We start from the raw sequence: 72,089 nt of genomic DNA, 5'->3' as shown, positions 1-72,089 counted from the left end.
CAAACTCCTTTTTACCATCATGATGCATTTCATCAATGTACCTTCTTGGAAGTTCATGAAAATCGTTCATCCATTCTTTATACACTGGAGTATCAATAAAGCTTGCAATATTTTGCTTACTCTCTAATACAGAATTTTCTAAAATTTCATCAAATGAAAAATTTTGTTCTTTGTTAGGGTTATGTTCAGCAATTGTTGAGGTGTGTAAAAACGATGTATCTTTAGATGCGGCTTGATGAAAATCCCCATCTTTGTTTTGTTCAATTTTTGATCTTATTGGTGAGAGTGTCTCATTTTCACCTTTGAGGAGATGAATACGCTTTTTGATTTTATCTACTTTTAAAGAAATTCTCTTAGGTGTAGTTGGAGATAGGTGTAGTTGAGTTAATAATTTCTTTTTAGGAGTACTCGAAACAGTAGGATTAGTTGTAAACTCATTAGACTGTTTTGGTTCTAATTTATCTGCAATGTTTTTTAAATGACTTGTAATTGGTAAAAAAGAGTTTTCATGATTTTCTTGGCTTTCTTTAAGCAACTGTAATTTTTGTTGAAGAATTTTTCGTTTTTCGATGAGTTTTTTTGTGAGTTCTAAACTATTCTCTAAATCCATAATATACACGAGTATAGAAACCTATAGTAAGCACAAAGGTTCTTTAAAGACTAAGTTAATCACTCGTTTTCATACACATATATTCGTTTCTTATTTGTCTTTCTTCTTGTTTTAACGGTTCTATAAAAGAATCTAATTTTAGTCTATACCGTCCAGCATTTACATCACTATCTTTGTCTATCGTCAAAAAACCATGCTTTTCTTTCCAACAAAGAGAACACATTTCTTTGAATTGTTTAAAGTCAATATCACTGTTTACATTGTCATTATAGATATGACGTAAATTTAAGTTATCCTGCTCAAATATAATTAATAAATTTGCATTATCTCGAATTAAATGTTTTGGAATTCTCGTGTACGTTTGACACAAATAAAAACAATCCACTTGTTTATGGCGCCCCATACTAAAATATTCTCTAATAATATTTTGTTTATCACAAGCTACATCATCAAAAACAAAAATTGAATTTGATTTTGCTTGATGCGGTGGCGGTATATTATCGTTTACATCTTTAAATGAGAAAAAATTCATTCCTTTAATGGATTTTAATAACTTTTCTAAACGACAGTATTTTGGTTGAAACAATGATTTTGAAAAAACATAAACGTTTTCAAATTTTAACCCATTTGGATGCTCAATTAAACTTATCATAACATTGGTTTTCCCACAATTAGAAGGTCCGACTATAAGACATCTTATTGTAGAAGGTAACAATTCACCATGTTTTTTATATCTATTTTCCAGATTATCATCATGGTTGATGACTGGTAATCTAACTTGTTGCTTAACCACATTCATATTCGTTGTTACTTATCGTCAAGCTGTTATTAAACTGAATACCAATATTCATATCAGTAGTAAACGATCAGGAGTCAAACGGTGTGCATGTGATGCTTCAAAAGGTATAAAATGCTATCAGACCGGTCACAAAAAAACAGTTTAAGAAGAACCTCTGAAAAGGTGTATTACGGTGGAGGGCTTGTAAATTCAGCGATTAACAAATTACCCTTTGAATTACACATTCCCGGCTATCAATTTTGCGGTCCTGGAACCAAACTAGCTAAACGTTTAGCCAGAGGAGACAAGGGTATTAACAAATTAGATGAAGCTTGTAAATCTCATGACATAGCATACAATAATCACAAAGATTTAGAAGAGCGACACAAAGCTGATAAAATTCTTTACGAACAAGCTGTCGATAGATTTCGTTCAACAGACGCTAATTTTGGAGAGAAAGCTGCCGCTGCTGGTGTTGCAACGGTGATGAAAGCAAAAACCAAACTTGGTATGGGTTGCAATTTAAAATTAAAGAAACCAAAACGAAAATCTCAAAGAAGAAAACATAAAAGAAAAAATGGAAAAGCTTTGAATTTTAAGGACTTAGTAAATCATGCAAAACAAATTTTAAAAAATAAAAATTATAAAAACACTACAACTGCACTTAAAAGTGCGATTGCTGAAGTCAAAAAAATTAAGGGAACGAAGAAAATAAAACCAGACAGAATTATTCCAGTTCCAAAAACTGGTGGATTTTTACCATTGTTACCAATTTTCGCCGCTTTAGGAGCATTGGGATCACTAGGCGGAGGTGCCGCTGCAATAGCAAAAACTGTGAATTCTGCAAATGCTGCCAAAGAGCAGTTAAAAGAGAATCAACGTCATAATCAAGCAATGGAAGCTATTGCGGTGGGAAAATCTGGCAAAGGATTATATTTAAAACCATACAAATCAGGTTTTGGTTTTTTTTTAAAACCTGCAATAAACAAAAAAGGTTTCCGTTAAAACTACCTAAACGAGCACTTACAAATGTAGATTTGATTAAATATGTAAAACTTTTAAAAATTCCACATTTTCGAGGAATATTTATGAGAAACTCATTACCTACCAAAACCGTAAATGTCAAAGAATGTGGAATAATTAACTTAGATGATTGTAATGGTCCTGGAACACATTGGACAGCATATAAAAAAAATTGCAATAAAATTATTTACTTTGATAGTTATGGAAATCTGCAACCTCCAAAAGAATTGATTAATTATTTGCAAAGTGCGGGCTCTTGTAGCATAACATATAATCATAAAAATTTTCAAAATTATAATACATATAACTGTGGTCATTTGTGCTTAAAATTTCTATATAACTACACACCAATTTAATGTTTAATTAGTAGTGACTCGGTTGTAACCAGAATAACTTTAATATGTCATTTACTGTAACATTAAGTGGAAGAAATTCCATACTTAATAGCAAATTTTATCCTCCATTATGTTTGGAAAACAATAATTTTGTGATGGGTTTAACAAATCTTCAGACCTATAATTCATTTCCAAATATTGATAAAACTAATAACAAATTTTACTTTAAATTGGAAAATAAACAACTATGTTGTATAAGCTTAGATGAGGGTTCTTATGAAATTGATGATATTAGTTCATGTTTAGACAAGAAACTAACTGATTATGTAACAAAGTTTTATGGCACTTCGATCAACCCTAAAAAGAAGCGGAAATTATTACCAAAAGTATTAATTAAAGGAAATAATAACACGTTAAAAACTGAAATAAAGTGTACGTTTGATATTGATTTCACCCATAAAGATTGTATTGCAACTCTTTTGGGTTTTAAACCACAAGAGCTAAAGAAAAATATTAATCATTTTTCTGAATTTCCTGCAAAAATTCTCAAGTTGAACGCTCTATGTGTAGAGTGTAACGTTGTATCAAATTCTTTCAGAAACGGAAAAGAAGTGCACATAATTCACGAATTTTTTCCAAATGTTCCACCTGGCTATCGAATCGTGGAAATTCCTAGAAATGTTATTTATTTACCAATCAACACGCAGCAAATTGATGAAATAGTACTTAAAATAACAGATCAAGATGGTAATTTAGTTAATTTCAGAGAAGAAGTCATAACAGTAAGACTACATTTGAAAAAAGTGTAAGAAAATGGGTTTATTGTTTAACACAACATCTAAACAGGAATTTTCTTTGAAACCTAAACTACCTCAATATATAAATAAGTCAAGGAAAACATTATTCAGTACTAATCTGATGTGCAACGGATTAACATCCAGAAACAAAAAATTTTTAGAGTCGTTAGGCTTGACCGTAAAGACTTCAAATCAAAAATGAATTACGAAAACCTAAATGTTAACGATAAAGCTGTATTTGATTCAGCAATAACTTACGCCGAAAGACGTACACATAAACCTTACACTAATGATTCATTTGGAAATAATGATACAATCAGGATTCCTATAGAACAGCAGAATTTGTACACGCTACCATCTCATAGTTCATTGTATATAGAAGGAAAAGTGGAAGTGTTTAAAGAAAATAATGAACCTGTTTCACCTTTAGATGTAAAATTCGCAAATAATGGTGTTCTATTATTGTTTGATGAAATACGTTATGAAATTTGTGGACAACCTGTAGATCGAATTAGAAATCCTGGATTGACAACAATCTTGAAAGGTTATCCAACATACAATACAAATCAAAGTGATGCTCTTCAAAATGCAGGCTGGTTTCCAAAAGGAAATTCAACAACAATTAATCAAACGACAGGAGATTTTAATGTGGTGATTCCTTTACGTTTCATTTTCGGATTCTGTGAAGATTTTAATAAAATTTTAATTAATATGCGTCAAGAACTGATTCTTATTCGAGGAAACACCGACATAAATGCATTAATTTTCAGTGACAATAAAAATTCAGCTAGAGTTAAAATATTTAAAATTTCTTGGGCTGTGCCACATATATCGGTATCTGACTCAACAAAGCTTATGTTAATTAATATTGTCAACAATGATAGAGAATTGGATATTCCATTTCGTAGTAGAGAAATTCATGAGTTTCCTTTGCTTCCGCAAACAAGAAGTCATACATGGACCTTACAAACCAGCGTTGAAAGAGCACAGTATATATTTTTTGGACTTCAAATAGACAGGAAAAATCATAAAACTAGAGACTATAGCCAATTTGATCATTGTAATTTAAGTAATATTAAAGTGTATCTTAATGATGATATGTATCCATATGATAATTTAAATCTAAATTTTAAAACAAATCAGTATGCTCTTTTGTATGAAATGTTTATAAATTTTCAGAGATCCTTTTTTAGAAAAGAGGCTGAACCATTATTCAGTCCTGAAGAATTTAAAACAATTGCACCTATAACCGTTCTAGATTGTTCTAAACAAAACGAAATCTTGAGAAAAAGTCCTGTATTGATCAGATTGGAATTTGAAACAGCTGTTAACGTTCCGGACAAAACCAGTGCATATTGTCTCATTTTATATGATAGAGTTGTAAAATATTTACCATTAAGGAATATTGTAAAAATAGTATAAGTATATATACAATATATTATTTGATGTATGTGGGTAATAAAATAAATGCATTTTTTAAAAATTGTTTATTTATTTATTCATTACATATTAAGTTAAGTAATGACAAAGTTTCTTTATAATCCGCCAATTCAGTAGATGGCCAAGGAGCAGAATCCGGTCCTGAAGTCCATCCCAATCTCGTTCCTGGCTCCCTTTCCGCTTTTAATATATTTTCCTGCAGCCAGCTGAATATTCTGCTGAACGGAGCTGTAGATCTGTTAAGACTATATGGAATTTTGTTTATTGCTAATGCCGAAATAAAACATTTTAAAGGTTCGGCGTAAGCCTTAGATGCTACGTAAGATATAAAGTTTGTAACACAAGTTTCCAAATTTTTATAATTTTTTGCAATATTTTTAACAGGGTAACTGTTATTGGTAACACCTTGTAAATCAAAATCTGATAACAAACACAAAACAAAAGATTTATAAAACATACTGTTAAGTAACTTGTTGGATGTTAATAAAGTGCTAAGAAGTTCAAAATTTAAATACTGATAATTATGTTTATTACATAATTGTAAAATCGAATTAATATAATTATCAAATTTTAACTTTTTCTCTAAAACTAAACAAACATCTGTAAGATCGGTATTGTTATACATATAATAAAAAATACAATCTTCTATTATAAAATCTTCTTTTTCCATCAAATGGTGAAACAGTTTCTTACTTGGTAAATAACTCGAGCTATTTCCTGATTGGTTCATGATGGAGAAATATTTCTTGAGATAGAATAACTCAGTATTTTGCACATTTTTACAGATTTCAAGTTCCATCTCATTAATCATGTTAACTTCCATGATTTTTATCAGAATTATGTAGACAATTAAAAAGCTTGTTCTTAGAGCACACTGTTACTCACTGATGTGATACATGTACCCCCAAGGTTTTGTATCTGTATGTGGAAAATTGAGCATGCGCTTATCATCGTGAGGACTTAGAACAACTTTGGTTTGTTCTGTCGAAAAAACCGTATGATTTTTAGATCTGATAAGTCTCTGAACTGTTTTGAAAATTTTCTCATCAAACAAACATTGTTTATAATCATCTAACGTAATAGACTTAATAGACGATTTTTTTGCTCCTTTTGATTTTTTTTCAAAATTTATTTTATCTTTCCGATCAACAGTATAAGCATACATTTTTGATCGTAGTCCAACAAATTCCAACATAATTTTGCCGTTGTTTTCATCTTTCATTAAGCCTGGAACTTTTTTATTTTTTAATTCTATATTATAAATATTGTTTGGTTCATAATCGGAGGTGTCAAATTTATGAAGATCAGTTTTTATATACTGATAAATATCATCAACTTGAATTTGATAAATTAAACTGTCTGTATCGGTGTAAAGTAATTTAGCTCTTTTATCAAAACGATTCAAAATGTAGCCATAATGAAAATCATAAAGAAATGTTTTGGATATATCTAAAATGCTAAAACCAATATATATAGGTTTATTTAAAAATACTTCTAATTTATTCATTTCTACAACAACCAAATTATCATCAAAACAAACTGAACTGTGAAAATTTGGTTTAGAGATATAAAATCGAGCACCAAATCGACCATCCCATTTAGTAAGTAAATAGATATCTTTATGTTTGCGAACGTTTTCCATACATTTGCCATAAATGGCATTAATCATTAACTTATAAAAATCTTTTTCAAAATCATTTTTTGACTGTTGTCTCAATTTAGTGTTCAAGTCAATATATTCTTTCAACCAAGGAGATTGATAAAATTTTAAAACTCTATGAACCTTTTCTACAGTCAATCCATATTTTATGTACAATTTCAAGTTGTGATAGTGTACAACATAGTTGCGTTTTGGATATAATGTTAGCAACAGTTTGGGTAGTTTGCTCTTTGATATTGGAGGAATCATATGTTCTGGAGCCAGAGGCAAGTCACTATGAAGTTCATGCAAATTTAAGGGATAATTGATATCACATTCAATTATGTATCCAATGTGAGAATTTTTGGGAGTGTTAAGTATTTCATTGAGATCAATGTTTTCTAGAAATTCGAAATTTCCATAGGGCAAATATTCTGACATCGCTGCTCCATAGAGATTATTAACATCAAAATACATTAGAAAACTGGAATCCTTATATTGATCATAGTGACTAGCCATATATTTATTGTTGGCTTGAGCGTATCGATTTGAACATTGCGAAACACCACCTCGAATTCCTTTTTCTATAAATAGGATTTTGTCAATATCTGTCAAAAGCTCTAATTGAATTTTCGTTGTTTTAAGCATCGCATCAAAAGTTAGACCAGGTGCAGTGTAATAATGTAAAGGATCTAGTTGATAAGTTATCATGCAGGTTTTTCGAAAAGCTTCAAATATGTCAGCTAATAGTAAAACATCTGTTTTTAAATACAAATCAGAATATTCTCCAAGCGAATTAATTTTAAAACGTTTCCAGACGTTAATGGCATGTTGATAGTTTTTATCTGAAACATCTTCGTCATTGAGATAACTGAAGAAATCAGTTTTTGTGGGAAGATTTTTTTCATCAAGTTTTTCCCAAGAATCAATGTAATCGTAAGGAAAGATACCCTTTTTTGTTAACATTTCAAATTCTTGGAAATCATTACAATGCGCTTTAGTAATGTATTTCTGATCATTTTGTAAATTATTTGCCAACGTCTCCAAACTAGACGGCATAAAGCGAAAAGAATCAATAAATCTCAGGCGAATTGAGGTGTTGGAAACATACTTTGTAAACGCTATGTATTTTTCTTTATTAATCGGTAAAAGTTGTATGTGACCATCAATGGATGTGGATAATTCTTTTATAATAAAATGAGCATCATAACCACTCAAATTATGAAAAACAATGGGAATAATGTGGGAATCCTTATAATTTAGATTGCAATTTTGATGAGCAGCCCCGCGAATTGCTCCAGTTTTGTGATCATGGTCAATTACTTTGATTTGTTCATTAATAAATGATTGATTACAGATGTGACATTTGCCTGCATTTAAAATTTTTTGTCTTTCTTGTTTATTTAATTTTTGCATAGGCAATACAAATCTGAAGATATTGTCACAAAATTTTGCAATAGAGTCCAGCTCTTTTATAAACCATGAAATGCAATCTTTACCACGATATAATCGAAATTTTGAAAGGTTTTCATCATATGAACATTTCAAATAATACGCGACACTAAAAGCAGTATGCTTTTGATAAGCATGAGAATTGGAATGTTGATTGTTATCATTGCATTTCTCTAAAATGCTCTCCAAATCTGCATATATAGCGAAAGCTACTTTTTCTTGAAATTTATGGTTTTTAAAAAACAAGAATTTATCATCTTCTGTTGGTAATTTAATGGAACAAGTATTTACGTTTTCACAATAGTTTCTATGTTTTTCCAAAAGATCTTGTTGCGAAAACGCGTTCAAACATCTTTCGCATATATACGTCTTGTGATTGTGTGCTGATAATTGCTTTGATATCAATGCAGATAAATTTTTTATCCAAACAAAGTGATGTAAAAGCTGATTGTTTTTAAATTGCTTTGTATTAGTTTGCAATGGTACCATTAAGAGATTAATTACTTTCCTTGAATTTTGCAAATTTGTACTTAATGCACACGGAAAGATTTTTTTATTTTCAATACAGTAGAGATTTATGGCTAAATTGTTCATAACTTCAATTTTTTTTATATCTTTAAATGTAATTGGAAATTCTATGTTTTCATAAGATAAAACATCTTTGAAATGCGGGTACGATGAAATTCTTTCAGGGTGATTATTTGTTGGATATAAAGCCGAAACAATTGCCCAAAGTATGCAATTTGAGTCAGAATTTTGAACATTGATGACTGCTCGTTTGTTTTGAATAAAATTTGGCATTTTAACAAAAGTGGAATAACCAAATTTGATGGGATCATATTGGTTAATATTAACTTTTAAACCTAATATTTCCAATAATGCCCATCCGGAATCTTTTTCAGCAAATTCTTCAAGTTTATTTATAATTTTGTTAACAACATTTGTTTGATACCATTTTTTTAAATTAGTTGATTTGTCAATTAATTCGTTTTTTGTTGGAAACGATTTCATATCAATGTCATCATTTTGCGGCTTAATAAAATTCGCTGAAAATATGACATTTACTTTTAAAAGATGTTTTGTTAATTCTTTTTTAACTCTTCTAGAGAAACATTTAAAACACTTATTTAAAAAAATTAAAGCATCTTTACATCCATGATTTGATATAAACCCTGTCTGAATTCTGCTGTTAAAAGATGAATCAACATCTTCCCATGAAATAGCACAATCTTTTATATTAGATGGCGTTGGTAAACCTTTTCCACGTTTAACATTAAACTGCTTTTTCATGTGTTTCAATTTAAAACGATAACATTTGAGATGAGCTAAACTTGCTTCTAAAGAACTTGGTTGTTCTAATGGATTGTTTTGAAAGATTTTGTTTAAGATTGCTTTTTTAACTATTCTGATTGTGGTGTTAATATGAGTTATCATACGTTGAGTCTCATCCACATTGTTAACTTTACTAATGTACTGTCGTATAAGTCGTAATGATCGCTTGCACAGAGAAGTCACAGTTTCCATGTTTTTAGATGTTTTTATAGCACCATACATTCACATACAAGCACAAAAACACAGTTTTGTCAAAGCAAAATTCTTGCATCTATAAGTACTAGAGAAATCAACAAGTTTCAACTTGTAAACCAAGGACACTAGCAATTTGAGACATGTCAGTTGTTGATTGTCAGCAAATTGTTCATATTTCAAATAGTGCTGAATTCGAAATTTTTAATTGCGCTTGCGTATGAATGAAAGAATATTTATATAAATCTACAAAATGTAGTCTTAAAATCAGATTGTTTGTAATTTATAACTTCATCTTTTAAAAGAAAATGTCTGCAATGATTAAAGAATTAAACGATAATTTGAGAGTTGACGAATTTGTAAGTTTGCGCTCACTGCAACTACATAAACCATATAAAGTGTTGAATTTTAGTTTTGCTGATACGTGCTATGGCGAAAAGGTGTGTGTAAAGTGTCCTGGCTTCAAAACGATTCTTCCTCATCGTTTTACAAATAGATTGAAGAAAAACAACAATTTTGCAACTTTAAACAAAGAAATTAAACTTGGAAAAGAAATATTTTTGATCAGCAGAGGAACGGTGTATTTATCCACGGACATTGAATTTGTAGAAAAAGACAATTATGCCCAAATTCCTAAACAAGAAGTTTTATGACCATAAGAAGACGCTTGCTATAAAAAGTTATCAGATAAAAATTGAACGACATATTCAATCTTTGATTCATTTAAAACAACAAATTGAATTGTTTCAACTACAAAGAAAAATGTATCGATTACAATTAATTGAAAATGTTATTTCAAAATACTAAAATAAAATATGGTATATATCAATCAAAATTTTTTCTGTTATCCTTGTTTTATTTTATGATGGTTTTAATATGTAAAAATTTGAAAAGAAGACACAACTGGAAGAATAAAAATAAATTTGGAACAATAAAAATCAAATGAATTTCAATCTTACAAAATTGAATAGAATAAGTTTAATTAAATGAAATATTCAACGCAGTAAATAGTAGATTTTTTTGTTTATATATAATTTATTAGCTTTAATGAATAACTGGAATGTAAATAAATTACCAACCAATATTAGTACAAACATGTTGGTTAAATTTGTGGTCTAGTCTATTCAAATGTTTTTAATAAAAAAATAAAATAAAACAATAAAACATATTATAATTATTTATTAGAGTAGCTTATAATTGTTTCGAAATATGGTTGATCACGTCTTTACATGTATCAATTTGATTATTTAGGTTTATTGCCTCGTTTGTCAGTTTTCTTCTTTTTTCTTGTATAACGAGAAGAAACTTATCTTCTTTTTTCTTCAGTTCCTGGAGGGCCCTCTCTATACCCTCCAGATGGTAAAGGTGCTTTTGCTTCTCTGCTATCAAACGTTTGCGACAACCTCGCAGGGTGGATGTTGTAGAGTTTTCTTCTTCTTCATCTTCCGTGAAGTCCTGTGATGAACAAGGTGACTCCTCGTTCAACACTTGTTCTTCCAGCAAACGTAAATTTTTTCCCCTGGATGGCGTTGGTTTTGGCGATTTTTTCGAATTTAATTTCCTCATCGGAGGTGGCACTGAGGGTACTTGTCCCGCCGTCTTTAAAAAACTATCCAGAGACTCACAACCCTGAAAATTGAACGAAAAGAATTAAAAATTTTAAATAACCGAAAGTAAGATTGTTAGAGAATTATTTATAATACTCACAGAGAGCAATTCTCCATCTTCTACCTGGAGAACTTCTAAATTCACTCCACCTGCTTCCTGAAAGCCAAATAAATCATGTTATTTGTAATGTACTAAAAATTGTAAAATTGATTTACCTGCAGCAAAACATTTTGCAGGACTTTTATTGTTTGTTTTTCTTCTTCTTCTTCTTCGGCGCTACTTTTGACCGAAATCTAAAAAAATAGTATTTAAAATAAAATTTATATACAGATAGAATAAATGAAAATATATATTAATAATTTTACTTACAGCAGGCGATTTTTTGAGGCTAAGATTGAATTTCTTTGCGGGAGTCTTCATCTTGTCAACTTTGTCAACTGAATGATTTGCAATACAGAAAAGTTCATTTTTATAATAAAGAAAATTGTTGATTCTGCAAAAGTGCCCCACTATAGATACGTATGCAGGAGGTGGAAAGTTCATTGATCATTCGGAAAAATTTGCTGAGCTTGCACATTTTGAAGGACAAGTCAATGCTCGAGAGAATTAGACATATATCAGCTTATTACATCAATCTTAAAGAGAGGTCATTGTCGCAGGAACTTGGCAATGCATTTTGTAAGTGCAAGCTTGCATTTTTCATGACCGGGGTCATTGAAACAAGAAGCGTGCATAGGTTTGGGACATACATCTCCAATAAGACATTCAAAAGTCTAAGTTCGAGCTGGTGTGGGAAAGCTGTAACCAATGAAACGCAATGTCACAATAGCAACATCAGCAACGGTAAGTGTACTAAGTAGGGATTGGTTGAAAAATAGTGTGTGGAGATAAACAAGGCGTAAAACGTATTTTGTCAAGTAGGCGGTGATAAATGACTTTAATATAAATCAAATTGTAACACTTTAGAGCAACAGAAATCAAGAAATCTTGAAGCAACATGAGCGACGGTAAGACATTGTTCTTCTGTTTTTAATTATATACAATAATTTTTTTCAGAATTAGTGCAATGCCCGTTCGTTAAAGACCATTGGGTCAAGCCAACGAAAATGGCGATCCACAAGTTCAAGTGCAGTCGCCGATTCCAACCTGGACTAACTGCATGGGCGCAACCACCCACATCAGCATCTTACCAACCCCAGCAGAATTCTGCAAGCAGTGGGGAAGTAGGAACATCAGCAGCAGCAGCAGCAGCAGCAGCAGCAGCAACACCTTTAAATAATATTAAAAAAGAAGAATTGTGGGATGATGATGATGATGCTAATGATTATCTGGGATATCGGCCAGTGTTAAACAGGGACATTATAAGAGAGGTCCCACCTTGTCTATCAAGGAGGGAGCGAAAAGAATTCCGCAGACAGGAGAGGTTGCGGATGAGTGCATATTCGTGATATCCCGTAAGTAAAGACTTTTAGAGTAAAACAAAAAATATTAATTTTAATGCACTTACAGGGATGATCGAAAAATGGTGCAGTCACACCCCTCCCCCCGGATTACTATATAATTTAACTTTGTAGCAAACACAATAAAAATTATTGAATATATATTTAGTTTTTTTTAAATAGGGGTAGTTTTTCGAGATAAAGCAAATCTTTGAAAATTTACGTAAAAAAAAATACTTTTTTTACATTTAAACAGGGGTAGTAGAAAAAAATTATCTAAAAAAATTTTTTTTTTTTTTTTTTTTAAGTTTTCAAAATTTTCTGAATTTTTGGGACTGGATAAAGAAAAGAGTTTTGAGTACAATACAGTATAAATATATATAAAATATGTATCCAAAAAAAAAAAAAAAAAAAAAAAGAGTGTCAGGTTTGGAATCTGAACAAACCGACTAGCGCATTTTATTAATGACTGACAACGATGAATTCTGTCAGTTTTTGGTCGGGCGGAAATGGACTTTACCCCACAAAAATGTTAATCTTAAACGCATTATTTTCTATGTGATTGTATGGGCGCTATATTGAGAAAGATTTTCTCTTTATTTTGATCGTTTTCAATCACACAAAATCGCAACCCTTATGTGTACTAATTGCATTTTTTGACAAACCAGTTACAAAAAAAAACTTCTGACATTACGGCGTTTTTTAGAATCGTTCACTAATCGTTCACACAAAATTTCAGATTTCTACCTTTAACAATAATTTAGGGGTAGTTTTTTTAAAATTGTCATGCTGCATATCAAATAACGCAGAATTAAATGTGCATTAAGAAAATATATAACATGTCATAGTTTTTTCAATTCGTTTGGATTTTATTCAAGATTTAACAAAATTTTGTTCGATTTTTGGGGTGGTCGAATAAAATCAAAATTTTCTTTCAACATTTCGATGGTACTTTTCAAGGCGCATCTTTTTTGTCATAGATTCAAATTGTGTCAGAAGTATCGTTTCCGAGATATTGCTCTTCAAACTTCAAAAATTCCAAACTTTATTTAGCTGTAACTTGACACGATATGACTAAAACCCAATTCTTTTTCTATAAATCAATTGTACTTTACAAAACGCTAATTTTTTATTAGTAGCGCAAATCTCGTCAGACTCTTCGTTTTCGAGTTATGAACAAACAGTAAATAACACATTTCATCCTGTAACTTGATACATTACAAATCAAACGTCAGTTACTTTCTATGAATCGATAGTATTTTTTAATGTGCATCTTTTTTGTTATATGTACTAATGGACCCAGAATAACCGTTTCGAAGATATTTGCAATGAAACTTCAAGCTTTCATAAAATTGGATAAATGTAATTTGAAACGATAAGTATCAAATAACATTGTACTGAAAGTTGATAAAATAAAAAATAAAATGAGATTCAACTGCAATGAGTCATCGGCGTAAAACCAATGCCGGTTTCACTCCACAAGGTCGTGGAGTGAAACCGGCACTACCTTACTACTGTAAAAAGTGATGATTTTGTATATTTCGTGCTCTTCTTTGCGAATTCAAGCCAGAAAACAACGAAAATCGGCAAGAAATCGTCGTTTTGCATCGAAATATGCGGTTTTCTTTAAGAATTTTGATGATTTCGTGCAGAATTCTGCTGTTTTCTTGCAATTCAGCCGTTGAATCTTGGTAAAAAGTGATGATTTTGTAGATTTCGTGCTCTTCTTTGCGAATTCAAGCCAGAAAACAACGAAAATCGGCGAGAAATCGTCGTTTTGCATCGAAATATGCGGTTTTCTCTAAGAATTTTGACGATTTCGTGCAGAATTCTGCTGTTTACTTGCAATTCAGCCGTTGAATCTTGGTAAAAAGTCATGATTTTGTAGATTTCGTGCTCTTCTTTGCGAATTCAAGATAGAAAACAACGAAAATCAGCGAGAAATCGTCGTTTTGCATCGAAATATGCGGTTTTCTCTAAGAATTTTGATGATTTCGTGCAGAATTCTGCTGGTTTCTTGCAATTCAGCCGTTGAATCTTGGTAAAAAGTCATGATTTTGTAGATTTCGTGCTCTTCTTTGCGAATTCAAGCCAGGAAACAACGAAAATCGGCGAGGAATCGTCGTTTTGCATCGAAATATGCGGTTTTCTGTAAGAATTTTGATGATTTCGTGCAGAATTCTGCTGTTTTCTTGCAATTCAGCTGTTGAATCTTGGTAGAAAGTCATGATTTTGTAGATTTCGTGCTCTTCTTTGCGAATTCAAGCCAGAAAACAACGAAAATCGGCGAGAAATCGTCGTTATGCATCGAAATATGCGGTTTTCTGTAAGAATTTTGATGATTTCGTGCAGAATTCTGCTGTTTTCTTGCAATTCAGCCGTTGAATCTTGGTAAAAAGTCATGATTTTGTAGATTTCGTGCTCTTCTTTGCGAATTTAAGACAGAAAATAACGAAAATCAGCGAGAAATCATTGTTTTGCATCGAAATATGCGGTTTTCTCTAAGAATTTTGATGATTTCGTGCAGAATTCTGCTGTTTTCTTGCAATTCAGCAGTTGAATCTTGGTAAAAAGTCATGATTTTGTAGATTTCGTGCTCTTCTTTGCAAATTCATGCCAGAAAACAACGAAAATCGCCGAGAAATCGTCGTTTTGCATCGAAATATGCGGTTTTCTGTAAGAATTTTGATGATTTCGTGCAGAATTCTGCTGTTTTCTTGCAATTCAGCCGTTGAATCTTGGTAAAAAGTCATGATTTTGTATATTTCGTGCTCTTCTTTGCGAATTCAAGCCAGAAAACAACGAAAATCGGAGAGAAATCGTCGATTTGCATCGAAAAATGCGGTTTTCTGTAAGAATTTTGATGATTTCGTGCAGAATTCTGCGGTTTTCCTGCAATTCAGCCGTTGAATCTTGGTAAAAAGTCATGATTTTGTAGATTTCGTGCTCTTCTTTGCGAATTCAAGCCAGAAAACAACGAAAATCGGCGAGAAATCGTCGTTTTGCATCGAAATATGCGGTTTTCTGTAAGAATTTTGATGATTTCGTGCAGAATTCTGCTGTTTTCTTGCAATTCAGCCGTTGAATCTTGGTAAAAAGTCATGATTTTGTAGATTTCGTGCTCTTCTTTGCGAATTCAAGCCAGAAAGCAACGAAAATCGGCGAGAAATAATCGTTTTGCATCGAAATATGCGGTTTTCTGTAAGAATTTTGATGATTTCGTGCAAAATTCTGCTGTTTTCTTGCAATTCAGCCGTTGACTCTTGGAAAAAAGTCATGATTTTGTAGATTTCGTGCTCTTCTTTGCGAATTCAAGCCAGAAAACCACGAAAATCGGCGAGAAATCGTCGTTTTGCATCGAAATATGCGGTTTTCTCTAAGAATTTTGATGATTTCGTGCAGAATTCTGCTGTTTTCTTGCAATTCAGCCGTTGAATCTTGGTAAAAAGTGATGATTTTGTAGATTTCGTGCTCTTCTTTGCGAATTCAAGCCAGAAAACAACGAAAATCGGCGAGAAATCGTCGTTTTGCATCGATATATGCGGTTTTCTCTAAGAATTTTGACGATTTCGTGCAGAATTCTGCTGTTTTCTTGCAATTCAGCCGTTGAATCTTGGTAAAAAGTCATGATTTTGTAGATTTCGTGCTCTTCTTTGCGAATTCAAGATAGAAAACAACGAAAATCGGCGAGAAATCGTTGTTTTGCATCGAAATATGCAGTTTTCTCTAAGAATTTTGATGAGAATTTTGACGATTTCGTGCAGAATTCTGCTGTTTACTTGCAATTCAGCCGTTGAATCTTGGTGAAAAGTCATAATTTTGTAGATTTCGTGCTCTTCTTTGCGAATTCAAGATAGAAAACAACGAAAATCAGCGAGAAATCGTCGTTTTGCATCGAAATATGCGGTTTTCTCTAAGAATTTTGATGATTTCGTGCAGAATTCTGCTGTTTTCTTGCAATTCAGCCGTTGAATCTTGGTAAAAAGTCATGATTTTGTAGATTTCGTGCTCTTCTTTGCAAATTCATGCCAGAAAACAACGAAAATCGGCGAGAAATCGTCGTTTTGCATCTAAATATGCGGTTTTCTGTAAGAATTTTGATGATTTCGTGCAGAATTCTGCTGTTTTCTTGCAATTCAGCCGTAGAATCTTGGTAAAAAGTGATGATTTTGTACATTTCGTGCTCTTCTTTGCGAATTCAAGCCAGAAAACAACGAAAATCGGCGAGAAATCGTTGTTTTGCATCGAAATATGCGGTTTTCTGTAAGAATTTTGATGATTTCGTGCAGAATTCTGCTGTTTTCTTGCAATTCAGCCGTTGAATCTTGGTAAAAAGTCATGATTTTGTAGATTTCGTGCTCTTCTTTGCGAATTCAAGCCAGAAAACAACGAAAATCGGTGAGAAATCGTCGATTTGCATCGAAAAATGCGGTTTTCTGTAAGAATTTTGATGATTTCGTGCAGAATTCTGCTGTTTTCTTGCAATTCAGCCGTAGAATCTTGGTAAAAAGTGATGATTTTGTAGATTTCGTGCTCTTCTTAGCGAATTCAAGGCAGAAAACAACGACAATCGGCGAGAAATCGTCGTTTTGCATCGAAATATGAGGTTTTCTGTAAGAATTTTGATGATTTCGTGCAGAATTCTGCTGTTTTCTTGCAATTCAGCCGTTGAATCTTGGTAAAAAGTCATGATTTTGTAGAATTCGTGCTCTTCTTTGCGAATTCAAGCCAGAAAACAACGAAAATCGGCGAGAAATCGTCGTTTTGCATCGAAATATGCGGTTTTCTCTAAGAATTTTGATGATTTCGTGCAGAATTCTGCTGTTTTCTTGCAATTCAGCCGTTGAATCTTGGTAAAAAGTGATGATTTTGTAGATTTCGTGCTCTTCTTTGCGAATTCAAGCCAGAAAACAACGAAAATCGGCAAGAAATCGTCGTTTTGCATCGAAATATGCGGTTTTCTCTAAGAATTTTGATGATTTCGTGCAGAATTCTGCTGTTTTCTTGCAATTCAGCCGTTGAATCTTGGTAAAAAGTGATGATTTTGTAGATTTCGTGCTCTTCTGTGCGAATTCAAGCCAGAAAACAACGAAAATCGGCGAGAAATCGTCGTTTTGCATCGAAATATGCGGTTTTCTCTAAGAATTTTGACGATTTCGTGCAGAATTCTGCTGTTTACTTGCAATTCAGCCGTTGAATCTTGGTAAAAAGTCATGATATTGTAGATTTCGTGCTCTTCTTTGCGAATTCAAGATAGAAAACAACGAAAATCAGCGAGAAATCGTCGTTTTGCATCGAAATATGCGGTTTTCTCTAAGAATTTTGATGATTTCGTGCAGAATTCTGCTGTTTTCTTGCAATTCAGCCGTTGAATCTTGGTAAAAAGTCATGATTTTGTAGATTTCGTGCTCTTCTTTGCAAATTCATGCCAGAAAACAACGAAAATCGGCGAGAAATCGTCGTTTTGCATCGAAATATGCGGTTTTCTGTAAGAATTTTGATGATTTCGTGCAGAATTCTGCTGTTTTCTTGCAATTCAGCCGTTGAATCTTGGTAAAAAGTCATGATTTTGTAGATTTCGTGCTCTTCTTTGCGAATTCAAGCGAGAAAACAACGAAAATCGGCGAGAAATCGTCGTTTTGCATCGAAATATGCGATTTTCTGTAAGAATTTTGATGATTTCGTGCAGAATTCTGCTGTTTTCTTGCAATTCAGCCGTTGAATCTAGGTAAAAAGTCATGATTTTATAGATTTCGTGCTCTTCTTGGCGAATTCAAGATAGAAAACAACGAAAATCGGCGAGAAATCGTTGTTTTGCATCGAAATATGCAGTTTTCTCTAAGAATTTTGATGATTTCGGGCAGAATTCTGCTGTTTTCTTGCAATTCAGGAGTTGAATCTTGGTAAAAAGTCATGATTTTGTAGATTTCGTGCTCTTCTTTGCGAATTCAAGCCAGAAAACAACGAAAATCGGCGAGAAATCGTCGTTTTGCATCGAAATATGCGATTTTCTGTAAGAATTTTGATGATTTCGTGCAGAATTCTGCTGTTTTCTTGCAATTCAGCCGTTGAATCTAGGTAAAAAGTCATGATTTTATAGATTTCGTGCTCTTCTTGGCGAATTCAAGATAGAAAACAACGAAAATCGGCGAGAAATCGTTGTTTTGCATCGAAATATGCGGTTTTCTGTAAGAATTTTGATGATTTCGTGCAGAATTCTGCTGTTTTTTTGCAATTCAGCCGTTGAATCTAGGTAAAAAGTCATGATTTTGTAGATTTCGTGCTCTTCTTGGCGAATTCAAGATAGAAAACAACGAAAATCGGCGAGAAATCGTTGTTTTGCATCGAAATATGCAGTTTTCTCTAAGAATTTTGATGATTTCGGGCAGAATTCTGCTGTTTTCTTGCAATTCAGCCGTTGAATCTTGGTAAAAAGTCATGATTTTGTAGATCTCGTGCTCTTCTTTGCGAATTCAAGCCAGAAAACAACGAAAATCGGCGAGAAATCGTCGTTTTGCATCGAAATATGCGGTTTTCTGTAAGAATATTGATGATTTCGTGCAGAATTCTGCTGTTTTCTTGCAATTCAGCCGTAGAATCTTGTTAAAAAGTGATGATTTTGTAGATTTCGTGCTCTTCTTTGCGAATTCAAGCCAGAAAACAACGAAAATCGGTGAGAAATCGTCGATTTGCATCGAAAAATGCGGTTTTCTGTAAGAATTTTGATGATTTCGTGCAGAATTCTGCGGTTTTCTTGCAATTCAGCCGTTGAATCTTAGTAAAAAGTCATGATTTTGTAGATTTCGTGCTCTTCTTTGCGAAATCAAGCGAGAAAACAACGAAAATCGGCGAGAAATCGTCGTTTTGCATCGAAATATGCGATTTTCTGTAAGAATTTTGATGATTTCGTGCAGAATTCTGCTGTTTTCTTGCAATTCAGCCGTTGAATCTAGGTAAAAAGTCATGATTTTATAGATTTCGTGCTCTTCTTGGCGAATTCAAGATAGAAAACAACGAAAATCGGCGAGAAATCGTTGTTTTGCATCGAAATATGCAGTTTTCTCTAAGAATTTTGATGATTTCGGGCAGAATTCTGCTGTTTTCTTGCAATTCAGGAGTTGAATCTTGGTAAAAAGTCATGATTTTGTAGATTTCGTGCTCTTCTTTGCGAATTCAAGCCAGAAAACAACGAAAATCGGCGAGAAATCGTCGTTTTGCATCGAAATATGCGATTTTCTGTAAGAATTTTGATGATTTCGTGCAGAATTCTGCTGTTTTCTTGCAATTCAGCCGTTGAATCTAGGTAAAAAGTCATGATTTTATAGATTTCGTGCTCTTCTTGGCGAATTCAAGATAGAAAACAACGAAAATCGGCGAGAAATCGTTGTTTTGCATCGAAATATGCGGTTTTCTGTAAGAATTTTGATGATTTCGTGCAGAATTCTGCTGTTTTTTTGCAATTCAGCCGTTGAATCTAGGTAAAAAGTCATGATTTTGTAGATTTCGTGCTCTTCTTGGCGAATTCAAGATAGAAAACAACGAAAATCGGCGAGAAATCGTTGTTTTGCATCGAAATATGCAGTTTTCTCTAAGAATTTTGATGATTTCGGGCAGAATTCTGCTGTTTTCTTGCAATTCAGCCGTTGAATCTTGGTAAAAAGTCATGATTTTGTAGATCTCGTGCTCTTCTTTGCGAATTCAAGCCAGAAAACAACGAAAATCGGCGAGAAATCGTCGTTTTGCATCGAAATATGCGGTTTTCTGTAAGAATATTGATGATTTCGTGCAGAATTCTGCTGTTTTCTTGCAATTCAGCCGTAGAATCTTGTTAAAAAGTGATGATTTTGTAGATTTCGTGCTCTTCTTTGCGAATTCAAGCCAGAAAACAACGAAAATCGGTGAGAAATCGTCGATTTGCATCGAAAAATGCGGTTTTCTGTAAGAATTTTGATGATTTCGTGCAGAATTCTGCGGTTTTCTTGCAATTCAGCCGTTGAATCTTAGTAAAAAGTCATGATTTTGTAGATTTCGTGCTCTTCTTTGCGAAATCAAGCCAGAAAACAACGAAAATCGGCGAGAAATCGTCGTTTTGCATCGAAATATACGGTTTTCTGTAAGAATTTTGATGATTTTGTGCAGAATTCTGCTGTTTTCTTGCAATTCAGCCGTTGAATCTTGGTAAAAAGTCATAATTTTGTAGATTTCGTGCTCTTCTTTGCGAATTCAAGCCAGAAAACAACGAAAATCAGTGAGAAATCGTCGATTTGCATCGAAAAAGGCGGTTTTCTGTAAGAATTTTGATGATTTCGTGCAGAATTCTGCGGTTTTCTTGCAATTCAGCCGTTGAATCTTAGTAAAAAGTCATGATTTTGTAGATTTCGTGCTCTTCTTTGCGAATTCAAGCCAGAAAACAACGAAAATCGGCGAGATATCGTCGTTTTGCATCGAAATATGCGGTTTTCTGTAAGAATTTTGATGATTTCGTGCAGAATTCTGCTGTTTTCTTGCAATTCAGCCGTTGAATCTTGGTAAAAAGTCATGATTTTGTAGATTTCGTGCTCTTCTTTGCGAATTCAAGCCAGAAAACAACGAAAATCGGTGAGAAATCGTCGATTTGCATCGAAAAATGCGGTTTTCTGTAAGAATTTTGATGATTTCGAGCAGAATTCTGCGGTTTTCTTGCAATTCAGCCGTTGAATCTTAGTAAAAAGTCATGATTTTGTAGATTTCGTGCTCTTCTTTGCAAATTCAAGCCAGAAAACAACGAAAATCGGCGAGAAATCGTCGTTTTGCATCGAAATATGCGGTTTTCTGTAAGAATTTTGATGATTTCGTTCAGAATTCTGCTGTTTTCTTGCAATTCAGCCGTAGAATCTTGGTAAAAAGTGATGATTTTGTAGATTTCGTGCTCTTCTTTGCAAATTCATGCCAGAAAACAACGAGAATCGGCAAGAAATCGTCGTTTTGCATCGAAATATGCGGTTTTCTCTAAGAATTTTGATGATTTCGTGCAGAATTCTGCTGTTTTCTTGCAATTCAGCCGTTGAATCTTGGTAAAAAGTCATGATTTTGTAGATTTCGTGCTCTTCTTTGCAAATTCATGCCAGAAAACAACGAAAATCGGCGAGAAATCGTCGTTTTGCATCGAAATATGCGGTTTTCTGTAAGAATTTTGATGATTTCGTGCAGAATTCTGCTGTTTTCTTGCAATTCAGCCGTTGAATCTTGGTAAAATGTCATGATTTTGTAGATTTCGTGCTCTTCTTTGCAAATTCAAGCGAGAAAACAACGAAAATCGGCGAGAAATCGTCGTTTTGCATCGAAATATGCGGTTTTCTGTAAGAATTTTGATGATTTCGTGCAGAATTCTGCTGTTTTCTTGCAATTCAGCCGTTGAATCTAGGTAAATAGTCATGATTTTATAGATTTCGTGCTCTTCTTGGCGAATTCAAGATAGAAAACAACGAAAATCGGCGAGAAATCGTTGTTTTGCATCGAAATGTGCGGTTTTCTGTAAGAATTTTGATGATTTCGTGCAGAATTCTGCTGTTTTCTTGCAATTCAGCCGTTGAATCTAGGTAAAAAGTCATGATTTTGTAGATTTCGTGCTCTTCTTGGCGAATTCAAGATAGAAAACAACGAAAATCGGCGAGAAATCGTTGTTTTGCATCGAAATATGCAGTTTTCTCTAAGAATTTTGATGATTTCGGGCAGAATTCTGCTGTTTTCTTGCAATTCAGCCGTTGAATCTTGGTAAAAAGTCATGATTTTGTAGATTTCGTGCTCTTCTTTGTGAATTCAAGCCAGAAAACAACGAAAATCGGCGAGAAATCGTCGTTTTGCATCGAAATATGCGGTTTTCTGTAAGAATATTGATAATTTCGTGCAGAATTCTGCTGTTTTCTTGCAATTCAGCCGTAGAATCTTGTTAAAAAGTGATGATTTTGTAGATTTCGTGCTCTTCTTTGCGAATTCAAGCCAGAAAACAACGAAAATCGGCGAGAAATCGTCGTTTTGCATCGAAATATGCGGTTTTCTCTAAGAATTTTGATGATTTCGTGCAGAATTCTGCTGTTTTCTTGCAATTCAGCCGTTGAATCTTGGTAAAAAGTGATGATTTTGTAGATTTCCTGCTCTTCTTTGCGAATTCAAGCCAGAAAACAACGAAAATCGGCGAGAAATCGTCGTTTTGCATCGAAATATGCGGTTTTCTCTAAGAATTTTGACGATTTCGTGCAGAATTCTGCTGTTTACTTGCAATTCAGCCGTTGAATCTTGGTAAAAAGTCATGATTTTGTAGATTTCGTGCTCTTCTTTGCAAATTCAAGATAGAAAACAACGAAAATCAGCGAGAAATCGTCGTTTTGCATCAAAATATGCGGTTTTCTCTAAGAATTTTGATGATTTCGTGCAGAATTCTGCTGTTTTCTTGCAATTCAGCAGTTGAATCTTGGTAAAAAGTCATGATTTTGTATATTTCGTGCTCTTCTTTGCAAATTCATGCCAGAAAACAACGAAAATCGCCGAGAAATCGTCGTTTTGCATCGAAATATGCGGTTTTCTGTAAGAATTTTGATGATTTCGTGCAGAATTCTGCTGTTTTCTTGCAATTCAGCCGTTGAATCTTGGTAAAAAGTCATGATTTTGTAGATTTTGTGCTCTTCTTGGCGAATTCAAGATAGAAAACAACGAAAATCGGCGAGAAATCGTCGTTTTGCATCGAAATATGCGATTTTCTGTAAGAATTTTGATGATTTCGTGCAGAATTCTGCTGTTGTTTTGCAATTCAGCCGTTGAATCTAGGTAAAAAGTCATGATTTTATAGATTTCGTGCTCTTCTTGGCGAATTCAAGATAGAAAACAACGAAAATCGGCGAGAAATCGTTGTTTTGCATCGAAATATGCGGTTTTCTGTTAGAATTTTGATGATTTCGTGCAGAATTCTGCCGTTTTCTTGCAACTCAGCCGTTGAATCTAGGTAAAAAGTCATAATTTTGAGGTTTTCGTGCTCTTCTTGGCGAATTCAAGATAGAAAACAACGAAAATCGGCGAGAAATCGTTGTTTTGCATCGAAATATGCAGTTTTCTCTAAGAATTTTGATGATTTCGTGCAGAATTCTGCTGTTTTCTTGCAATTCAGCCGTTGAATCTTGGTAAAAAGTCATGATTTTGTAGATTTCGTGCTCTTCTTTGCGAATTCAAGCCAGAAAACAACGAAAATCGGCGAGAAATCGTCGTTTTGCATCGAAATATGCGGTTTTCTGTAAGAATTTTGATGATTTCGTGCAGAATTCTGCTGTTTTCTTGCAATTCAGCCGTAGAATCTTGGTAAAAAGTGATGATTTTGTAGATTTCGTGCTCTTCTTTGCGAATTCAAGCCAGAAAACAACGAAAATCGGCGAGAAATCGTTGTTTTGCATCGAAATATGCGGTTTTCTGTAAGAATTTTGATGATTTCGTGCAGAATTCTGCTGTTATCTTGCAATTCAGCCGTTGAATCTTGGTAAAAAGTCATGATTCAACGGCTGAATTGCAAGAAAACAGCAGAATTCTGCACAAAATCATCAAAATTCTTACAGAAAACCGTATATTTCGATGCAAAACGACGATTTCTCGCCGATTTTCGTTGTTTTCTGGCTTGAATTCGCAAAGAAGAGCACGAAATCTACAAAATCATGACTTTTTACCAAGATTCAACCGCTGAATTGCAAGAAAACAGCAGAATTCTGCACGAAATCATCAAAATTCTTACAGAAAACCGCATATTTCGATGCAAAACAACGATTTCTCGCCGATTTTCGTTGTTTTCTGGCTTGAATTCGCAAAGAAGAGCACGAAATCTACAAAATCATCACTTTTTACCAAGATTCAACCGCTGAATTGCAAGAAAACAGCAGAATTCTGCACGAAATCATCAAAATTCTTACAGAAAACCGCATATTTCGATGCAAAACAACGATTTCTCGCCGATTTTCGTTGTTTTCTGGCTTGAATTCGCAAAGAAGAGCACGAAATCTACAAAATCATCACTTTTTACCAAGATTCTACGGCTGAATTGCAAGAAAACCGCAGAATTCTGCACAAAATCATCAAAATTCTTACAGAAAACCGCATATTTCGATGCAAAACAACGATTTCTCGCCGATTTTCGTTGTTTTCTGGCTTGAATTCGCAAAGAAGAGCACGAAATCTACAAAATCATGACTTTTTACCAAGATTCAACGGCTGAATTGCAAGAAAACAGCAGAATTCTGCACGAAATCATCAAAATTCTTACAGAAAACCGCATATTTCGATGCAAAACGACGATTTCTCGCCGATTTTCGTTGTTTTCTGGCTTGAATTCGCAAAGAAGAGTACGAAATCTACAAAATCATGACTTTTTACCAAGATTCAACCGCTGAATTGCAAGAAAACAGCAGAATTCTGCACGAAATCATCAAAAGTCTTACAGAAAACCGCATATTTCGATGCAAAACAACGATTTCTCGCCGATTTTCGTTGTTTTCTGGCTTGAATTCGCAAAGAAGAGCACGAAATCTACAAAATCATCACTTTTTAACAAGATTCTACGGCTGAATTGCAAGAAAACAGCAGAATTCTGCACGAAATCATCAATATTCTTACAGAAAACCGCATATTTCGATGCAAAACGACGATTTCTCGCCGATTTTCGTTGTTTTCTGGCTTGAATTCGCAAAGAAGAGCACGAAATCTACAAAATCATGACTTTTTACCAAGATTCAACTCCTGAATTGCAAGAAAACAGCAGAATTCTGCCCGAAATCATCAAAATTCTTAGAGAAAACTGCATATTTCGATGCAAAACAACGATTTCTCGCCGATTTTCGTTGTTTTCTATCTTGAATTCGCCAAGAAGAGCACGAAATCTATAAAATCATGACTTTTTACCTAGATTCAACGGCTGAATTGCAAGAAAACAGCAGAATTCTGCACGAAATCATCAAAATTCTTACAGAAAACCGCATATTTCGATGCAAAACGACGATTTCTCGAAGATTTTCGTTGTTTTCTCGCTTGAATTCGCAGAGAAGAGCACGAAATCTACAAAATCATGACTTTTTACCAAGATTCAACGGCTGAATTGCAAGAAAACAGCAGAATTCTGCACGAAATCATCAAAATTCTTACAGAAAACCGCATATTTTGATGCAAAACGACGATTTCTCGCCGATTTTCGTTGTTTTCTGGCATGAATTTGCAAAGAAGAGCACGAAATCTACAAAATCATGACTTTTTACCAAGATTCAACGGCTGAATTGCAAGAAAACAGCAGAATTCTGCACGAAATCATCAAAATTCTTAGAGAAAACCGCATATTTCGATGCAAAACGACGATTTCTCGCTGATTTTCGTTGTTTTCTATCTTGAATTCGCAAAGAAGAGCACGAAATCTACAATATCATGACTTTTTACCAAGATTCAACGGCTGAATTGCAAGTAAACAGCAGAATTCTGCACGAAATCGTCAAAATTCTTAGAGAAAACCGCATATTTCGATGCAAAACGACGATTTCTCGCCGATTTTCGTTGTTTTCTGGCTTGAATTCGCACAGAAGAGCACGAAATCTACAAAATCATCACTTTTTACCAAGATTCAACGGCTGAATTGCAAGAAAACAGCAGAATTCTGCACGAAATCATCAAAATTCTTAGAGAAAACCGCATATTTCGATGCAAAACGACGATTTCTTGCCGATTTTCGTTGTTTTTTTGGCTTGAATTCGCAAAGAAGAGCACGAAATCTACAAAATCATCACTTTTTACCAAGATTCAACGGCTGAATTGCAAGAAAACAGCAGAATTCTGCACGAAATCATCAAAATTCTTAGAGAAAACCGCATATTTCGATGCAAAACGACGATTTCTCCCCGATTTTCGTTGTTTTCTGGCTTGAATTCGCAAAGAAGAGCACGAAATCTACAAAATCATGACTTTTTACCAAGATTCAACGGCTGAATTGCAAGAAAACAGCAGAATTCTGCACGAAATCATCAAAATTCTTACAGAAAACCTCATATTTCGATGCAAAACCACGATTTCTCGCCGATTTTCGTTGTTTTCTGCCTTGAATTCGCAAAGAAGAGCACGAAATCTACAAAATCATCACTTTTTACCAAGATTCTACGGCTGAATTGCAAGAAAACAGCAGAATTCTGCACGAAATCATCAAAATTCTTACAGAAAACCGCATTTTTCGATGCAAATCGACGATTTCTCACCGATTTTCGTTGTTTTCTGGCTTGAATTCGCAAAGAAGAGCACGAAATCTACAAAATCATGACTTTTTACCAAGATTCAACGGCTGAATTGCAAGAAAACAGCAGAATTCTGCACGAAATCATCAAAATTCTTAGAGAAAACCGCATATTTCGATGCAAAACGACGATTTCTCGTTGATTTTCGTTGTTTTCTATCTTGAATTCGCAAAGAAGAGCACGAAATCTACAAAATCATGACTTTTTACCAAGATTCAACGGCTGAATTGCAAGTAAACAGCAGAATTCTGCACGAAATCGTCAAAATTCTCATCAAAATTCTTAGAGAAAACCGCATATTTCGATGCAAAACGACGATTTCTCGCTGATTTTCGTTGTTTTCTATCTTGAATTCGCAAAGAAGAGCACGAAATCTACAAAATCATGACTTTTTACCAAGATTCAACGGCTGAATTGCAAGTAAACAGCAGAATTCTGCACGAAATCGTCAAAATTCTTAGAGAAAACCGCATATTTCGATGCAAAACGACGATTTCTCGCCGATTTTCGTTGTTTTCTGGCTTGAATTCGCAAAGAAAAGCACGAAATCTACAAAATCATCACTTTTTACCAAGATTCAACGGCTGAATTGCAAGAAAACAGCAGAATTCTGCACGAAATCATCAAAATTCTTACAGAAAACCGCATATTTCGATGCAAAACGACGATTTCTCGCCGATTTTCGTTGTTTTCTCGCTTGAATTCGCAAAGAAGAGCACGAAATCTACAAAATCATGACTTTTTACCAAGATTCAACGGCTGAATTGCAAGAAAACAGCAGAATTCTGCACGAAATCATCAAAATTCTTACAGAAAACCGCATATTTTGATGCAAAACGACGATTTCTCGCCGATTTTCGTTGTTTTCTGGCATGAATTTGCAAAGAAGAGCACGAAATCTACAAAATCATGACTTTTTACCAAGATTCAACGGCTGAATTGCAAGAAAACAGCAGAATTCTGCACGAAATCATCAAAATTCTTAGAGAAAACCGCATATTTCGATGCAAAACGACGATTTCTCGCTGATTTTCGTTGTTTTCTATCTTGAATTCGCAAAGAAGAGCACGAAATCTACAATATCATGACTTTTTACCAAGATTCAACAGCTGAATTGCAAGTAAACAGCAGAATTCTGCACGAAATCGTCAAAATTCTTAGAGAAAACCGCATATTTCGATGCAAAACGACGATTTCTCGCCGATTTTCGTTGTTTTCTGGCTTGAATTCGCACAGAAGAGCACGAAATCTACAAAATCATCACTTTTTACCAAGATTCAACGGCTGAATTGCAAGAAAACAGCAGAATTCTGCACGAAATCATCAAAATTCTTAGAGAAAACCGCATATTTCGATGCAAAACGACGATTTCTTGCCGATTTTCGTTGTTTTTTGGCTTGAATTCGCAAAGAAGAGCACGAAATCTACAAAATCATCACTTTTTACCAAGATTCAACGGCTGAATTGCAAGAAAACAGCAGAATTCTGCACGAAATCATCAAAATTCTTAGAGAAAACCGCATATTTCGATGCAAAACGACGATTTCTCCCCGATTTTCGTTGTTTTCTGGCTTGAATTCGCAAAGAAGAGCACGAAATCTACAAAATCATGACTTTTTACCAAGATTCAACGGCTGAATTGCAAGAAAACAGCAGAATTCTGCACGAAATCATCAAAATTCTTACAGAAAACCTCATATTTCGATGCAAAACGACGATTTCTCGCCGATTTTCGTTGTTTTCTGCCTTGAATTCGCAAAGAACAGCACGAAATCTACAAAATCATCACTTTTTACCAAGATTCTACGGCTGAATTGCAAGAAAACAGCAGAATTCTGCACGAAATCATCAAAATTCTTACAGAAAACCGCATTTTTCGATGCAAATCGACGATTTCTCACCGATTTTCGTTGTTTTCTGGCTTGAATTCGCAAAGAAGAGCACGAAATCTACAAAATCATGACTTTTTTCCAAGATTCAACGGCTGAATTGCAAGAAAACAGCAGAATTCTGCACGAAATCATCAAAATTCTTACAGAAAACCGCATATTTCGATGCAAAACGACGATTTCTCGCCGATTTTCGTTGTTTTCCTCGCTTGAATTCGCAAAGAAGAGCACGAAATCTACAAAATCATGACTTTTTACCAAGATTCAACGGCTGAATTGCAAGAAAACAGCAGAATTCTGCACGAAATCATCAAAATTCTTACAGAAAACCGCATATTTTGATGCAAAACGACGATTTCTCGCCGATTTTCGTTGTTTTCTGGCATGAATTTGCAAAGAAGAGCACGAAATCTACAAAATCATGACTTTTTACCAAGATTCAACGGCTGAATTGCAAGAAAACAGCAGAATTCTGCACGAAATCATCAAAATTCTTAGAGAAAACCGCATATTTCGATGCAAAACGACGATTTCTCGCTGATTTTCGTTGTTTTCTATCTTGAATTCGCAAAGAAGAGCACGAAATCTACAATATCATGACTTTTTACCAAGATTCAACAGCTGAATTGCAAGTAAACAGCAGAATTCAGCACGAAATCGTCAAAATTCTTAGAGAAAACCGCATATTTCGATGCAAAACGACGATTTCTCGCCGATTTTCGTTGTTTTCTGGCTTGAATTCGCACAGAAGAGCACGAAATCTACAAAATCATCACTTTTTACCAAGATTCAACGGCTGAATTGCAAGAAAACAGCAGAATTCTGCACGAAATCATCAAAATTCTTAGAGAAAACCGCATATTTCGATGCAAAACGACGATTTCTTGCCGATTTTCGTTGTTTTTTGGCTTGAATTCGCAAAGAAGAGCACGAAATCTACAAAATCATCACTTTTTACCAAGATTCAACGGCTGAATTGCAAGAAAACAGCAGAATTCTGCACGAAATCATCAAAATTCTTAGAGAAAACCGCATATTTCGATGCAAAACGACGATTTCTCCCCGATTTTCGTTGTTTTCTGGCTTGAATTCGCAAAGAAGAGCACGAAATCTACAAAATCATGACTTTTTACCAAGATTCAACGGCTGAATTGCAAGAAAACAGCAGAATTCTGCACGAAATCATCAAAATTCTTACAGAAAACCTCATATTTCGATGCAAAACGACGATTTCTCGCCGATTTTCGTTGTTTTCTGCCTTGAATTCGCAAAGAACAGCACGAAATCTACAAAATCATCACTTTTTACCAAGATTCTACGGCTGAATTGCAAGAAAACAGCAGAATTCTGCACGAAATCATCAAAATTCTTACAGAAAACCGCATTTTTCGATGCAAATCGACGATTTCTCACCGATTTTCGTTGTTTTCTGGCTTGAATTCGCAAAGAAGAGCACGAAATCTACAAAATCATGACTTTTTTCCAAGATTCAACGGCTGAATTGCAAGAAAACAGCAGAATTCTGCACGAAATCATCAAAATTCTTACAGAAAACCGCATATTTCGATGCAAAACAACGATTTCTCGCCGATTTTCGTTGTTTTCTGGCTTGAATTCGCAAAGAAGAGCACGAAATGTACAAAATCATCACTTATTACCAAGATTCTACGGCTGAATTGCAAGAAAACAGCAGAATTCTGCACGAAATCATCAAAATTCTTACAGAAAACCGCATATTTAGATGCAAAACGACGATTTCTCGCCGATTTTCGTTGTTTTCTGGCATGAATTTGCAAAGAAGAGCACGAAATCTACAAAATCATGACTTTTTACCAAGATTCAACGGCTGAATTGCAAGAAAACAGCAGAATTCTGCACGAAATCATCAAAATTCTTAGAGAAAACCGCATATTTCGATGCAAAACGACGATTTCTCGCTGATTTTCGTTGTTTTCTATCTTGAATTCGCAAAGAAGAGCACGAAATCTACAAAATCATGACTTTTTACCAAGATTCAACGGCTGAATTGCAAGAAAACAGCAGAATTCTGCACGAAATCATCAAAATTCTTACAGAAAACCGCATATTTCGATGCAAAACGACGATTTCTCGCCGATTTTCGTTGTTTTCTCGCTTGAATTCGCAAAGAAGAGCACGAAATCTACAAAATCATGACTTTTTACCAAGATTCAACGGCTGAATTGCAAGAAAACAGCAGAATTCTGCACGAAATCATCAAAATTCTTACAGAAAACCGCATATTTTGATGCAAAACGACGATTTCTCGCCGATTTTCGTTGTTTTCTGGCATGAATTTGCAAAGAAGAGCACGAAATCTACAAAATCATGACTTTTTACCAAGATTCAACGGCTGAATTGCAAGAAAACAGCAGAATTCTGCACGAAATCATCAAAATTCTTAGAGAAAACCGCATATTTCGATGCAAAACGACGATTTCTCGCTGATTTTCGTTGTTTTCTATCTTGAATTCGCAAAGAAGAGCACGAAATCTACAATATCATGACTTTTTACCAAGATTCAACAGCTGAATTGCAAGTAAACAGCAGAATTCTGCACGAAATCGTCAAAATTCTTAGAGAAAACCGCATATTTCGATGCAAAACGACGATTTCTCGCCGATTTTCGTTGTTTTCTGGCTTGAATTCGCACAGAAGAGCACGAAATCTACAAAATCATCACTTTTTACCAAGATTCAACGGCTGAATTGCAAGAAAACAGCAGAATTCTGCACGAAATCATCAAAATTCTTAGAGAAAACCGCATATTTCGATGCAAAACGACGATTTCTTGCCGATTTTCGTTGTTTTTTGGCTTGAATTCGCAAAGAAGAGCACGAAATCTACAAAATCATCACTTTTAACCAAGATTCAACGGCTGAATTGCAAGAAAACAGCAGAATTCTGCACGAAATCATCAAAATTCTTAGAGAAAACCGCATATTTCGATGCAAAACGACGATTTCTCCCCGATTTTCGTTGTTTTCTGGCTTGAATTCGCAAAGAAGAGCACGAAATCTACAAAATCATGACTTTTTACCAAGATTCAACGGCTGAATTGCAAGAAAACAGCAGAATTCTGCACGAAATCATCAAAATTCTTACAGAAAACCTCATATTTCGATGCAAAACGACGATTTCTCGCCGATTTTCGTTGTTTTCTGCTTTGAATTCGCAAAGAACAGCACGAAATCTACAAAATCATCACTTTTTACCAAGATTCTACGGCTGAATTGCAAGAAAACAGCAGAATTCTGCACGAAATCATCAAAATTCTTACAGAAAACCGCATTTTTCGATGCAAATCGACGATTTCTCACCGATTTTCGTTGTTTTCTGGCTTGAATTCGCAAAGAAGAGCACGAAATCTACAAAATCATGACTTTTTTTCCAAGATTCAACGGCTGAATTGCAAGAAAACAGCAGAATTCTGCACGAAATCATCAAAATTCTTACAGAAAACCGCATATTTCGATGCAAAACAACGATTTCTCGCCGATTTTCGTTGTTTTCTGGCTTGAATTCGCAAAGAAGAGCACGAAATGTACAAAATCATCACTTATTACCAAGATTCTACGGCTGAATTGCAAGAAAACAGCAGAATTCTGCACGAAATCATCAAAATTCTTACAGAAAACCGCATATTTAGATGCAAAACGACGATTTCTCGCCGATTTTCGTTGTTTTCTGGCATGAATTTGCAAAGAAGAGCACGAAATCTACAAAATCATGACTTTTTACCAAGATTCAACGGCTGAATTGCAAGAAAACAGCAGAATTCTGCACGAAATCATCAAAATTCTTAGAGAAAACCGCATATTTCGATGCAAAACGACGATTTCTCGCTGATTTTCGTTGTTTTCTATCTTGAATTCGCAAAGAAGAGCACGAAATCTACAAAATCATGACTTTTTACCAAGATTCAACGGCTGAATTGCAAGTAAACAGCAGAATTCTGCACGAAATCGTCAAAATTCTCATCAAAATTCTTAGAGAAAACCGCATATTTCGATGCAAAACGACGATTTCTCGCTGATTTTCGTTGTTTTCTATCTTGAATTCGCAAAGAAGAGCACGAAATCTACAAAATCATGACTTTTTACCAAGATTCAACGGCTGAATTGCAAGTAAACAGCAGAATTCTGCACGAAATCATCAAAATTCTTACAGAAAACCGCATATATCGATGCAAAACGACGATTTCTCGCCGATTTTCGTTGTTTTCTGGCTTGAATTCGCAAAGAAGAGCACGAAATCTACAAAATCATGACTTTTTACCAAGATTCAACGGCTGAATTGCAAGAAAACAGTAGAATTCTGCACGAAATCATCAAAATTCTTAAAGAAAACCGCATATTTCGATGCAAAACGACGATTTCTCGCCAATTTTCGTTGTTTTCTGGCTTGAATTCGCAAAGAAGAGCACGAAATCTACAAAATCATCACTTTTTACCAAGATTCAACGGCTGCATTGCAAGAAAACAGCAGAATTCTGCACGAAATCATCAAAATTCTTAGAGAAAACCGCATATTTCGATGCAAAACGACGATTTCTCGCTGATTTTCGTTGTTTTCTATCTTGAATTCGCAAAGAAGAGCACGGAATCTACAAAATCATGATTTTTACCAAGATTCAACGGCTGAATTGCAAGAAAACAGCAGAATTCTGCACGAAATCATCAAAATTCTTAAAGAAAACCGCATATTTCGATGCAAAACGACGATTTCTCGCCGATTTTCGTTGTTTTCTGGCTTGAATTCGCAAAGAAGAGCACGAAATGTACAAAATCATCACTTATTACCAAGATTCTACGGCTGAATTGCAAGAAAACAGCAGAATTCTGCACGAAATCATCAAAATTCTTACAGAAAACCGCATATTTAGATGCAAAACGACGATTTCTCGCCGATTTTCGTTGTTTTCTGGCATGAATTTGCAAAGAAGAGCACGAAATCTACAAAATCATGACTTTTTACCAAGATTCAACGGCTGAATTGCAAGAAAACAGCAGAATTCTGCACGAAATCATCAAAATTCTTAGAGAAAACCGCATATTTCGATGCAAAACGACGATTTCTCGCTGATTTTCGTTGTTTTCTATCTTGAATTCGCAAAGAAGAGCACGAAATCTACAAAATCATGACTTTTTACCAAGATTCAACGGCTGAATTGCAAGTAAACAGCAGAATTCTGCACGAAATCGTCAAAATTCTCATCAAAATTCTTAGAGAAAACCGCATATTTCGATGCAAAACGACGATTTCTCGCTGATTTTCGTTGTTTTCTATCTTGAATTCGCAAAGAAGAGCACGAAATCTACAAAATCATGACTTTTTACCAAGATTCAACGGCTGAATTGCAAGTAAACAGCAGAATTCTGCACGAAATCATCAAAATTCTTACAGAAAACCGCATATTTCGATGCAAAACGACGATTTCTCGCCGATTTTCGTTGTTTTCTGGCTTGAATTCGCAAAGAAGAGCACGAAATCTACAAAATCATGACTTTTTACCAAGATTCAACGGCTGAATTGCAAGAAAACAGTAGAATTCTGCACGAAATCATCAAAATTCTTAAAGAAAACCGCATATTTCGATGCAAAACGACGATTTCTCGCCAATTTTCGTTGTTTTCTGGCTTGAATTCGCAAAGAAGAGCACGAAATCTACAAAATCATCACTTTTTACCAAGATTCAACGGCTGAATTGCAAGAAAACAGCAGAATTCTGCACGAAATCATCAAAATTCTTAGAGAAAACCGCATATTTCGATGCAAAACGACGATTTCTCGCTGATTTTCGTTGTTTTCTATCTTGAATTCGCAAAGAAGAGCACGGAATCTACAAAATCATGATTTTTACCAAGATTCAACGGCTGAATTGCAAGAAAACAGCAGAATTCTGCACGAAATCATCAAAATTCTTAAAGAAAACCGCATATTTCGATGCAAAACGACGATTTCTCGCCAATTTTCGTTGTTTTCTGGCTTGAATTCGCAAAGAAGAGCACGAAATCTACAAAATCATCACTTTTTACCAAGATTCAACGGCTGAATTGCAAGAAAACAGCAGAATTCTGCACGAAATCATCAAAATTCTTAGAGAAAACCGCATATTTCGATGCAAAACGACGATTTCTCGCTGATTTTCGTTGTTTTCTATCTTGAATTCGCAAAGAAGAGCACGGAATCTACAAAATCATGATTTTTACCAAGATTCAACGGCTGAATTGCAAGAAAACAGCAGAATTCTGCACGAAATCATCAAAATTCTTACAGAAAACCGCATATTTCGATGCAAAACGACGATTTCTCGCCGATTTTCGTTGTTTTCTGGCTTGAATTCGCAAAGAAGAGCACGAAATCTACAAAATCATGACTTTTTACCAAGATTCAACGGCTGAATTGCAAGAAAACAGCAGAATTCTGCACGAAATGATCAAAATTCTTACAGAAAACCGCATTTTTCGATGCAAAACGACGATTTCTCGCCAATTTTCGTTGTTTTCTGGCTTGAATTCGCAAAGAAGAGCACGAAATCTACAAAATCATGACTTTTTACTAAGATTCAACGGCTGAATTGCAAGAAAACCGCAGAATTCTGCACGAAATCATCAAAATTCTTACAGAAAACCGCATTTTTCGATGCAAATCGACGATTTCTCACCGATTTTCGTTGTTTTCTGGCTTGAATTCGCAAAGAAGAACACGAAATCTACAAAATCATGACTTTTTACCAAGATTCAACGGCTGAATTGCAAGAAAACAGCAGAATTCTGCACAAAATCATCAAAATTCTTACAGAAAACCGCATATTTCGATGCAAAACAACGATTTCTCGCCGATTTTCGTTGTTTTCTGGCTTGAATTCGCAAAGAAGAGCACGAAATCTACAAAATCATGACTTTTTACCAAGATTCAACGGCTGAATTGCAAGAAAACAGCAGAATTCTGCACGAAATCATCAAAATTCTTACAGAAAACCGCATATTTCGATGCAAAACGACGATTTCTCGCCGATTTTCGTTGTTTTCTGGCTTGAATTCGCAAAGAAGAGTACGGAATCTACAAAATCATGACTTTTTACCAAGATTCAACCGCTGAATTGCAAGAAAACAGCAGAATTCTGCACGAAATCATCAAAAGTCTTACAGAAAACCGCATATTTCGATGCAAAACAACGATTTCTCGCCGATTTTCGTTGTTTTCAGGCTTGAATTCGCAAAGAAGAGCACGAAATCTACAAAATCATCACTTTTTAACAAGATTCTACGGCTGAATTGCAAGAAAACAGCAGAATTCTGCACGAAATCATCAATATTCTTACAGAAAACCGCATATTTCGATGCAAAACGACGATTTCTCGCCGATTTTCGTTGTTTTCTGGCTTGAATTCGCAAAGAAGAGCACGAAATCTACAAAATCATGACTTTTTACCAAGATTCAACTCCTGAATTGCAAGAAAACAGCAGAATTCTGCCCGAAATCATCAAAATTCTTAGAGAAAACTGCATATTTCGATGCAAAACAACGATTTCTCGCCGATTTTCGTTGTTTTCTATCTTGAATTCGCCAAGAAGAGCACGAAATCTATAAAATCATGACTTTTTACCAAGATTCAACGGCTGAATTGCAAGAAAACAGCAGAATTCTGCACGAAATCATCAATATTTTTACAGAAAACCGCATATTTCGATGCAAAACGACGATTTCTCGCCGATTTTCGTTGTTTTCTGGCTTGAATTCGCAAAGAAGAGCACGAAATCTACAAAATCATGACTTTTTACCAAGATTCAACTCCTGAATTGCAAGAAAACAGCAGAATTCTGCCCGAAATCATCAAAATTCTTACAGAAAACTGCATATTTCGATGCAAAACAACGATTTCTCGCCGATTTTCGTTGTTTTCTCGCTTGAATTCGCAAAGAAGAGCACGAAATCTACAAAATCATGACTTTTTACCAAGATTCAACGGCTGAATTGCAAGAAAACAGCAGAATTCTGCACGAAATCATCAAAATTCTTACAGAAAACCGCATATTTCGATGCAAAACGACGATTTTTCGCCGATTTTCGTTGTTTTCTGGCATGAATTTGCAAAGAAGAGCACGAAATCTACAAAATCATGACTTTTTACCAAGATTCAACGGCTGAATTGCAAGAAAACAGCAGAATTCTGCACGAAATCATCAAAATTCTTAGAGAAAACCGCATATTTCGATGCAAAACGACGATTTCTCGCTGATTTTCGTTGTTTTCTATCTTGAATTCGCAAAGAAGAGCACGAAATCTACAATATCATGACTTTTTACCAAGATTCAACGGCTGAATTGCAAGTAAACAGCAGAATTCTGCACGAAATCATCAAAATTCTTACAGAAAACCGCATTTTTCGATGCAAATCGACGATTTCTCACCGATTTTCGTCGTTTTCTGGCTTGAATTCGCAAAGAAGAGCACGAAATCTACAAAATCATGACTTTTTACCAAGATTCAACGGCTGAATTGCAAGAAAACAGCAGAATTCTGCACGAAATCATCAAAATTCTTACAGAAAACCGCATATTTCGATGCAAAACAACGATTTCTCGCCGATTTTCGTTGTTTTCTGGCTTGAATTCGCAAAGAAGAGCACGAAATGTACAAAATCATCACTTTTTACCAAGATTCTACGGCTGAATTGCAAGAAAACAGCAGAATTCTGCACGAAATCATCAAAATTCTTACAGAAAACCGCATATTTAGATGCAAAACGACGATTTCTCGCCGATTTTCGTTGTTTTCTGGCATGAATTTGCAAAGAGGAGCACGAAATCTACAAAATCATGACTTTTTACCAAGATTCAACGGCTGAATTGCAAGAAAACAGCAGAATTCTGCACGAAATCATCAAAATTCTTAGAGAAAACCGCATATTTCGATGCAAAACGACGATTTCTCGCTGATTTTCGTTGTTTTCTATCTTGAATTCGCAAAGAAGAGCACGAAATCTACAAAATCATGACTTTTTACCAAGATTCAACGGCTGAATTGCAAGTAAACAGCAGAATTCTGCACGAAATCGTCAAAATTCTCATCAAAATTCTTAGAGAAAACCGCATATTTCGATGCAAAACGAAGATTTCTCGCTGATTTTCGTTGTTTTCTATCTTGAATTCGCAAAGAAGAGCACGAAATCTACAAAATCATGACTTTTTACCAAGATTCAACGGCTGAATTGCAAGTAAACAGCAGAATTCTGCACGAAATCGTCAAAATTCTTAGAGAAAACCGCATATTTCGATGCAAAACGACGATTTCTCGCCGATTTTCGTTGTTTTCTGGCTTGAATTCGCAAAGAAAAGCACGAAATCTACAAAATCATCACTTTTTACCAAGATTCAACGGCTGAATTGCAAGAAAACAGTAGAATTCTGCACGAAATCATCAAAATTCTTAAAGAAAACCGCATATTTCGATGCAAAACGACGATTTCTCGCCAATTTTCGTTGTTTTCTGGCTTGAATTCGCAAAGAAGAGCACGAAATCTACAAAATCATCACTTTTTACCAAGATTCAACGGCTGAATTGCAAGTAAACAGCAGAATTCTGCACGAAATCATCAAAATTCTTACAGAAAACCGCATTTTTCGATGCAAATCGACGATTTCTCACCGATTTTCGTCGTTTTCTGGCTTGAATTCGCAAAGAAGAGCACGAAATCTACAAAATCATGACTTTTTACCAAGATTCAACGGCTGAATTGCAAGAAAACAGCAGAATTCTGCACGAAATCATCAAAATTCTTACAGAAAACCGCATATTTCGATGCAAAACAACGATTTCTCGCCGATTTTCGTTGTTTTCTGGCTTGAATTCGCAAAGAAGAGCACGAAATGTACAAAATCATCACTTTTTACCAAGATTCTACGGCTGAATTGCAAGAAAACAGCAGAATTCTGCACGAAATCATCAAAATTCTTACAGAAAACCGCATATTTAGATGCAAAACGACGATTTCTCGCCGATTTTCGTTGTTTTCTGGCATGAATTTGCAAAGAAGAGCACGAAATCTACAAAATCATGACTTTTTACCAAGATTCAACGGCTGAATTGCAAGAAAACAGCAGAATTCTGCACGAAATCATCAAAATTCTTAGAGAAAACCGCATATTTCGATGCAAAACGACGATTTCTCGCTGATTTTCGTTGTTTTCTATCTTGAATTCGCAAAGAAGAGCACGAAATCTACAAAATCATGACTTTTTACCAAGATTCAACGGCTGAATTGCAAGTAAACAGCAGAATTCTGCACGAAATCGTCAAAATTCTCATCAAAATTCTTAGAGAAAACCGCATATTTCGATGCAAAACGAAGATTTCTCGCTGATTTTCGTTGTTTTCTATCTTGAATTCGCAAAGAAGAGCACGAAATCTACAAAATCATGACTTTTTACCAAGATTCAACGGCTGAATTGCAAGTAAACAGCAGAATTCTGCACGAAATCGTCAAAATTCTTAGAGAAAACCGCATATTTCGATGCAAAACGACGATTTCTCGCCGATTTTCGTTGTTTTCTGGCTTGAATTCGCAAAGAAAAGCACGAAATCTACAAAATCATCACTTTTTACCAAGATTCAACGGCTGAATTGCAAGAAAACAGTAGAATTCTGCACGAAATCATCAAAATTCTTAAAGAAAACCGCATATTTCGATGCAAAACGACGATTTCTCGCCAATTTTCGTTGTTTTCTGGCTTGAATTCGCAAAGAAGAGCACGAAATCTACAAAATCATCACTTTTTACCAAGATTCAACGGCTGAATTGCAAGAAAACAGCAGAATTCTGCACGAAATCATCAAAATTCTTAGAGAAAACCGCATATTTCGATGCAAAACGACGATTTTTCGCTGATTTTCGTTGTTTTCTATCTTGAATTCGCAAAGAAGAGCACGGAATCTACAAAATCATGATTTTTACCAAGATTCAACGGCTGAATTGCAAGAAAACAGCAGAATTCTGCACGAAATCATCAAAATTCTTATAGAAAACCGCATATTTCGATGCAAAACGACGATTTCTCGCCGATTTTCGTTGTTTTCTGGCTTGAATTCGCCAAGAAGAGCACGAAATCTACAAAATTATGACTTTTTACCAAGATTCAACGGCTGAATTGCAAGAAAACAGCAGAATTCTGCACGAAATCATCAAAATTCTTACAGAAAACCGCATATTTCGATGCAAAACGACGATTTCTCGCCGATTTTCGTTGTTTTCTGGCATGAATTTGCAAAGAAGAGCACGAAATCTACAAAATCATGACTTTTTACCAAGATTCAACGGCTGAATTGCAAGAAAACAGCAGAATTCTGCACGAAATCATCAAAATTCTTAGAGAAAACCGCATATTTCGATGCAAAACGACGATTTCTCGCTGATTTTCGTTGTTTTCTATCTTGAATTCGCAAAAAAGAGCACGAAATCTACAATATCATGACTTTTTACCAAGATTCAACGGCTGAATTGCAAGTAAACAGCAGAATTCTGCACGAAGTCGTCAAAATTCTTAGAGAAAACCGCATATTTCGATGCAAAACGACGATTTCTCGCCGATTTTCGTTGTTTTCTGGCTTGAATTCGCACAGAAGAGCACGAAATCTACAAAATCATCACTTTTTACCAAGATTCAACGGCTGAATTGCAAGAAAACAGCAGAATTCTGCACGAAATCATCAAAATTCTTACAGAAAACCGCATTTTTCGATGCAAATCGACGATTTCTCACCGATTTTCGTTGTTTTCTGGCTTGAATTCGCAAAGAAGAGCACGAAATCTACAAAATCATGACTTTTTACCAAGATTCAACGGCTGAATTGCAAGAAAACAGCAGAATTCTGCACGAAATCATCAAAATTCTTACAGAAAACCGCATATTTCGATGCAAAACGACGATTTCTCGCCGATTTTCGTTGTTTTCTGGCTTGAATTCGCAAAGAAGAGCACGAAATCTACAAAATCATGACTTTTTACTAAGATTCAACGGCTGAATTGCAAGAAAACCGCAGAATTCTGCACGAAATCATCAAAATTCTTACAGAAAACCGCATTTTTCGATGCAAATCGACGATTTCTCACCGATTTTCGTTGTTTTCTGGCTTGAATTCGCAAAGAAGAGCACGAAATCTACAAAATCATGACTTTTTACCAAGATTCAACAGCTGAATTGCAAGAAAACAGCAGAATTCTGCACAAAATCATCAAAATTCTTACAGAAAACCGTATATTTCGATGCAAAACGACGATTTCTCGCCGATTTTCGTTGTTTTCTGGCTTGATTTCGCAAAGAAGAGCACGAAATCTACAAAATCATGACTTTTTACTAAGATTCAACGGCTGAATTGCAAGAAAACCGCAGAATTCTGCACGAAATCATCAAAATTCTTACAGAAAACCGCATTTTTCGATGCAAATCGACGATTTCTCACCGATTTTCGTTGTTTTCTGGCTTGAATTCGCAAAGAAGAGCACGAAATCTACAAAATCATGACTTTTTACCAAGATTCAACCGCTGAATTGCAAGAAAACAGCAGAATTCTGCACGAAATCATCAAAATTCTTACAGAAAACCGCATATTTCGATGCAAAACAACGATTTCTCGCCGATTTTCGTTGTTTTCTGGCTTCAATTCGCAAAGAAGAGCACGAAATCTACAAAATCATCACTTTTTACCAAGATTCTACGGCTGAATTGCAAGAAAACAGCAGAATTCTGCACGAAATCATCAAAATTCTTACAGAAAACCGCATATTTCGATGCAAAACAACGATTTCTCGCCGATTTTCGTTGTTTTCTGGCTTGAATTCGCAAAGAAGAGCACGAAATCTACAAAATCATGACTTTTTACCAAGATTCAACGGCTGAATTGCAAGAAAACAGCAGAATTCTGCACAAAATCATCAAAATTCTTACAGAAAACCGCATGTTTCGATGCAAAACAACGATTTCTCGCCGATTTTCGTTGTTTTCTGGCTTGAATTCGCAAAGAAGAGCACGAAATCTACAAAATCATGACTTTTTACCAAGATTCAACGGCTGAATTGCAAGAAAACAGCAGAATTCTGCACGAAATCATCAAAATTCTTAGAGAAAACTGCATATTTCGATGCAAAACAACGATTTCTCGCCGATTTTCGTTGTTTTCTATCTTGAATTCGCCAAGAAGAGCACAAAATCTATAAAATCATGACTTTTTACCTAGATTCAACGGCTGAATTGCAAGAAAACAGCAGAATTCTGCACGAAATCATCAAAATTCTTACAGAAAACCGCATATTTCGATGCAAAACGACGATTTCTCGCCGATTTTCGTTGTTTTCTCGCTTGAATTCGCAAAGAAGAGCACGAAATCTACAAAATCATGACTTTTTACCAAGATTTAACGGCTGAATTGCAAGAAAACAGCAGAATTCTGCACGAAATCATCACAATTCTTACAGAAAACCGCATATTTCGATGCAAAACGACGATTTCTCGCTGATTTTCGTTGTTTTCTATCTTGCATTCGCAAAGAAGAGCACGAAATCTACAATATCATGACTTTTTACCAAGATTCAACGGCTGAATTGCAAGTAAACAGCAGAATTCTGCACGAAATCGTCAAAATTCTTAGAGAAAACCGCATATTTCGATGCAAAACGACGATTTCTCGCCGATTTTCGTTGTTTTCTGGCTTGAATTCGCACAGAAGAGCACGAAATCTACAAAATCATCACTTTTTACCAAGATTCAACGACTGAATTGCAAGAAAACAGCAGAATTCTGCACGAAATCATCAAAATTCTTAGAGAAAACCGCATATTTCGATGCAAAACGACGATTTCTTGCCGATTTTCGTTGTTTTCTGGCTTGAATTCGCAAAGAAGAGCACGAAATCTACAAAATCATCACTTTTTACCAAGATTCAACGGCTGAATTGCAAGAAAACAGCAGAATTCTGCACTAAATCATCAAAATTCTTAGAGAAAACCGCATATTTCGATGCAAAACGACGATTTCTCGCCGATTTTCGTTGTTTTCTGGCTTGAATTCGCAAAGAAGAGCACGAAATCTACAAAATCATGACTTTTTACCAAGATTCTACGGCTGAATTGCAAGAAAACAGCAGAATTCTGCACGAAATCATCAAAATTCTTACAGAAAACCTCATATTTCGATGCAAAACGACGATTTCTCGCCGATTTTCGTTGTTTTCTGCCTTGAATTCGCAAAGAAGAGCACGAAATTTACAAAATCATCACTTTTTACCAAGATTCTACGGCTGAATTGCAAGAAAACAGCAGAATTCTGCACGAAATCATCAAAATTCTTACAGAAAACCGCATTTTTCGATGCAAATCGACGATTTCTCACCGATTTTCGTTGTTTTCTGGCTTGAATTCGCAAAGAAGAGCACGAAATCTACAAAATCATGACTTTTTACCAAGATTCAACGGCTGAATTGCAAGAAAACAGCAGAATTCTGCACGAAATCATCAAAATTCTTACAGAAAACCGCATATTTCGATGCAAAACAACGATTTCTCGCCGATTTTCGTTGTTTTCTGGCTTAAATTCGCAAAGAAGAGCACGAAATGTACAAAATCATCACTTTTTACCAAGATTCTACGGCTGAATTGCAAGAAAACAGCAGAATTCTGCACGAAATCATCAAAATTCTTACAGAAAACCGCATATTTAGATGCAAAACGACGATTTCTCGCCGATTTTCGTTGTTTTCTGGCATGAATTTGCAAAGAAGAGCACGAAATCTACAAAATCATGACTTTTTGCCAAGATTCAACGGCTGAATTGCAAGAAAACAGCAGAATTCTGCACGAAATCATCAAAATTCTTAGAGAAAACCGCATATTTCGATGCAAAACGACGATTTCTCGCTGATTTTCGTTGTTTTCTATCTTGAATTCGCAAAGAAGAGCACGAAATCTACAAAATCATGACTTTTTACCAAGATTCAACGGCTGAATTGCAAGTAAACAGCAGAATTCTGCACGAAATCGTCAAAATTCTCATCAAAATTCTTAGAGAAAACCGCATATTTCGATGCAAAACGACGATTTTTCGCTGATTTTCGTTGTTTTCTATCTTGAATTCGCAAAGAAGAGCACGAAATCTACAAAATCATGACTTTTTACCAAGATTCAACGGCTGAATTGCAAGTAAACAGCAGAATTCTGCACGAAATCGTCAAAATTCTTAGAGAAAACCGCATATTTCGATGCAAAACGACGATTTCTCGCCGATTTTCGTTGTTTTCTGGCTTGAATTCGCAAAGAAGTGCACGAAATCTACAAAATCATCACTTTTTACCAAGATTCAACGGCTGAATTGCAAGAAAACAGTAGAATTCTGCACGAAATCATCAAAATTCTTAAAGAAAACCGCATATTTCGATGCAAAACGACGATTTCTCGCCGATTTTCGTTGTTTTCTGGCTTGAATTCGCAAAGAAGAGCACGAAATCTACAAAATCATCACTTTTTACCAAGATTCAACGGCTGAATTGCAAGAAAACAGCAGAATTCTGCACGAAATCATCAAAATTCTTAGAGAAAACCGCATATTTCGATGCAAAATGACGATTTCTCGCTGATTTTCGTTGTTTTCTATCTTGAATTCGCAAAGAGCACGGAATCTACAAAATCATGATTTTTACCAAGATTCAACGGCTGAATTGCAAGAAAACAGCAGAATTCTGCACGAAATCATCAAAATTCTTACAGAAAACCGCATATTTCGATGCAAAACGACGATTTCTCGCCGATTTTCGTTGTTTTCTGGCTTGAATTCGCAAAGAAGAGCACGAAATCTACAAAATCATGACTTTTTACTAAGATTCAACGGCTGAATTGCAAGAAAACAGCAGAATTCTGCACGAAATGATCAAAATTCTTACAGAAAACCGCATATTTCGATGCAAAACGACGATTTCTCGCCGATTTTCGTTGTTTTCTGGCTTGAATTCGCAAAAAAGAGCACGAAATCTACAAAATCATCACTTTTTACCAAGATTCAACGGCTGAATTGCAAGAAAACAGCAGAATTCTGCACGAAATCATCAAAATTCTTACAGAAAACCGCATATTTCGATGCAAAACGATTATTTCTCGCCGATTTTCGTTGTTTTCTGGCTTGAATTCGCAAAGAAGAGCACGAAATCTACAAAATCATGACTTTTTACCAAGCTTCAACGGCTGAATTGCAAGATAACAGCAGAATTCTGCACGAAATCATCAAAATTCTTACAGAAAACCGCATATTTCGATGCAAAACGACGATTTCTCGCCGATTTCCGTTGTTTTCTGGCTTGAATTCGCAAAGAAGAGCACGAAATCTACAAAATCATGACTTTTTACCAAGATTCAACAGCTGAATTGCAAGAAAACAGCAGAATTCTGCACGAAATCGTCAAAATTCTTAGAGAAAACCGCATATTTCGATGCAAAACGACGATTTCTCGCCGATTTTCGTTGTTTTCTGGCTTGAATTCGCAAAGAAGAGCACGAAATCTACAAAATCATGACTTTTTACCAAGATTCAACGGCTGAATTGCAAGAAAACAGCAAAATTCTGCACGCAATCATCAAAATTCTTACAGAAAACCGCATATTTCGATGCAAAACAACGATTTCTTGCCGATTTTCGTTGTTTTCTGGCTTGAATTCGCAAAGAAGAGCACGAAATCTACAAAATGATCACTTTTTACCAAGATTCTACGGCTGAATTGCAAGAAAACAGCAGAATTCTGCTCGAAATCATCAAAATTTTTACAGAAAACCGCATATTTCGATGCAAAACGACGATTTCTCGCCGATTTTCGTTGTTTTCTGGCTTGAATTCGCAAAGAAGAGCACGAAATCTACAAAATCATCACTTTTTACCAAGATTCTACGGCTGAATTGCAAGAAAACAGCAGAATTCTGCACGAAATCATCAAAATTCTTACAGAAAACCGCATATTTCGATGCAAAACAACGATTTCTCGCCGATTTTCGTTGTTTTCTGGTTTGAATTTGCTAAGAAGAGCACGAAATCTACAAAATCATGACTTTTTACCAAGATTCAACGGCTGAATTGCAAGAAAACAGCAAAATTCTGCACGCAATCATCAAAATTCTTACAGAAAACCGCATATTTCGATGCAAAACAACGATTTCTCGACGATTTTCGTTGTTTTCTATCTTGAATTCGCCAAGAAAAACACGAAATCTACAAAATCATGACTTTTTACCAAGATTCAACGGCTGAATTGCAAGAAAACAGCAGAATTCTGCACGAAATGATCAAAATTCTTACAGAAAACCGCATATTTCGATGCAAAACGACGATTTCTCGCCGATTTTCGTTGTTTTCTGGCTTGAATTCGCAAAGAAGAGCACGAAATCTACAAAATCATGACTTTTTACCAAGATTCAACGGCTGAATTGCAAGAAAACAGCAGAATTCTGCACGAAATCATCAAAATTCTTTGAGAAAACTGCATATTTCGATGCAAAACAACGATTTCTCGCCGATTTTCGTTGTTTTCTGGCTTGAATTCGCAAAGAAGAGCACGAAATCTACAAAACCATCACTTTTTACCAAGATTCAACGGCTGAATTGCAAGAAAACAGCAGAATTCTGTACGAAATCATCAAAATTCTTAGAGAAAACCGCATATTTCGATGCAAAACGACGATTTCTCACCGATTTTCGTTGTTTTCTGGCTTGAATTTGCAAAGAAGAGCACGAAATCTACAAAATCATCACTTTTTACCAAGATTCAACGGCTGAATGCAAGAAAACAGCAGAATTCTGCACGAAATCATCAAAATTCTTAGAGAAAACCGCATATTTCGATGCAAAACGACGATTTCTCGCCGATTTTCGTTGTTTTCTGGCTTGAATTCGCAAAGAAGAGCACGAAATCTACAAAATCATCACTTTTTACCAAGATTCAACGGCTGAATTGCAAGAAAACAGCAGAATTCTGCACGAAATCATCAAAATTCTTAGAGAAAACCGCATATTTCGATGCAAAACGACGATTTCTCGCCGATTTTCGTGGTTTTCTGGCTTGAATTCGCAAAGAAGAGCACGAAATCTACAAAATCATGACTTTTTACCAAGATTCAACGGCTGAATTGCAAGAAAACAGCAGAATTCTGCACAAAATCATCAAAATTCTTACAGAAAACCGCATATTTCGATGCAAAACGATTATTTCTCGCCGATTTTCGTTGTTTTCTGGCTTGAATTCGCAAAGAAGAGCACGAAATCTACAAAATCATGACTTTTTACCAAGATTCAACGGCTGAATTGCAAGAAAACAGCAGAATTCTGCACAAAATCATCAAAATTCTTACAGAAAACCGCATATTTCGATGCAAAACGACGATTTCTCGCCGATTTTCGTTGTTTTCTGGCTTGAATTCGCAAAGAAGAGCACGAAATCTACAAAATCATGACTTTTTACTAAGATTCAACGGCTGAATTACAAGAAAACCGCAGAATTCTGCACGAAATCATCAAAATTCTTACAGAAAACCGCATTTTTCGATGCAAATCGACGATTTCTCACTGATTTTCGTTGTTTGCTGGCTTGAATTCGCAAAGAAGAGCACGAAATCTACAAAATCATGACTTTTTACCAAGATTCAACGGCTGAATTGCAAGAAAACAGCAGAATTCTGCACGAAATCATCAAAATTCTTACAGAAAACCGCATATTTCGATGCAAAACGACGATTTCTCGCCGATTTTCGTTGTTTTCTGGCTTGAATTCGCAAAGAAGAGCCCGAAATCTACAAAACCATCACTTTTTACCAAGATTCAACGGCTGAATTGCAAGAAAACAGCAGAATTCTGCACGAAATCATCAAAATTCTTAGAGAAAACCGCATATTTCGATGCAAAACGACGATTTCTCACCGATTTTCGTTGTTTTCTGGCTTGAATTCGCAAAGAAGAGCACGAAATCTACAAAATCATCACTTTTTACCAAGATTCAACGGCTGAATGCAAGAAAACAGCAGAATTCTGCACGAAATCATCAAAATTCTTAGAGAAAACCGCATATTTCGATGCAAAACGACGATTTCTCGCCGATTTTCGTTGTTTTCTGGCCAGAATTCGCACAGAAGAGCACGAAATCTACAAAATCATCACTTTTTACCAAGATTCAACGGCTGAATTGCAAGAAAACAGCAGAATTCTGCACGAAATCATAAAAATTCTTAGAGAAAACCGCATATTTCGATGCAAAACGACGATTTCTCGCCGATTTTCGTTGTTTTCTGGCTTGAATTCGCAAAGAAGAGCACGAAATCTACAAAATCATCACTTTTTACCAAGATTCAACGGCTGAATTGCAAGAAAACAGCAGAATTCTGCACGAAATCATCAAAATTCTTAGAGAAAACCGCATATTTCGATGCAAAACGACGATTTCTCGCCGATTTTCGTTGTTTTCTGGCTTGAATTCGCAAAGAAGAGCACAAAATCTACAAAATCATCACTTTTTACCAAGATTCAACGGCTGAATTGCAAGAAAACAGCAGAATTCTGCACGAAATCATCAAAATTCTTAGAGAAAACCGCATATTTCGATGCAAAACGACGATTTCTCGCCGATTTTCGTTGTTTTCTGGCTTGAATTCGCAAAGAAGAGCACGAAATCTACAAAATCATCACTTTTTACCAAGATTCAACATCTGAATTGCAAGAAAACAGCAGAATTCTGCACGAAATCATCAAAATTCTTACAGAAAACCGCATATTTCGATGCAAAACGACGATTTCTCGCCGATTTTCGTTGTTTTCTCGCTTGAATTCGCAAAGAAGAGCACAAAATGTACAAAATCATGACTTTTTACCAAGATTCAACGGCTGAATTGCAAGAAAACAGCAGAATTCTGCTCGAAATCATCAAAATTCTTACAGAAAACCGCATATTTCGATGCAAAACGACGATTTCTCGCTGATTTTCGTTGTTTTCTATCTTGAATTCGCAAAGAAGTGCACGAAATCTACAAAATCATGACTTTTTACCAAGATTCAACAGCTGAATTGCAAGTAAACAGCAGAATTCTGCACGAAATCATCAAAATTCTTACAGAAAACCGCATATTTCGATGCAAAACAACGATTTCTCGCCGATTTTCGTTGTTTTCTGGCTTGAATTCGCAAAGAAGAGCACGAAATCTACAAAATCATCACTTTTTACCAAGATTCTACACTGAATTGCAAGTTAACAGCAGAATTCTGCACGAAATCGTCAAAATTCTTAGAGAAAACCGCATATTTCGATGCAAAACGACGATTTCTCGCCGATTTTCGTTGTTTTCTGGCTTGAATTCGCAAAGAAGAGCACGAAATCTACAAAATCATCACTTTTTACCAAGATTCTACGGCTGAATTGCAAGAAAACAGCAGAATTCTGCACGAAATCATCAAAATTCTTACAGAAAACCGCATTTTTCGATGCAAAACGACGATTTCTCGCCGATTTTCGTTGTTTTCTGGCATGAATTTGCAAAGAAGAGCACGAAATCTACAAAATCATGACTTTTTACCAAGATTCAACGGCTGAATTGCAAGAAAACAGCAGAATTCTGCACGAAATCATCAAAATTCTTAGAGAAAACCGCATATTTCGATGCAAAACGACGATTTCTTGCCGATTTTCGTTGTTTTCTGGCTTGAATTCGCAAAGAAGAGCACGAAATCTACAAAATCATCACTTTTTACCAAGATTCAACGGCTGAATTGCAAGAAAACAGCAGAATTCTGCACGAAATCATCAAAATTCTTAGAGAAAACCGCATATTTCGATGCAAAACGACGATTTCTCGCCGATTTTCGTTGTTTTCTGGCTTGAATTCGCAAAGAAGAGCACGAAATCTACAAAATCATCACTTTTTACCAAGATTCAACAGCTGAATTGCAAGAAAACAGCAGAATTCTGCACGAAATCATCAAAATTCTTAGAGAAAACCCCATATTTCGATGCAAAACAACGATTTCTCGCCGATTTTTGTTGTTTTCTGGCTTGAATTCGCAAAGAAGAGCACAAAATCTACAAAATCATGACTTTTTACCAAGATTCAACGGCTTAATTGCAAGAAAACAGCAGAATTCTGCACGAAATCATCAAAATTCTTACAGAAAACCGCATTTTTCGATGCAAAACGACGATTTCTCGCCGATTTTCGTTGTTTTCTGGCTTGAATTCGCAAAGAAGAGCACGAAATATACAAAATCATAACTTTTTACCAAGATTTAACGGCTGAATTGCAAGAAAACAGCAGAATTCTGCACGAAATCATCAAAATTCTTACAGAAAACCGCATATTTCGATGCAAAACAACGATTTCTCGCCGATTTTCGTTGTTTTCTGGCTTGAATTCGCAAAGAAGAGCACGAAATCTACAAAATCATCACTTTTTACCAAGATTCTACGGCTGAATTGCAAGAAAACAGCAGAATTCTGCACGAAATCATCAAAATTCTTACAGAAAACCGCATATTTCGATGCAAAACGACGATTTCTCGCCGATTTTCGTTGTTTTCTGGCTTGAATTCGCAAAGAAGAGCACGAAATCTACAAAATCATCACTTTTTACCAAGAGTCTACGGCTGAATTGCAAGAAAACAGCAGAATTCTGCACGAAATCATCAAAATTCTTACAGAAAACCGCATATTTCCACGCATAACAACGATTTCTCGCCGATTTTCGTTGTTTTCTGGCTTGAATTCGCAAAGAAGAGCACGAAATCTACAAAATCATCACTTTTTACCAAGATTCTACGGCTGAATTGCAAGAAAACAGCAGAATTCTACACGAAATCATCAAAATTCTTACAGAAAACCGCATATTTCGATGCAAAACGACGATTTCTCGCCGATTTTCGTTGTTTTCTGGCTTGAATTCGCAAAGAAGAGCACGAAATCTACAAAATCATGACTTTTTACCAAGATTCAACGGCTGAATTGCAAGAAAACAGCAGAATTCTGCACGAAATCATAAAAATTCTTAGATAAAACTGCATATTTCGATGCAAAACGACGATTTCTCGCCGATTTTCGTTGTTTTCTGGCATGAATTTGCAAAGAAGAGCACGAAATCTACAAAATCATGACTTTTTACCAAGATTCAACGGCTGAATTGCAAGAAAACAGCAGAATTCTGCACGAAATCATCAAAATTCTTAGAGAAAACCGCATATTTCGATGCAAAACGACGATTTCTCGCCGATTTTCGTTGTTTTCTGGCTTGAATTCGCAAAGAAGAGCACGAAATCTACAAAATCATCACTTTTTACCAAGATTCAACGGCTGAATTGCAAGAAAACAGCAGAATTCTGCACGAAATCATCAAAATTCTTAGAGAAAACCGCATATTTCGATGCAAAACAACGGTTTCTCGCCGATTTTCGTTGTTTTCTGGCTTGAATTCGCAAAGAAGAGCACGAAATCTACAAAATCATGACTTTTTACCAAGATTCAACGGCTGAATTGCAAGAAAACAGCAGAATTCTGCACGAAATCATCAAAATTCTTACAGAAAACCGCATTTTTCGATGCAAAACGACGATTTCTCGCCGATTTTCGTTGTTTTCTGGCTTAAATTCGCAAAGAGGAGCACGAAATCTACAAAATCATGACGTTTTACCAAGATTCAACTGCTGAATTGCAAGAAAACAGCAGAATTCTGCACGAAATCATAAAAATTCTTAGAGAAAACTGCATATTTCGATGCAAAACAACGATTTCTCGCCGATTTTCGTTGTTTTCTGGCTTGAATTCGCAAAGAAGAGCACGAAATCTACAAAATCATCACTTTTTACCAAGATTCTACGGCTGAATTGCAAGAAAACAGCAGAATTCTGCACGAAATCATCAAAATTCTTACAGAAAACCGCATATTTCGATGCAAAACGACGATTTCTCGCCGATTTTCGTTGTTTTCTGGCTTGAATTCGCAAAGAAGAGCACGAAATCTACAAAATCATCACTTTTTACCAAGATTCAACGGCTGAATTGCAAGAAAACAGCAGAATTCTGCACGAAATCATCAAAATTCTTAGAGAAAACCGCATATTTCGATGCAAAACGACGATTTCTCGCCGATTTTCGTTGTTTTCTGGCTTGAATTCGCAAAGAAGAGCACGAAATCTACAAAATCATCACTTTTTACCAAGATTCAACAGCTGAATTGCAAGAAAACAGCAGAATTCTGCACGAAATCATCAAAATTCTTAGAGAAAACCCCATATTTCGATGCAAAACAACGATTTCTCGCCGATTTTTGTTGTTTTCTGGCTTGAATTCGCAAAGAAGAGCACAAAATCTACAAAATCATGACTTTTTACCAAGATTCAACGGCTGAATTGCAAGAAAACAGCAGAATTCTGCACGAAATCATCAAAATTCTTACAGAAAACCGCATTTTTCGATGCAAAACGACGATTTCTCGCCGATTTTCGTTGTTTTCTGGCTTGAATTCGCAAAGAAGAGCACGAAATATACAAAATCATAACTTTTTACCAAGATTTAACGGCTGAATTGCAAGAAAACAGCAGAATTCTGCACGAAATCATCAAAATTCTTACAGAAAACCGCATATTTCGATGCAAAACAACGATTTCTCGCCGATTTTCGTTGTTTTCTGGCTTGAATTCGCAAAGAAGAGCACGAAATCTACAAAATCATCACTTTTTACCAAGATTCTACGGCTGAATTGCAAGAAAAAAGCAGAATTCTACACGAAATCATCAAAATTCTTACAGAAAACCGCATATTTCGATGCAAAACGACGATTTCTCGCCGATTTTCGTTGTTTTCTGGCTTGAATTCGCAAAGAAGAGCACGAAATCTACAAAATCATGACGTTTTACCAAGATTCAACTGCTGAATTGCAAGAAAACAGCAGAATTCTGCACGAAATCATAAAAATTCTTAGAGAAAACCGCATATTTCGATGCAAAACGATGATTTCTCGCCGATTTTCGTTGATTTCTGGCTTGAATTCGCAAAGAAGAGCACGAAATCTACAAAATCATCACTTTTTACCAAGATTCAACGGCTGAATTGCAAGAAAACAGCAGAATTCTGCACGAAATCATCAAAATTCTTACAGAAAACCGCATTTTTCGATGCAAAACGACGATTTCTCGCCGATTTTCGTTGTTTTCTGGCTTGAATTCGCAAAGAAGAGCACGAAATCTACAAAATCATCACTTTTTACCAAGATTCTACGGCTGAATTGCAAGAAAAAAGCAGAATTCTACACGAAATCATCAAAATTCTTACAGAAAACCGCATATTTCGATGCAAAACGACGATTTCTCGCCGATTTTCGTTGTTTTCTGGCTTGAATTCGCAAAGAACAGCACGAAATCTACAAAATCATGACGTTTTACCAAGATTCAACTGCTGAATTGCAAGAAAACAGCAGAATTCTGCACGAAATCATAAAAATTCTTAGAGAAAACTGCATATTTCGATGCAAAACAACGATTTCTCTCCGATTTTCGTTGTTTTCTATCTTGAATTCGCCAAGAAGAGCACGAAATCTACAAAATCATGACTTTTTACCAAGATTCAACGGCTGAATTGCAAGAAAACAGCAGAATTCTGCACGAAATCGTCAAAATTCTTAGAGAAAACCGCATATTTCGATGCAAAACGACGATTTCTCGCCGATTTTCGTTGTTTTCTGGCTTGAATTCGCAAAGAAGAGCACGAAATCTACAAAATCATCGCTTTTTACCAAGATTCAACGGCTGAATTGCAAGAAAACAGCAAAATTCTGCACGAAATCATCAAAATTCTTAGAGAAAACCGCATATTTCGATGCAAAACGACAATTTCTCGCCGATTTTCGTTGTTTTCTGGCTTGAATTCGCAAAGAAGAGCACGAAATCTACAAAATCATCACTTTTTACCAAGATTCAACGGCTGAATTGCAAGAAAACAGCAGAATTCTGCACGAAATCATCAAAATTCTTAGAGAAAACCGCATATTTCGATGCAAAACGACGATTTCTCGCCGATTTTCGTTGTCTTCTGGCTTGAATTCGCAAAGAAGAGCACGAAATCTACAAAATCATGACTTTTTACCAAGATTCAACGGCTGAATTGCAAGAAAACAGCAGAATTCTGCACGAAATCATCAAAATTCTTACAGAAAACCGCATTTTTCGATGCAAAACGACGATTTCTCGCCGATTTTCGTTGTTTTCTGGCATGAATTTGCAAAGAAGAGCACGAAATCTACAAAATCATCACTTTTTACCAAGATTCTACGGCTGAATTGCAAGAAAAAAGCAGAATTCTACACGAAATCATCAAAATTCTTACAGAAAACCGCATATTTCGATGCAAAACGACGATTTCTCGCCGATTTTCGTTGTTTTCTGGCTTGAATTCGCAAAGAAGAGCACGAAATCTACAAAATCATGACGTTTTACCAAGATTCAACTGCTGAATTGCAAGAAAACAGCAGAATTCTGCACGAAATCATAAAAATTCTTAGAGAAAACCGCATATTTCGATGCAAAACGATGATTTCTCGCCGATTTTCGTTGATTTCTGGCTTGAATTCGCAAAGAAGAGCACGAAATCTACAAAATCATCACTTTTTACCAAGATTCAACGGCTGAATTGCAAGAAAACAGCAGAATTCTGCACGAAATCATCAAAATTCTTACAGAAAACCGCATTTTTCGATGCAAAACGACGATTTCTCGCCGATTTTCGTTGTTTTCTGGCTTGAATTCGCAAAGAAGAGCACGAAATCTACAAAATCATCACTTTTTACCAAGATTCTACGGCTGAATTGCAAGAAAAAAGCAGAATTCTACACGAAATCATCAAAATTCTTACAGAAAACCGCATATTTCGATGCAAAACGACGATTTCTCGCCGATTTTCGTTGTTTTCTGGCTTGAATTCGCAAAGAACAGCACGAAATCTACAAAATCATGACGTTTTACCAAGATTCAACTGCTGAATTGCAAGAAAACAGCAGAATTCTGCACGAAATCATAAAAATTCTTAGAGAAAACTGCATATTTCGATGCAAAACAACGATTTCTCTCCGATTTTCGTTGTTTTCTATCTTGAATTCGCCAAGAAGAGCACGAAATCTACAAAATCATGACTTTTTACCAAGATTCAACGGCTGAATTGCAAGAAAACAGCAGAATTCTGCACGAAATCGTCAAAATTCTTAGAGAAAACCGCATATTTCGATGCAAAACGACGATTTCTCGCCGATTTTCGTTGTTTTCTGGCTTGAATTCGCAAAGAAGAGCACGAAATCTACAAAATCATCGCTTTTTACCAAGATTCAACGGCTGAATTGCAAGAAAACAGCAAAATTCTGCACGAAATCATCAAAATTCTTAGAGAAAACCGCATATTTCGATGCAAAACGACAATTTCTCGCCGATTTTCGTTGTTTTCTGGCTTGAATTCGCAAAGAAGAGCACGAAATCTACAAAATCATCACTTTTTACCAAGATTCAACGGCTGAATTGCAAGAAAACAGCAGAATTCTGCACGAAATCATCAAAATTCTTAGAGAAAACCGCATATTTCGATGCAAAACGACGATTTCTCGCCGATTTTCGTTGTCTTCTGGCTTGAATTCGCAAAGAAGAGCACGAAATCTACAAAATCATGACTTTTTACCAAGATTCAACGGCTGAATTGCAAGAAAACAGCAGAATTCTGCACGAAATCATCAAAATTCTTACAGAAAACCGCATTTTTCGATGCAAAACGACGATTTCTCGCCGATTTTCGTTGTTTTCTGGCATGAATTTGCAAAGAAGAGCACGAAATCTACAAAATCATGACTTTTTACCAAGATTCAACGGCTGAATTGCAAGAAAACAGCAGAATTCTGCACGAAATCATCAAAATTCTTAGAGAAAACCGCATATTTCGATGCAAAACGACGATTTCTTGCCGATTTTCGTTGTTTTCTGGCTTGAATTCGCAAAGAAGAGCACGAAATCTACAAAATCATCACTTTTTACCAAGATTCAACGGCTGAATTGCAAGAAAACAGCAGAATTCTGCACGAAATCATCAAAATTCTTAGAGAAAACCGCATATTTCGATGCAAAACGACGATTTCTCGCCGATTTTCGTTGTTTTCTGGCTTGAATTCGCAAAGAAGAGCACGAAATCTACAAAATCATCACTTTTTACCAAGATTCAACAGCTGAATTGCAAGAAAACAGCAGAATTCCGCACGAAATCATCAAAATTCTTAGAGAAAACCCCATATTTCGATGCAAAACAACGATTTCTCGCCGATTTTTGTTGTTTTCTGGCTTGAATTCGCAAAGAAGAGCACAAAATCTACAAAATCATGACTTTTTACCAAGATTCAACGGCTGAATTGCAAGAAAACAGCAGCATTCTGCACGAAATCATCAAAATTCTTACAGAAAACCGCATTTTTCGATGCAAAACGACGATTTCTCGCCGATTTTCGTTGTTTTCTGGCTTGAATTCGCAAAGAAGAGCACGAAATATACAAAATCATAACTTTTTACCAAGATTTAACGGCTGAATTGCAAGAAAACAGCAGAATTCTGCACGAAATCATCAAAATTCTTACAGAAAACCGCATATTTCGATGCAAAACGACGATTTCTCGCCGATTTTCGTTGTTTTCTGGCTTGAATTCGCAAAGAAGAGCACGAAATCTACAAAATCATCACTTTTTACCAAGATTCAACGGCTGAATTGCAAGAAAACAGCAGAATTCTGCACGAAATCATCAAAATTCTTAGAGAAAACCGCATATTTCGATGCAAAACGACGATTTCTCGCCGATTTTCGTTGTCTTCTGGCTTGAATTCGCAAAGAAGAGCACGAAATCTACAAAATCATGACTTTTTACCAAGATTCAACGGCTGAATTGCAAGAAAACAGCAGAATTCTGCACGAAATCATCAAAATTCTTACAGAAAACCGCATTTTTCGATGCAAAACGACGATTTCTCGCCGATTTTCGTTGTTTTCTGGCATGAATTTGCAAAGAAGAGCACGAAATCTACAAAATCATGACTTTTTACCAAGATTCAACGGCTGAATTGCAAGAAAACAGCAGAATTCTGCACGAAATCATCAAAATTCTTAGAGAAAACCGCATATTTCGATGCAAAACGACGATTTCTTGCCGATTTTCGTTGTTTTCTGGCTTGAATTCGCAAAGAAGAGCACGAAATCTACAAAATCATCACTCTTTACCAAGATTCAACGGCTGAATTGCAAGAAAACAGCAGAATTCTGCACGAAATCATCAAAATTCTTAGAGAAAACCGCATATTTCGATGCAAAACGACGATTTCTCGCCGATTTTCGTTGTTTTCTGGCTTGAATTCGCAAAGAAGAGCACGAAATCTACAAAATCATCACTTTTTACCAAGATTCAACAGCTGAATTGCAAGAAAACAGCAGAATTCCGCACGAAATCATCAAAATTCTTAGAGAAAACCCCATATTTCGATGCAAAACAACGATTTCTCGCCGATTTTTGTTGTTTTCTGGCTTGAATTCGCAAAGAAGAGCACAAAATCTACAAAATCATGACTTTTTACCAAGATTCAACGGCTGAATTGCAAGAAAACAGCAGCATTCTGCACGAAATCATCAAAATTCTTACAGAAAACCGCATTTTTCGATGCAAAACGACGATTTCTCGCCGATTTTCGTTGTTTTCTGGCTTGAATTCGCAAAGAAGAGCACGAAATATACAAAATCATAACTTTTTACCAAGATTTAACGGCTGAATTGCAAGAAAACAGCAGAATTCTGCACGAAATCATCAAAATTCTTACAGAAAACCGCATATTTCGATGCAAAACAACGATTTCTCGCCGATTTTCGTTGTTTTCTGGCTTGAATTCGCAAAGAAGAGCACGAAATCTACAAAATCATCACTTTTTACCAAGATTCTACGGCTGAATTGCAAGAAAACAGCAGAATTCTGCACGAAATCATCAAAATTCTTACAGAAAACCGCATTTTTCGATGCAAAACGACGATTTCTCGCCGATTTTCGTTGTTTTCTGGCTTGAATTCGCAAAGAAGAGCACGAAATATACAAAATCATAACTTTTTACGAAGATTTAACGGCTGAATTGCAAGAAAACAGCAGAATTCTGCACGAAATCATCAAAATTCTTACAGAAAACCGCATATTTCGATGCAAAACAACGATTTCTCGCCGATTTTCGTTGTTTTCTGGCTTGAATTCGCAAAGAAGAGCACGAAATCTACAAAATCATCACTTTTTACCAAGATTCTACGGCTGAATTGCAAGAAAAAAGCAGAATTCTACACGAAATCATCAAAATTCTTACAGAAAACCGCATATTTCGATGCAAAACGACGATTTCTCGCCGATTTTCGTTGTTTTCTGGCTTGAATTCGCAAAGAAGAGCACGAAATCTACAAAATCATGACGTTTTACCAAGATTCAACTGCTGAATTGCAAGAAAACAGCAGAATTCTGCACGAAATCATAAAAATTCTTAGAGAAAACTGCATATTTCGATGCAAAACAACGATTTCTCGCCGATTTTCGTTGTTTTCTATCTTGAATTCGCCAAGAAGAGCACGAAATCTACAAAATCATGACTTTTTACCAAGATTCAACGGCTGAATTGCAAGAAAACAGCAGAATTCTGCACGAAATCGTCAAAATTCTTAGAGAAAACCGCATATTTCGATGCAAAACGATGATTTCTCGCCGATTTTCGTTGTTTTCTGGCTTGAATTCGCAAAGAAGAGCACGAAATCTACAAAATCATCACTTTTTACCAAGATTCAACGGCTGAATTGCAAGAAAACAGCAGAATTCTGCACGAAATCATCAAAATTCTTACAGAAAACCGCATTTTTCGATGCAAAACGACGATTTCTAGCCGATTTTCGTTGTTTTCTGGCTTGAATTCGCAAAGAAGAGCACGAAATATACAAAATCATAACTTTTTACCAAGATTTAACGGCTGAATTGCAAGAAAACAGCAGAATTCTGCACGAAATCATCAAAATTCTTACAGAAAACCGCATATTTCGATGCAAAACAACGATTTCTCGCCGATTTTCGTTGTTTTCTGGCTTGAATTCGCAAAGAAGAGCACGAAATCTACAAAATCATCACTTTTTACCAAGATTCTACGGCTGAATTGCAAGAAAAAAGCAGAATTCTACACGAAATCATCAAAATTCTTACAGAAAACCGCATATTTCGAAGCAAAACGACGATTTCTCGCCGATTTTCGTTGTTTTCTGGCTTGAATTCGCAAAGAACAGCACGAAATCTACAAAATCATGACGTTTTACCAAGATTCAACTGCTGAATTGCAAGAAAACAGCAGAATTCTGCACGAAATCATAAAAATTCTTAGAGAAAACTGCATATTTCGATGCAAAACAACGATTTCTCTCCGATTTTCGTTGTTTTCTATCTTGAATTCGCCAAGAAGAGCACGAAATCTACAAAATCATGACTTTTTACCAAGATTCAACGGCTGAATTGCAAGAAAACAGCAGAATTCTGCACGAAATCGTCAAAATTCTTAGAGAAAACCGCATATTTCGATGCAAAACGACGATTTCTCGCCGATTTTCGTTGTTTTCTGGCTTGAATTCGCAAAGAAGAGCACGAAATCTACAAAATCATCGCTTTTTACCAAGATTCAACGGCTGAATTGCAAGAAAACAGCAGAATTCTGCACGAAATCATCAAAATTCTTGGAGAAAACCGCATATTTCGATGCAAAACGACGATTTCTCGCCGATTTTCGTTGTTTTCTGGCTTGAATTCGCAAAGAAGAGCACGAAATCTACAAAATCATCACTTTTTACCAAGATTCAACGGCTGAATTGCAAGAAAACAGCAGAATTCTGCACGAAATCATCAAAATTCTTAGAGAAAACCGCATATTTCGATGCAAAACGACGATTTCTCGCCGATTTTCGTTGTCTTCTGGCTTGAATTCGCAAAGAAGAGCACGAAATCTACAAAATCATGACTTTTTACCAAGATTCAACGGCTGAATTGCAAGAAAACAGCAGAATTCTGCACGAAATCATCAAAATTCTTACAGAAAACTGCATTTTTCGATGCAAAACGACGATTTCTCGCCGATTTTCGTTGTTTTCTGGCATGAATTTGCAAAGAAGAGCACGAAATCTACAAAATCATGACTTTTTACCAAGATTCAACGGCTGAATTGCAAGAAAACAGCAGAATTCTGCACGAAATCATCAAAATTCTTAGAGAAAACCGCATATTTCGATGCAAAACGACGATTTCTTGCCGATTTTCGTTGTTTTCTGGCTTGAATTCGCAAAGAAGAGCACGAAATCTACAAAATCATCACTTTTTACCAAGATTCAACGGCTGAATTGCAAGAAAACAGCAGAATTCTGCACGAAATCATCAAAATTCTTAGAGAAAACCGCATATTTCGATGCAAAACGACGATTTCTCGCCGATTTTCGTTGTTTTCTGGCTTGAATTCGCAAAGAAGAGCACGAAATCTACAAAATCATCACTTTTTACCAAGATTCAACAGCTGAATTGCAAGAAAACAGCAGAATTCTGCACGAAATCATCAAAATTCTTAGAGAAAACCCCATATTTCGATGCAAAACAACGATTTCTCGCCGATTTTTGTTGTTTTCTGGCTTGAATTCGCAAAGAAGAGCACAAAATCTACAAAATCATGACTTTTTACCAAGATTCAACGGCTGAATTGCAAGAAAACAGCAGAATTCTGCACGAAATCATCAAAATTCTTACAGAAAACCGCATTTTTCGATGCAAAACGACGATTTCTCGCCGATTTTCGTTGTTTTCTGGCTTGAATTCGCAAAGAAGAGCACGAAATATACAAAATCATAACTTTTTACCAAGATTTAACGGCTGAATTGCAAGAAAACAGCAGAATTCTGCACGAAATCATCAAAATTCTTACAGAAAACCGCATATTTCGATGCAAAACAACGATTTCTCGCCGATTTTCGTTGTTTTCTGGCTTGAATTCGCAAAGAAGAGCACGAAATCTACAAAATCATCACTTTTTACCAAGATTCTACGGCTGAATTGCAAGAAAAAAGCAGAATTCTGCACGAAACCATCAAAATTCTTACAGAAAACCGCATATTTCGATGCAAAATGACGATTTCTCGCCGATTTTCGTTGTTTTCTGGCTTGAATTCGCAAAGAAGAGCACGAAATCTACAAAATCATCACTTTTTACCAAGAGTCTACTGCTGAATTGCGAGAAAACAGCAGAATTCTGCACGAAATCATCAAAATTCTTACAGAAAACCGCATATTTCCACGCATAACAACGATTTCTCGCCGATTTTCGTTGTTTTCTGGCTTGAATTCGCAAAGAAGAGCACGAAATCTACAAAATCATCACTTTTTACCAAGATTCTACGGCTGAATTGCAAGAAAACAGCAGAATTCTACACGAAATCATCAAAATTCTTACAGAAAACCGCATATTTCGATGCAAAACGACGATTTCTCGCCGATTTTCGTTGTTTTCTGGCTTGAATTCGCAAAGAAGAGCACGAAATCTACAAAATCATGACTTTTTACCAAGATTCAACGGCTGAATTGCAAGAAAACAGCAGAATTCTGCACGAAATCATCAAAATTCTTAGAGAAAACCGCATATTTCGATGCAAAACGACGATTTCTCGCCGATTTTCGTTGTTTTCTGGCTTGAATTCGCAAAGAAGAGCACCAAATCTACAAAATCATCACTTTTTACCAAGATTCAACGGCTGAATTGCAAGAAAACAGCAGAATTCTGCACGAAATCATCAAAATTCTTAGAGAAAACCGCATATTTCGATGCAAAACAACGATTTCTCGCCGATTTTCGTTGTTTTCTGGCTTGAATTCGCAAAGAAGAGCACGAAATCTACAAAATCATGACTTTTTACCAAGATTCAACGGCTGAATTGCAAGAAAACAGCAGAATTCTGCACGAAATCATCAAAATTCTTACAGAAAACCGCATTTTTCGATGCAAAACGACGATTTCTCGCCGATTTTCGTTGTTTTCTGGCTTGAATTTGCAAAGAGGAGCACGAAATATACAAAATCATATCTTTTTACCAAGATTTAACAGCTGATTTGCAAGAAAACAGCAGAATTCTGCACGAAATCATCAAAATTCTTACAGAAAACCGCATATTTCGATGCAAAACAACGATTTCTCGCCGATTTTCGTTGTTTTCTGGCTTGAATTCGCAAAGAAGAGCACGAAATCTACAAAATCATCACTTTTTACCAAGATTCTACGGCTGAATTGCAAGAAAACAGCAGAATTCTGCACGAAATCATCAAAATTCTTACAGAAAACCGCATATTTCGATGCAAAACGACGATTTCTCGCCGATTTTCGTTGTTTTCTGGCTTGAATTCGCAAAGAAGAGCACGAAATCTACAAAATCATGACGTTTTACCAAGATTCAACTGCTGAATTGCAAGAAAACAGCAGAATTCTGCACGAAATCATAAAAATTCTTAGAGAAAACTGCATATTTCGATGCAAAACAACGATTTCTCGCCGATTTTCGTTGTTTTCTATCTTGAATTCGCCAAGAAGAGCACGAAATCTACAAAATCATGACTTTTTACCAAGATTCAACGGCTGAATTGCAAGAAAACAGCAGAATTCTGCACGAAATCGTCAAAATTCTTAGAGAAAACCGCATATTTCGATGCAAAACGATGATTTCTCGCCGATTTTCGTTGTTTTCTGGCTTGAATTCGCAAAGAAGAGCACGAAATCTACAAAATCATCACTTTTTACCAAGATTCAACGGCTGAATTGCAAGAAAACAGCAGAATTCTGCACGAAATCATCAAAATTCTTACAGAAAACCGCATTTTTCGATGCAAAACGACGATTTCTAGCCGATTTTCGTTGTTTTCTGGCTTGAATTCGCAAAGAAGAGCACGAAATATACAAAATCATAACTTTTTACCAAGATTTAACGGCTGAATTGCAAGAAAACAGCAGAATTCTGCACGAAATCATCAAAATTCTTACAGAAAACCGCATATTTCGATGCAAAACAACGATTTCTCGCCGATTTTCGTTGTTTTCTGGCTTGAATTCGCAAAGAAGAGCACGAAATCTACAAAATCATCACTTTTTACCAAGATTCTACGGCTGAATTGCAAGAAAAAAGCAGAATTCTGCACGAAATCATCAAAATTCTTACAGAAAACCGCATATTTCGATGCAAAATGACGATTTCTCGCCGATTTTCGTTGTTTTCTGGCTTGAATTCGCAAAGAAGAGCACGAAATCTACAAAATCATCACTTTTTACCAAGAGTCTACGGCTGAATTGCAAGAAAACAGCAGAATTCTGCACGAAATCATCAAAATTCTTACAGAAAACCGCATATTTCCACGCATAACAACGATTTCTCGCCGATTTTCGTTGTTTTCTGGCTTGAATTCGCAAAGAAGAGCACGAAATCTACAAAATCATCACTTTTTACCAAGATTCTACGGCTGAATTGCAAGAAAACAGCAGAATTCTACACGAAATCATCAAAATTCTTACAGAAAACCGCATATTTCGATGCAAAACGACGATTTCTCGCCGATTTTCGTTGTTTTCTGGCTTGAATTCGCAAAGAAGAGCACGAAATCTACAAAATCATGACTTTTTACCAAGATTCAACGGCTGAATTGCAAGAAAACAGCAGAATTCTGCACGAAATCATCAAAATTCTTAGAGAAAACCGCATATTTCGATGCAAAACGACGATTTCTCGCCGATTTTCGTTGTTTTCTGGCTTGAATTCGCAAAGAAGAGCACCAAATCTACAAAATCATCACTTTTTACCAAGATTCAACGGCTGAATTGCAAGAAAACAGCAGAATTCTGCACGAAATCATCAAAATTCTTAGAGAAAACCGCATATTTCGATGCAAAACAACGATTTCTCGCCGATTTTCGTTGTTTTCTGGCTTGAATTCGCAAAGAAGAGCACGAAATCTACAAAATCATGACTTTTTACCAAGATTCAACGGCTGAATTGCAAGAAAACAGCAGAATTCTGCACGAAATCATCAAAATTCTTACAGAAAACCGCATTTTTCGATGCAAAACGACGATTTCTCGCCGATTTTCGTTGTTTTCTGGCTTGAATTTGCAAAGAGGAGCACGAAATATACAAAATCATAACTTTTTACCAAGATTTAACAGCTGATTTGCAAGAAAACAGCAGAATTCTGCACGAAATCATCAAAATTCTTACAGAAAACCGCATATTTCGATGCAAAACAACGATTTCTCGCCGATTTTCGTTGTTTTCTGGCTTGAATTCGCAAAGAAGAGCACGAAATCTACAAAATCATCACTTTTTACCAAGATTCTACGGCTGAATTGCAAGAAAACAGCAGAATTCTGCACGAAATCATCAAAATTCTTACAGAAAACCGCATATTTCGATGCAAAACGACGATTTCTCGCCGATTTTCGTTGTTTTCTGGCTTGAATTCGCAAAGAAGAGCACGAAATCTACAAAATCATCACTTTTTACCAAGATTCTACGGCTGAATTGCAAGAAAACAGCAGAATTCTGCACGAAATTATCAAAATTCTTACAGAAAACCGCATATTTCGACGCATAACAACGATTTCTCGCCGATTTTCGTTGTTTTCTGGCTTGAATTCGCAAAGAAGAGCACGAAATCTACAAAATCATCACTTTTTACCAAGATTCTACGGCTGAATTGCAAGAAAACGGCAGAATTCTACACGAAATCATCAAAATTCTTACAGAAAACCGCATATTTCGATGCAAAACGACGATTTCTCGCCGATTTTCGTTGTTTTCTGGCTTGAATTCGCAAAGAAGAGCACGAAATCTACAAAATCATGACGTTTTACCAAGATTCAACTGCTGAATTGCAAGAAAACAGCAGAATTCTGCACGAAATCATAAAAATTCTTAGAGAAAACTGCATATTTCGATGCAAAACAACGATTTCTCGCCGATTTTCGTTGTTTTCTATCTTGAATTCGCCAAGAAGAGCACGAAATCTACAAAATCATGACTTTTTACCAAGATTCAACGGCTGAATTGCAAGAAAACAGCAGAATTCTGCACGAAATCGTCAAAATTCTTAGAGAAAACCGCATATTTCGATGCAAAACGACGATTTCTCGCCGATTTTCGTTGTTTTCTGGCTTGAATTCGCAAAGAAGAGCACGAAATCTACAAAATCATCACTTTTTACCAAGTTTCAACGGCTGAATTGCAAGAAAACAGCAGAATTCTGCACGAAATCATCAAAATTCTTAGAGAAAACCGCATATTTCGATGCAAAACGACGATTTCTCGCCGATTTTCGTTGTTTTCTGGCTTGAATTCGCAAAGAAGAGCACGAAATCTACAAAATCATCACTTTTTACCAAGATTCAACGGCTGAATTGCAAGAAAACAGCAGAATTCTGCACGAAATGATCAAATTTCTTAGAGAAAACCTCATATTTCGATGCAAAACGACGATTTCTCGCCGATTTTCGTTGTCTTCTGGCTTGAATTCGCAAAGAAGAGCACGAAATCTACAAAATCATGACTTTTTACCAAGATTCAACGGCTGAATTGCAAGAAAACAGCAGAATTCTGCACGAAATCATCAAAATTCTTAGACAGAACCGCATATTTCGATGCAAAACGACGATTTCTCGCCGATTCTCGTTGTTTTCTGGCTTGAATTCGCAAAGAAGAGCACGAAATCTACAAAATCATCACTTTTTACCAAGATTCAACATCTGAATTGCAAGAAAACAGCAGAATTCTGCACGAAATCATCAAAATTCTTACAGAAAACCGCATATTTCGATGCAAAACGACGATTTCTCACCGATTTTCGTTGTTTTCTCGCTTGAATTCGCAAAGAAGAGCACGAAATGTACAAATTCATGACTTTTTACCAAGATTCAACGGCTGAATTGCAAGAAAACAGCAGAATTCTGCTCGAAATCATCAAAATTCTTACAGAAAACCGCATATTTCGATGCAAAACGACGATTTCTCGCTGATTTTCGTTGTTTTCTGGCATAAATTTGCAAAGAAGAGCACGAAATCTACAAAATCATGACTTTTTACCAAGATTCAACGGCTGAATTGCAAGAAAACAGCAGAATTCTGCACGAAATCATCACAATTCTTAGAGAAAACCGCATATTTCGATGCAAAACGACGATTTCTCGCTGATTTTCGTTGTTTTCTATCTTGAATTCGCAAAGAAGAGCACGAAATCTACAAAATCATGACTTTTTACCAAGATTCAACGGCTGAATTGCAAGAAAACAGCAGAATTCTGCACGAAATCATCAAAATTCTTACAGGAAACCGCATATTTCGATGCAAAACAACGATTTCTCGCCGATTCTCGTTGTTTTCTGGCTTGAATTCGCAAAGAAGAGCACGAAATCTACAAAATCATCACTTTTTACCAAGATTCTACGGCTGAATTGCAAGAAAACAGCAGAATTCTGCACGAAATCATCAATATTCTTACAGAAAACCGCATATTTCGATGCAAAACGACAATTTCTCGACGATTTTCGTTGTTTTCTGGCTTGAATTCGCAAAGAAGAGCACGAAATCTACAAAATCATCACTTTTTACCAAGATTCTACAGCTGAATTGCAAGAAAACAGCAGAATTCTGCACGAAATCATCAAAATTCTTACAGAAAACCGCATATTTCGACGCATAACAACGATTTCTCGCCGATTTTCGTTGTTTTCTGGCTTGAATTCGCAAAGAAGAGCACGAAATCTACAAAATCATCACTTTTTACCAAGATTCTACGGCTGAATTGCAAGAAAACAGCAGAATTTTGCACGAAATCATCAAAATTCTTACAGAAAGCCGCATTTTTCGATGCAAAACGACGATTTCTCGCCGATTTTCGTTGTTTTCTGGCATGAATTTGCAAAGAAGAGCACGAAATCTACAAAATCATGACTTTTTACCAAGATTCAACGGCTGAATTGCAAGAAAACAGCAGAATTCTGCACGAAATCATCAAAATTCTTAGAGAAAACCGCATATTTCGATGCAAAACGACGATTTCTCGCGGATTTTCGTTGTTTTCTGGCTTGAATTCGCAAAGAAGAGCACGAAATCTACAAAATCATCACTTTTTACCAAGATTTAACGGCTGAATTGCAAGAAAATAGCAGAATTCTGCACGAAATCATCAAAATTCTTAGAGCAAACCGCATATTTCGATGCAAAACGACGATTTCTCGCCGGTTTTCGTTGTTTTCTGGCTTGAATTCGCAAAGAAGAGCACGAAATCTACAAAATCATCACTTTTTACCAAGATTCAACGGCTGAATTGCAAGAAAACAGCAGAATTCTGCACGAAATCATCAAAATTCTTAGAGAAAACCGCATATTTCGTTGCAAAACAACGATTTCTCGCCGATTTTCGTTGGTTTCTGGCTTGAATTCGCAAAGAAGAGCACGAAATCTACAAAATCATCACTTTTTACCAAGATTCTACGGCTGAATTGCAAGAAAACAGCAGAATTCTGCACGAAATCATCAAAATTCTTACAGAAAACCGCATATTTCGACGCATAACAACGATTTCTCGCCGATTTTCGTTGTTTTCTGGCTTGAATTCGCAAAGAAGAGCACGAAATCTACAAAATCATCACTTTTTACCAAGATTCTACGGCTGAATTGCAAGAAAACAGCAGAATTCTGCACGAAATCATCAAAATTCTTACAGAAAACCGCATTTTTCGATGCAAAACGACGATTTCTCGCCGGTTTTCGTTGTTTTCTGGCATGAATTTGCAAAGAAGAGCACGAAATCTACAAAATCATGACTTTTTACCAAGATTCAACGGCTGAATTGCAAGAAAACAGCAGAATTCTGCACGAAATCATAAAAATTCTTAGAGAAAACTGCATATTTCGATGCAAAACAACGATTTCTCGCCGATTTTCGTTGTTTTCTATCTTGAATTCGCCAAGAAGAGCACGAAATGTACAAAATCATGACTTTTTACCAAGATTCAACGGCTGAATTGCAAGAAAACAGCAGAATTCTGCACGAAGTCGTCAAAATTCTTAGAGAAAACCGCATATTTCGATGCAAAACGACGATTTCTCGCCGATTTTCGTTGTTTTCTGGCTTGAATTCGCAAAGAAGAGCACGAAATCTACAAAATCATGACTTTTTACCAAGATTCAACGGCTGAATTGCAGGAAAACCGCAGAATTCTGCACGAAATCATCAAAATTCTTAGAGAAAACCGCATATTTCGATGCAAAACAATGATTTCTCGCTGATTTTCGTTGTTTTCTGTCTTAAATTCGCAAAGAAGAGCACGAAATCTACAAAATCATGACTTTTTTCCAAGAGTCAACGGTTGAATTGCAAGAAAACAGCAGAATTTTGCACGAAATCATCAAAATTCTTACAGAAAACCGCATATTTCGATGCAAAACGATTATTTCTCGCCGATTTTCGTTGTTTTCTGGCTTGAATTCGCAAAGAAGAGCACGAAATCTACAAAATCATGACTTTTTACCAAGATTCAACGGCTGAATTGCAAGAAAACAGCAGAATTCTGCACGAAATCATCAAAATTCTTACAGAAAACCGCATATTTCGATGCAAAACGACGATTTCTCGCCGATTTTCGTTGTTTTCTGGCTTGAATTCGCAAAGAAGAGCACGAAATCTACAAAATCATGACTTTTTACCAAGATTCAACGGCTGAATTGCAGGAAAACCGCAGAATTCTGCACGAAATCATCAAAATTCTTACAGAAAACCGCATTTTTCGATGCAAATCGACGATTTCTCTCCGATTTTCGTTGTTTTCTGGCTTGAATTCGCTAAGAAGAGCACGAAATCTACAAAATCATGACTTTTTACCAAGATTCAACGGCTGAATTGCAAGAAAACAGCAGAATTCTGCACGAAATCATCAAAATTCTTACAGAAAACCGCATATTTCGATGCAAAACGACGATTTCTCGGCGATTTTTGTTGTTTTCTGGCATGAATTTGCAAAGAAGGGCACGAAATCTACAAAATCATGACTTTTTACCAAGATTAAACTGCTGAATTGCAAGAAAACAGCAGAATTCTGCACGAAATCATCAAAATTCTTAGAGAAAACCGCATATTTCGATGCAAAACAATGATTTCTCGCTGATTTTCGTTGTTTTCTGTCTTAAATTCGCAAAGAAGAGCACGAAATCTACAAAATCATGACTTTTTACCAAGATTCAACGGCTGAATTGCAAGTAAACAGAATTCTGCACGAAATCGTCAAAATTCTTAAGGAAAACCGCATATTTCGATGCAAAACGACGATTTCTCGCCGATTTTCGTTGTTTTCTGGCTTGAATTCGCAAAGAAGAGCACGAAATCTACAAAATCATGACTTTTTACCAAGATTCAACGGCTGAATTGCAAGAAAACAGCAGAATTCTGCACGAAATCATCAAAATTCTTAGAGAAAACTGCATATTTCGATGCAAAACAAGGATTTCTCGCCGATTTTCGTTGTTTTCTATCTTGAATTCGCCAAGAAGAGCACGAAATCTACAAAATCATGACTTTTTACCTAGATTCAACGGCTGAATTGCAAGAAAACAGCAGAATTCTGCACGAAATCATCAAAATTCTTACAGAAAACCGCATATTTCGATGCATAACGACGATTTCTCGCCGATTTTCGTTGTTTTCTGGCTTGAATTCGCAAAGAAGAGCACGAAATCTACAAAATCATGACTTTTTACCAAGATTCAACAGCTGAATTGCAAGAAAACAGCAGAATTCTGCACGAAATCATCAAAATTCTTACAGAAAACCGCATATTTCGATGCAAAACGACGATTCCTCGCCGATTTTCGTTGTTTTCTGGCTTGAATTCGCAAAGAAGAGCACGAAATCTACAAAATCATGACTTTTTACTAAGATTCAACGGCTGAATTGCAAGAAAACAGCAGAATTCTGCACGAAATCATCAAAATTCTTAGAGAAAACCGCATATTTCGATGCAAAACGACGATTTCTCGCTGATTTTCGTTGTTTTCTATCTTGAATTCGCAAAGAAGAGCACGAAATCTACAAAATCATGACTTTTTACCAAGATTCAACGGCTGAATAGCAAGTAAACAGCAGAATTCTGCACGAAATCATCAAAATTCTTACAGAAAACCGCATATTTCGATGCAAAACGACGATTCCTCGCCGATTTTCGTTGTTTTCTGGCTTGAATTCGCAAAGAAGAGCACGAAATCTACAAAATCATGACTTTTTACCAAGATTCAACGGCTGAATTGCAAGAAAACAGCAGAATTCTGCACGAAATCATCAAAATTCTTAGAGAAAACCGCATATTTCGATGCAAAACGACGATTTCTCGCTGATTTTCGTTGTTTTCTATCTTGAATTCGCAAAGAAGAGCACGAAATCTACAAAATCATGACTTTTTACCAAGATTCAACAGCTGAATTGCAAGTAAACAGCAGAATTCTGCACGAAATCGTCAAAATTCTTAGAGAAAACCGCATATTTCGATGCAAAACGACGATTTCTCGCCGATTTTCGTTGTTTTCTGGCTTGAATTCGCAAAGAAGAGCACGAAATCTACAAAATCTTCACTTTTTACCAAGATTCAACGGCTGAATTGCAAGAAAACAGCAGAATTCTGCACGAAATCATCAAAATTCTTAAAGAAAACCGCATATTTCGATGCAAAACGACGATTTCTTGCCGATTTTCGTTGTTTTCTGGCTTGAATTCGCAAAGAAGAGCACGAAATATACAAAATCATCACTTTTTACCAAGATTCAACGGCTAAATTGCAAGAAAACAGCAGAATTCTGCACGAAATCATCAAAATTCTTAGAGAAAACCGCATATTTCGATGCAAAACGACGATTTCTCGCTGATTTTCGTTGTTTTCTATCTTGAATTCGCAAAGAAGAGCACGGAATCTACAAAATCATGATTTTTACCAAGATTCAACAGCTGAATTGCAAGAAAACAGCAGAATTCTGCACGAAATTATCAAAATTCCTACAGAAAACCGCATATTTCGATGCAAAACGACGATTTCTCGCCGATTTTCGTTGTTTTCTGGCTTGAATTCGCAAAGAAGAGCACGAAATCTACAAAATCATCACTTTTTACCAAGATTCAACGGCTGAATTGCAAGAAAACAGCAGAATTCTGCACGAAATCATCAAAATTCTTACAGACAACCGCATATTTCGATGCAAAACGACGATTTCTCGCCGATTTTCGTTGTTTTCTGGCTTGAATTCGCAAAGAAGAGCACGAAATCTACAAAATCATGACTTTTTACCAAGATTCAACGGCTGAATTGCAAGAAAACAGCAGAATTCTGCACGAAATCATCAAAATTCTTACAGAAAACCGCATATTTCGATGCAAAACGACGATTTCTCGGCGATTTTCGTTGTTTTCTGGCATGAATTTGCAAAGAAGAGCACGAAATCTACAAAATCATGACTTTTTACCAAGATTCAACTGCTGAATTGCACGAAAACAGCAGAATTCTGCACGAAATCACCAAAATTCTTAGAGAAAACCGCATATTTCGATGCAAAACAATGGTTTCTCGCTGATTTTCGTTGTTTTCTGTCTTAAATTCGCAAAGAAGAACACGAAATCTACAAAATCAAGACTTTTTACCAAGATTCAACGGCTGAATTGCAAGAAAACAGCAGAATTCTGCACGAAATCATCAAAATTCTTACAGAAAACCGCATATTTCGATGCAAAACAACGATTTCTCGGCGATTTTCGTTGTTTTCTGGCATGAATTTGCAAAGAAGAGCACGAAATCTACAAAATCATGACTTTTTACCAAGATTCAACTGCTGAATTGCAAGAAAACAGCAGAATTCTGCACGAAATCATCAAAATTCTTAGAGAAAACCGCATATTTCGATGCAAAACAATGATTTCTCGCCGATTTTCGTTGTTTTCTGTCTTAAATTCGCAAAGAAGAGCACGAAATCTACAAAATCATGACTTTTTACCAAGATTCAACGGCTGAATTGCAAGTAAACAGCAGAATTCTGCACGAAATCGTCAAAATTCATAAGGAAAACCGCATATTTCGATGCAAAACGACGA

The sequence above is a fragment of the Gnatocerus cornutus genome, chromosome 1, assembly GCF_029298725.1.
Source record: "Gnatocerus cornutus isolate USDA-ARS CGAHR chromosome 1, icGnaCorn1.1, whole genome shotgun sequence".
NCBI classification, from domain to species: Eukaryota; Metazoa; Arthropoda; class Insecta; order Coleoptera; family Tenebrionidae; genus Gnatocerus; species Gnatocerus cornutus.
The sequence above is the reverse complement of the archived record's forward strand: the minus strand, read 5'-3'. Positions refer to the sequence as shown.